Source organism: Salmo trutta, chromosome 3, assembly GCF_901001165.1.
Source record: "Salmo trutta chromosome 3, fSalTru1.1, whole genome shotgun sequence".
Classification (NCBI taxonomy): Eukaryota; Metazoa; Chordata; class Actinopteri; order Salmoniformes; family Salmonidae; genus Salmo; species Salmo trutta.
The window spans coordinates 50,456,737-50,510,623 of NC_042959.1; the positions used below are offsets into that span (position 1 = coordinate 50,456,737).

At 42.8% G+C, this 53,887-nt stretch overlaps 4 protein-coding genes and 1 long non-coding RNA gene across 11 annotated transcripts; 2 read left to right on the top strand and 3 right to left on the bottom strand.

The window, feature by feature from the left end:
* Positions 1-7,842: 7,842 nt before the first annotated feature.
* Positions 7,843-8,648, bottom strand: LOC115177224 (uncharacterized). The gene is made up of 2 exons (XR_003872373.1): positions 8,432-8,648; positions 7,843-8,329 (listed from the first exon to the last, which is right to left on the bottom strand). It is a non-coding gene; the product is annotated as an uncharacterized LOC115177224 (long non-coding RNA).
* Positions 8,649-9,184: 536 nt separating this feature from the next.
* Positions 9,185-10,477, bottom strand: LOC115177216 (hepcidin). The gene is made up of 3 exons (XM_029737807.1): positions 10,176-10,477; positions 10,008-10,088; positions 9,185-9,767 (listed from the first exon to the last, which is right to left on the bottom strand). The coding sequence occupies exons 1-3, from the start codon at positions 10,260-10,262 to the stop codon at positions 9,669-9,671; spliced, it is 267 nt and encodes an 88-aa protein (XP_029593667.1). The 5' UTR covers positions 10,263-10,477; the 3' UTR covers positions 9,185-9,668.
* A 9,593-nt stretch (positions 10,478-20,070) lies between these two features.
* Positions 20,071-35,136, bottom strand: LOC115177230 (upstream stimulatory factor 2). 6 transcript variants are annotated; one of them, XM_029737863.1, is made up of 11 exons: positions 34,703-35,136; positions 29,442-29,479; positions 29,027-29,130; positions 27,877-27,996; positions 27,526-27,673; positions 27,150-27,237; positions 25,386-25,424; positions 24,255-24,313; positions 22,378-22,472; positions 21,842-21,970; positions 20,071-21,166 (listed from the first exon to the last, which is right to left on the bottom strand). In XM_029737863.1, exons 1-11 carry the CDS (start codon positions 34,741-34,743, stop codon positions 21,077-21,079), a joined length of 951 nt encoding a protein of 316 aa, XP_029593723.1. In that variant the 5' UTR covers positions 34,744-35,136; the 3' UTR covers positions 20,071-21,076. The 6 variants fall into 6 exon arrangements, with proteins under 6 accessions (XP_029593723.1, XP_029593694.1, XP_029593701.1 ...); XM_029737834.1 differs by having other exon boundaries at positions 22,366-22,472; XM_029737841.1 differs by having other exon boundaries at positions 29,027-29,133.
* A 5,022-nt stretch (positions 35,137-40,158) lies between these two features.
* Positions 40,159-44,419, top strand: LOC115177258 (electron transfer flavoprotein subunit beta). 2 transcript variants are annotated; one of them, XM_029737874.1, is made up of 7 exons: positions 40,159-40,303; positions 41,511-41,669; positions 42,137-42,295; positions 42,407-42,469; positions 42,940-43,098; positions 43,195-43,411; positions 43,684-44,419. In XM_029737874.1, exons 1-6 carry the CDS (start codon positions 40,253-40,255, stop codon positions 43,363-43,365), a joined length of 762 nt encoding a protein of 253 aa, XP_029593734.1. In that variant the 5' UTR covers positions 40,159-40,252; the 3' UTR covers positions 43,366-43,411; positions 43,684-44,419. The 2 variants fall into 2 exon arrangements, with proteins under 2 accessions (XP_029593734.1, XP_029593743.1); XM_029737883.1 differs by having other exon boundaries at positions 40,266-40,400.
* On the top strand, positions 43,988-51,479 carry vsig10l (V-set and immunoglobulin domain containing 10 like). Its single transcript, XM_029718632.1, has 13 exons — positions 43,988-44,015; positions 46,047-46,074; positions 46,595-46,668; positions 46,966-47,238; positions 47,647-47,913; positions 48,133-48,378; positions 48,501-48,779; positions 49,163-49,255; positions 49,847-50,071; positions 50,379-50,495; positions 50,596-50,636; positions 50,728-50,823; positions 51,106-51,479. The coding sequence occupies exons 1-13, from the start codon at positions 43,988-43,990 to the stop codon at positions 51,178-51,180; spliced, it is 1,842 nt and encodes a 613-aa protein (XP_029574492.1). The 3' UTR covers positions 51,181-51,479.
* Positions 51,480-53,887: the final 2,408 nt, after the last annotated feature.

A 53,887-nucleotide genomic window follows, 5' to 3' on the forward strand; every position in this document is an offset into this window, starting at 1 on the left:
ACATCGCTCCGCCATTGCCTTCGAACCATCACTATTTCGAAGAGAACGTGTGTCTCGACATGCCGATGGCATTTGTAGATGGCTGTTCTTACCGCCATCTAGACCACTTGCAAGCTGGGGTGGGATTGGTATGGCACAACGACATTCCGTGCAAACCACTTCAATTTCAGCTTGGCAACAAGACCAGCCAGTTTGCAGAAGTGGCTGGCGTGCTGATCACCCTGCAAACAGCGGTGAAACACGGATTGGCAGAACTGGCGATCTGCACCGACTCAAACTACGCGAGACTCACCTTCTTATGCCACTTGCCGTTTTGGAAACAAAAGCACATGACTACTTCAAGTGGTAAAGAGGTGAAAAACAAAGAGCTCATTCTAGCTTGTGATGACCTCATCACCAAACACGACATACAGGTGTATTGGAAGAAAGTCAAGGGACACTCCAAATCACCTGGTCGTGACAAACTTGGCAACGACCATGCTGATAGCATGGCGAAATCTGGTGCAATTCACGGCACCCCTTGGGTGTTTGCTGCGCGAGACGAAAAACCCACTGAGGAAGCTATGGTGTCTGCGATAACGCGTAGCCATGTAGCACCACGGAAAACGTCGTCGCACAAACATAATGTGTTGCTAACGCATTCATTCATGAATGGCGACCTGGTAGCAATGCAACACCAAGATGAGTCCCTCGCCACGTTGATGGCATTCCTGTCGGATCCTGTCAACCACCCAGTGTCCGAACTGGCTTTGGCAGGTTCACACGACTTGCGTTCGCTGTACGCAACTAAACAGCACCTCACACTTGTAGATGACCTATTGGTGTATGTTTCAGAAACCGACACCGCTCGAAGGTGGGTGGTTCCTAAAACACAGAGGGGGATAATGATAGCTCATGCCCACGACGAGCCATGTGGAGGCCATAGGGGGGTCAAGGCTACATGCGAAACATTGCGACAGGTGGCCCACTGGCCTCACATGGAACAAGACGTGGCACGATACGTGAGGGGGTGTCTAGTTTGCTGCCAGTTTCAACCCACCAAGCCACTTCACAGAGCACCCCTGCAAAGCACGGGTGTGTCTTACCCCTGGAGCTCGATCCAGATCGACTGGGTCGGCCCAGTTGCCAGGTCTGCCAGAGGCAACAAGTACCTCCTCACAGTGACTTGCGCATTCACAAAGTGGGTGGAGTGCCTGCCGGCGACCAATGACACAGCGGAAACCACTGCCGTTCTTTTGCTAAACCACGTTTTCAGTCGTTTCGGCCTGCCAGGAGAAACCGTGGACAGCGACAGAGGAACCCACTTTTCGGCAGCTGTAATGACCGAACTGTGGAAGCTCCTGGGAGTCAAAGCTAAACTCCACATCGCGTGCCACCCTAGGAGCTCGGGGGGGGTAGACCAGAGCAAACAATCAATTGTCAGAATCTTGAGGAAATATGTGGCAGCCAACCACAAAGATTGGGACCTCAAACTCCCATTGGTACTGATGGCAATCAGAGCCACACGCAACAAGTCTACGGGAATGACACCCTTTGAGATGATGACGGGCCGGCAAATTACCCTTCCTATGCATCTCCTGTACCAACCGGGAGATGTCGCCGCAGCCACCGCCTACACGGCTCATCAATACGTGACCGACTTGCGGAACCATCTCCAGACTACCTTTGCGTACGCTCAAGGACAATTGGAAAGAAGTGCAGAAGGTGACAAGACCTATTACGACAAAAAAGCCTCACACCAGGTGTTCGAGGTCGGAGATAAGGTGTGGTACTACATATACACCAAACCCGCGGGCGTCGCAACAAAGTTCCTGCCCCACTGGACGGGGCCACACGAGATTGTGGTGAAGCTATCACCTGTAGCTTACCAGATCAAAATCAGCAAAGGTCAACAAAACGCCACATTAAAGTGGGTCCACCGGAACCAAATCAAGTTGTACACTCCCCCCATGGGAATAGAAGGGGTGCTAGCCAGCACCGAATAAATAAAAACCCTAGCAAAAACCCAGAGGTACCAAGAAAATTCTTAAGTACCCTCAGCTGATCCCTTCCAGGAGACCAGTACGTTGCACCTAATATCTTTTATTCTCTTCCCAGCTACCAGATATACATCTGTTGTCACTAGTGATATCGTCCTGCGCTGTACTGATTAAAAATAAGAAAAACAGAAAAATAGTTGTCAAAACAATTTTTGTTTACGAATACAAATAACTGAAATAATCCAACAACCTCTGATTATGCGTTTCTGTAGGATGGAGTTCCTTTGGATGATCCTGACACTCTGCGCCCTGGTCAAAACCAACCCAGCAGACGTAATCACGAACGGACCCCCTACGGGAATCGTTCTCCGCGACGATCCAGGACTCCTCATAACTAACTGCAGAGTACACACGCAGAGGGTATATGTCCGCCTAGATGCAGAGAATGTGTACCGCCAACACATTCCACCTGCGGCGCATTTGAGTTGGGCCGGGGCTGACTGGACCAGCCAGGCAATTAAGCACGCCCAGCTAGACACTGCCCATATGTTGGCCCAACTCCAAAAGTTCACAGTAACCCAGTCAGAACTAGCTGAGCCCAGGCGAGAAAAACGATTCGTCGGGGCGCTACTATCGATAGGGGCAGCCGTAGGGTCACTATTTGCCCTAGGTACCACTGCCGTCAACGCAGTCAGTCTAGCCACAGTCAAGAGGAATGTTAGGGAGATTACTGAAGAGATGCCACTTATCCAGCAGCAGATGAAGGCACAGGCCCTTAGGTTGCAACATGTGGGAAAGTCTCTCCAGGACACTATTCTGGTGGTCAACACACACGCTACTCTCCTGAACAAAACTATCCTGTCTGTAGGAAAGCTAGCAGAGGTCATGAACCATGACTATGCCCATGTCCAATTGGTTCGATTGTTACTGGAGGATTTTCTCCGTGAAGTTAGCTCTTCTATGGACCACTTGGCCATGAATAGAATCCCCTCATATCTAGTGCCCCTCTCAATGGTGCACGACATATTGACCTCAGCTACTTCAACCACACTAAGGCCGTTACAATCACATTTGGCCTATAGTCTGGGGTCGGCCATCCCAATACACGTTGATGTTGATCGTAATGAAGTGGGTTTTCTACTGACGCTGCCGGTTGTTGAACTGGAGAATATCTATAGATTGAAAACGGTTCTCAATGTAGGATTTTGGCGCGACAGTACCCACGTAAAGATTGCCACGCCCCCAGTTGTAGCTTACCAGGAAAACAACCCAGATTTCTATCTCACCCCTAACCTGCTAATGTGTACTCTAACCAAAGATGTCCACTACCTTTGTCCTAGCAAACCATTTGTCAGGGATAACACTGAGCGTCTTTGTGGTATTAAAGCTATCACCAGCGAAGAACGCTGTAGAGCCAAACTAACAGCCAGGGATGGGGCCACCACCACACAAGTGGAGGTGGTAGGGAACCGATGGTTGGTCAACACACCGTTCGCGTCCGCCACTATGACTTACGAACGCCATGACTCAATCACCCAATTAAACCTCCCCAACCAGACTGTTTTTGTTACGGTACCAGAGGGGGCGATTATTCACGTAGACGACCTCGCTCTATACCACCTTCCCGACGACCGGATAGACACAGAGATTGAAATGCCGGACGCTTTTGCTAAACGTTCCCTTGAGTTACCACAAGCCATTCAATACCAAATCCAGTACGAGGGACCCATGACTGTCGATCTTAGCGTACTGGATGAGGCACTGTTAGTCGACCCGACTGACTACAGACCAAAAGATTGGTCTGTCGCCCGCTCTTGGACGGTGCCGGACAGTATCCTGACTGTTACCATGATCCTTGGTGTCATTTCCCTTGGCGTGTGCACCTACTACGTACACAGGCGCACACGTGCAATGGAAGACCTAATGAGGTCTTATACTAGGATCACCCGTGGGACGGAAGCGATCCCGATTTTTGGAAAGGTGGCAATGGATCCGGAAACCCTCTTACAGGGCCCAGTCCCAGCCTCCTCTCCCGAACTCGCTAGGTCAGCCCAGTAATGTCCCTAATGTAAGCTTGGCCTTCAGGGGCCAAGTTTTTCCAAGTGCCTTAACTACCCACCTGCAAGTAGGATCAACCTAGACATGACATTAGAGACAATGCCATGATAGAGCTATTTAGCCAAGGCCGTGGACATATATAGAACATAGTCCATATTAGATGATTAAGGTGTGGTAGACATATTTTGTATACTTTTATGTTTTTATTCCAATTTTTCGTTTCATTACCTTTGACACTTAGGAAGCCTTAGAGCCAAGACACCGCTCCTTTGGGGAGGAAATGTAATGATGTATTGCCTGAGTGTTGTGCGTTATTAACGTCTGCCAAGTTACTGCCTAGGTCCACTAACCGGGATAACCGGACGACGGGCCGGAACACAGAGCCACTGCCAGACCTCCTTGATCCATTCTGGTGGTGATCCACAGCTTGCGGAAAGCCTACCAGGGGGAACCACTAAAGGGGGGGGGCTGCTCTGATGATCCACAGACCAGGACATCCGATGGTCATTCTTATGGTGGGTTGCAACATGCAGAATCATTCCAAGTTGAACCTACCAGAGGGGGACTGTCATGACTGTCCTGATCAGGTCAGGGTACAGGAGACCACCACCCTACAGATTATCTCCCAAACCCCCAACAGAGGAGGAGAGATCTAGGGGTCTGAAGATGTGGGGGTTTTATGACACCTCATGCCCATAATACAGAGAAATTCTTTTGTCCTAACAATGGAGAACTGGCCTCAGAACCTTAAACATGCAATAAAGGAACTTTGGAACAATGGTTTCCGTCAGCCACAATGGTGGTTATGACGAAAAGTGGAATATTAAAATGTATGTAACTTTGGTATTTGTTTTTAAAGGTTAAGAGATGACGTTATTATGAAAACATTGTACCTTTAAGAGTTTTCCCAGTATATGCCTGATGTTTATACATTGTACGCTGTTTGGAAAATATCCAAATCAAACAGAATGTTTTGATAAAGATGAAATGTGAAGTTAGTGTCTAAAATCGGATTTTTAGCCAAATCTAAGCCTTGCCCCCTGTACTTGGTCCGCCCAGAGAATCGCCCTAAAGGCTGTTACACCCACTTCTGACCCGAGGGTATAAGACAGGAGAGTGAAGAATTAACATAGTAGACTATTGACCCCAAGCTGCAGCCAAGGTCTAACAAAGTCGACGAACCCCAAAACGAAACACAAGGTTGAAGACAAAGAAATATTTTTCTACACGAGCTACGGACGAGTAGCTGTGTCTAAGCGGGTGAATTCAAGCCGTACCACCCAGCCTCCACTCTCCATTGAATCGTGGTATCGACACCATTCGAGCCGAAGCTGTGAGCTCTGAGCTACAGAGCTGTCTGTCCTCAGAAGACCCCTTTCCGATCAAGGGTGAGGATCAGACCACTTAGCCAAGAAGGACACTGACATCGTGAGGACAACCAGAGAGTTGCGCCGGAGAACTGCGGCATTTAGAAGCCTAAACGACCACGCGGAGCTTCCCACCTGAGAACTACAACACGTAATTACATCATTATATTCTGACCCATAAGAGCGGCAGTTCGGGGCAAGGCTAATTTTAAATAAGCATGGCTGACAAATGAACCCAAATGTATATTTCTCTCGTGTACTTCCTTTCTTTCTCTCTCTTTAAAATCCCCATTTTGGGTAACAAGCGCCATAGTGTGTTGGCCCGTTATACTAAGTCCTAATCGATAGCTAGACTGTGTTTTGTGTATGTGCATTTTTATCATCATTTTAGCTTGCTAGTAAATAAATAATCAACTAAGATTGGTGTGGTAAATTCAGTGGTAAAGCCCGGGTCCGTGCAGATTCCCGGATTATACGATTTTCAGATTATGAGACTGTAGAGGAAATTGATTAATTTAGCGACTGTTGTAATCGATATTCTGATATCCTTTGAGTTAATTTGGGAAATAGAAACTCAATCAAAACAATGTTCCCATGGTGCCCCAGGTTAATGAGTTAATAATTGCTTGATTCATTGCTTAATTCATTTAATCACGTAATTATAAACCGTTAATCATTCGATGAGCAACAGTCGTCACATTAACTAATACGTCACGACAGAGGATTTTGTAAGAAGACTGAATTTTCGGGATGTCTCATGGTCTGACAAACACTGCTGTAGCTCTGTCACCTTCCACCACAGATGCGGAAGTGCAACATTGGTGGATTTAGTGGATTGCGATGCATCCAAAAAAACATATCTCTAGCTAAAACTGACAGATTTATATGGGGATTTTATTATGCTAATTTCTTTCCCGTGGGGGCTTGGATTTCCGTTGGGGATCGGACATCGACTCTAGGGGGTTTTAAATACTATTATTGCACACAGAATGAGCCCATGCAACTTATTATGTAACTTGTTAAGCACATTTTTAATACTGCATTTATTTAGGCTTACCATAATAAAGGGTTTGAATACTTATTACCTCAAGACATTTCAGCTTTTTTTTATTTTTTAATTTGTAAACATTTCTAAAAACATTATTCCACTTTGACATTATGGGGTATTGTGTGTAGGCCAGTGTTACGGAGTCTAGTTGATAGGTAATCGACTAGCCGGACTGTTCCCCGGACTCCGCGTGTAGGGATTTGTACAATGCATGAACAAGGCTATTGAACTAGCGATCCTCGACATGCCTCATCGGTTTTGCAAACTATCTTGCAAAGTTCATGCCACACCTATCAGCAGTCTGTGAGCCTCTGCGCCGGTTGCTGGACAAAGACACACCATGGCACTGGCTACCCAAGCACGAGGCCGCGGTGCAGGAGATTAAATTTCTGGCTTCATCCATGCCAGTGTTGCGCTACTACGACGTCACGAAGCCTGTCACAATCCAGAGTGACTCCAGCCAAAGGGGACTTGGATGCTGCCTTATGCAGGAAGGCCAACCCATTGCGTTTGCCTCGAGAGCGCTCACCCCCACCGAACAGAACTATGCACAAACTGAGAAAGAGTGCCTCAGCATCGTCTTCTCCTGCCAGCGATTCCATCACTACTTATATGTTCAAGAGCTGGTCACCGCTGAAACTGACCACAAACCACTCATTGCCATATTCAGTAAACCTCTCCTCAACGTGCCCAAGAGGCTTAAAAGCATGCTCCTGACTCTGCAAAACTACAGCCTGAAGGTCATTTACAAGCCAGGACCAGAGATGTACATCAGCGATACACTGAGTAGGGCAACGGCACAATGTACAGGCAGAGGCACTGCCTATCAGCGGCAGGCCATCTGTTCGCTACAGCAGGAACAACAACATGTTCAACAGATCAATCAGGCAGACTACTTAAACGTCACAGATCACCGCCTAGCCCAGATCAGGCAACACACTGACAAGGACGAACACCTACAATCACTGAAGTCCATGGCTCTCGCAGGTTGGCCATACCTGAAAGAGGAGACACCTTTCACAGTGAGAGAATACTGGACCTTTCGAGATGAGATCAGCGTGCAAAATGGCGTCTTGTTCAGAGGTCAGAAGGTCATTATTCCCATTAATTATTCCCATTATTCCCAAATCACTACGTCCAGAGATGCTTACCCGCATACACTCCAGTCACGTTGGAGGTGACGCATGCTACCGCCAGGCTCGTGAAACATTATACTGGCCAAACATGCAAGCAGAAATTAAAGACTTTGTCAGCAACTGTACCACGTGCAACGAGTACGCTCATGAACAGCAAAAGGAAACCATGATGTCACACGAACTGCCCATAAGGGCCTGGCAAATCGTCAGCATGGACTTATTCAGCCACAGACAAAAGGACTATCTTCTCATTGTTGATCACTACTCTGACTTTTGGGAAATTGAACTGCTCCCTGACTTGTCTGCAGAGACGGTCATAAAGCGCTGCAAGGCGCAGTTTGCCAGGCAAGGTCAGCCTGACAAGGTAATCACGGACAATGGCCCACAATTCACTGCACAGTTCAAGCGTTTCACCTCAGAATGGGAGTTTGACCACGTGACCTCCTCTCCAAGACACCCAAAAGCAAATGGCAAGGCAGAGTCAGCTGTCAAGATTGCAAAAAAACTGTTAAGCAGGGCCGCGCGCGACAGCAACAACCCATGGAAAGCGATCTTACACCCACCGAAAACATGGACAGCAGCCCAGCACAACGCCTTCTGTCCAGACGTCTGAAGACTACCATCCCCGTAGCTAACAAGCTACTTGAGCCCTGCGTCATGGTTGGCGTCACGGACAAACTGCGTCGCAGAAAGCAGCTCGCTAAGTGCTTCTACGACCGGACTGCTCGAGACCTACCAGAGCTGGAGGTGGGTGAAACGATAAGGATGAAACCGCTGCCGGGAGACCACACAGGACTTTGGAGGCTGGGCACATGCCTACAGAGAGTTGCACCACGCTTTTACCTGGTGGATGTTGGTGGCTCCCTCTATCGTCGCAATCGGGTGGATCTGCGCGTAGCAGAGCAGACAAACCAGAACACGCCATACACTCACCTAGATGAGCTGGATCACAGTCCAGGCCTAAGGGTAAGAGGCGCAGAATTGAGACATGAGCCAACTGAAGGTGAGGCTTCTACCCCACCAAGCTCTCCAGCTCGTGGCCCTAATCCTACCCCTGTCAGAGCCCACACTTACTCACGGGTGGGTCGGCTGTGCAAGCCACCGGACAGGCTTACTCTGTAAGCCAGAGACTGTGTTAACTTGTCTTCCTGTTTATAAAAATAAATGTTAAAAAAAAATTAAAAATGTAAAAAAAGAAAGGAAGATGACAACTGAAGTAAAAAGAAAATGTCATGCTTTTTTAATTGTTATGACTTGATTGTTAAGAATTTAATGTTATGCTGTTATGTTTGCACTTTCTATTGAAAAGGATGATGTTACGGAGTCTAGTTGATAGGTAATCGACTAGCCGGACTGTTCCCCGGACTCCGCGTGTAGGGATTTGTACAATGCATGAACAAGGCTATTGAACTAGACATTGGTGTCTGTCTTTATTACTTTATCCAATATATCATACAGAAACAGCCAGTGACACAAAATCTCAACTTAATCAATTTTAAATTCAAGCTGTAACACAACAAATGTAGAAAAAGTCAAGGGATGTGAATACTTTCTGATGGCACTGTAGATTCCATTCCCAGACTCCAGGGTGAACTGCTAGCAACGCGACTAATTTGAATAAGCCTCTGGCTGTCTGGCCTGAACATTTAGCCACAGGGTACACATCTATAGCAGATTCATAATTCAGAAACAACCATGTTTGTTTTTCAAAGAATGTGTTAATTTATATAAAAAAGTGTCACTGTAAGTGATTTAACAAATAATTATCATAGCTACAAAAACAACATCTTAGAAAGAAAATATTGCAAACATGTACAAACTAGAAAATGTACAAAACAATTTACATAATAGAAAAGAAAAATCCCCGCATTTCAATTGGCTATGTCTTTTTCCTGTGTCATTAGGCTATACAATAGATATACAACATGATACAAAACATTTATGTACAAGTTTGAGGTTGTGCAGTGATAAAGACGTCAATGAGATTGCATCTTCTCCACAGAGTCCAAAATAAACATAGAAGAATAGGGGGAAATTAAAGGCAATAAGTTAATAAGATGGTTTTAGTGCAGGCAGGTCCTCAGAATTTGCAGCAGAAGCCACAGCCCTTGTTGTGACAGCAGTTGCAGCACCAACGGCACAGGGAGAGGTGGCTCTGACGCTTGAACCTGAAATGCAACTGTATCTCAGCCAAGAAAAGAAAATGAAAAAGGTGGGAACAAGCACATGGTAAGTATTTTTGTCCAAGTCTCCACTTCACAAGCACATTGCTCGCCCTGAAGCCCTCTCTACCGGCTCACAATCAAATGGTTAACAACTAGCGCTAGTGGGCTAATTCAATTCCAAGGGTGAAACGCAACCACTTAGATGTTAATTTGCTAAAGGTAATTACTTAATTCATTCACTAAATTGAACGTACCGGCAGATTCATGGACGTGCCGCCCGGCTGTTGATGTTCCCCAACTGGACTGTCAATGCTTCCAACCTCCTCCGTTCGCACCTGCAAAGACATGATGTACAAATGAGCCAACTTCTAAAATCGATGAACACATGTTTGTAGAGGTTAGTGTTGGAGAATTAGACATACCTCGGAGAAAGGAACAGCGGTGCTTTCAAGGATGCACATACATGCGAGGACGACCACCACCGCAACTGCAACACTGAAGGCCTTCATTCTCGGTTTTGTTAGGAAGCTTATAGCCTATTTAAAAGTCCCGTTGAAGTCAGTTGGAATTGAAGTGACAGTTTATGAAGATCAGAACTCTTCAATTTTCCCAAAAACGCGACGCTCTCCAACGCACGGTTTTCAATGCACTAGACGAGTCCAAAGTTGATTGATTGTCCTTTTGATGTCAGCGGTTGAGGGACTTCTCTGTCATGTGTTGAGACTGCGGTGCACTGGTATTTATACACACTTTGGCCACTATTGTGCAATCCTGCCCCCCCTCCTTTGGACAATGGAGCGCATTCCCGTCACATATTACCTAATCCACTATCCCATTTTCAAAAATGGGAAATGTTATAGTTTTTTTGTCTTTCCTTTAGGGTGGATAACTGAAAACTGATTATCATTTATTTTCTCAGTAGAAATCTGAAAGAATTGTGGAAATTACCCAACGGCAGGAGTCATGGACGAACAGTTACTGGAAGTGTATGGCTGGTTGCACAGCCCTTTGTCTGACCTGGGAAATCCCTCCACATGAGGGAGTGAGCCATTACAGTATCTATTCCTCTGTCTAAAGGACTTCATTATAACCCTTCCAATGGAATAATTAGCCCTCTTTTGACATATAATTAGCAACGCTTTCATTTGACATATAATGTGGTGTAATGTGAGGAACCTGCAGTCTAACAGAATGAAATTCATTTGAAAGAAGAGGAACAGTAAAACAGGAGAAACGAAAAGAGAGGTGCAAATTGAGCACTTCATTCAGGTGTTTCAAGTGTTATTAGAAATAGAAGAATATCACAATAATATGTGACATGCATTATGTAGTGTTTATCAGACCTAATGAAAAATACACTTCAAAAGGTCAGGCAGGCTATATAATAGTGATTCACACTTGAATTGTTTCATAAAGGTATTTTGTGTAGCTATGCTGCTACACTGAGTGGACAAAACGTTAAGAACACCTTCCTAATTCATCGGGGAATTTTTTATTTATTTATTTCACCTTTATTTAAACAGGTAGGCTAGTTGAGAACAAGTTTTCATTTGCAACTGCGACCTGGCCAAGATAAAGCAAAGCAATTCGACACATACAACAACACAGAGTTACACATGAAATAAACAAAACATACAGTCAATAATACAGTAGAACAAAAGAAAACAAAAAGTCTATATGCAGTGAGTGCAAATGAGGTAAGTTAAGGCAATAATAGAATAGACTATATGATGTCTCGAAAGCGTTTCACAGGGATCCTGGCCCATGTTGACTCCAATACTTCTCACAGTTGTGTCCAGTTGGCTGGATGTCCTTTGGGTGTTGAACAATTCTTGATATACACGGGAAATTGTTGAGCATGAACAACCCAGCAGCGTTGCAGTCCTTGAGACAAACCGGTGTGCCTGGCACCTACTACCATACCCCGTCCAAAGGTACTTTTTTGTCTTGCTCATTCACCCTCTCTGAATGGCACATGTACACAATCCATATGTCAATTGTTTTAAGGCTTAAAAATCCTTCTTTAATCTGTCTCCTCCACTTCATCTACACTGATTGAAGTGGATTTAACAAGTGATATCAATAAGGGATCATAGCTTTCACCTGGATTCACTTGGTCAGTCTATGTCATGGGAAGAGCAGGTGTTCTTAATGTTTTGTACACTCAGTGTATATCATATTTCATGTACATAAAATCATACTGCAAATTGTAAGCCTGTGAATGCATAATTTGCATCTTCAAAGAGTCTGTGATGAGTTGATAAGTGGTTAATAGCCTAATAATAATTAATTGGACGTTCACTCAAGGGCTCAACTTGTTGGATATTATATCATTATAGTATTAGGTTTTAATCCATTCACTAAGTATTTTATTGGCTCTGCCCAACTTGTCTCTTTAAAGGGATACATCAGGAGTTTTACAATGGGGCCCTTTATCTACTTCAAACTGTACGCAGAGACATAAAAATGGTATCCACAATTAATCTCTCTCTGGGAAAGTAGATAAAGGGCCTTATTGCCAAAATCCTCCCAAAGTATTAAGTGAAATAACATGTTGTGGGGACCCCTGCGTCAGTCTGTCTCGTATACAGATAACTCTTTGCCATCACTTGTTGACTTTGGGTGACCGGAACATCAGTGTCAACAAATATAACCACGAATGACTCCTCATTGGAATCCAGCCAGCAAGCTTAATTTGTTGAGTAGTAGTGAATGCGGGGGAGAGGTAGGAGGTTTTTGCCAGTGACACCAGCTGCCAGCACTATCTTTGTGAATCTTCTGGTCAAACAGAGCTCGGCTCCAGTGGGGCGGACACAGAGACACAGTCAGCTAGACAGGCGCCAGTCCACCACTCGCTCCTCCTGGGCCGGGGCATTGGCATCGTTTCCCCCCACTATGTCATCATAATTACCTCTGTTTCCCCCCTCCACGCTCTTACCACCTCATATGTACTTTATTTGTTCTGGCACTTGACCCAAAAGTTCAGAAAAATTATATTTACTACTGAAATAGCCAACTCCGCAAAAACCCAATCGTCATATTTCTTCCGACCCCCCCCCACCTTCTCCAGACCAGCCAGAAAGCCTGTCGTCTTGCGCGGTTGCTGTGGCTAATTTGTTCATGTAGAACTGGGTCACTATCAGCTCATTATTGAGGAAAAAAATGTAAACAGTATGCTAATGAACTCTAGTAGAATTTAGTATTCAAAGACCCTGCCCTAAACCTGACTATAGCAACTCTGTCCAATTAGTCCTCCTTTTGCTGTGACATTATCTGCCTCACGGGGCAGTGTTTTCCCTGACTGTTTTAGTAGGCTGTGCCAGCAACACAGACACAGTTAGTACAGGGGTTAGGATTTTCCCAGTGCAGATACTGTGCTACTGCGAATCTTCTTGGGAAATTCCAGTCTCCTTTTAGCAGAGTAATATGGACCAAGTTAAATGTTCAATTTCGAAATGGACCATCTTGCTTCCCATTTGTCTAGCAGAACCTACCAGAGAAAAACTGAAATAACCACATAAGCAATGCAGAGAACTTGTCTTGGTGGTCCCCGTGAGCACACGACTTGTCCTTCTCACCACTGATTGCCTACTCTGTCTCTTGTTGTAAATAAGAAAAGATGTCTCCTGTAGTGCTTACTGTAGAGCTAGATCAGAGTCTGTGGAGAATAGAGGTACTGGGGGAAGTATGAATCACTATAGCTCTTCTGCCTTGCACTCTTGACACGAACAAGCCTCAGACTGACAGAGCTGGACAGGCTGAGTTTGGAGACCATACCCGTTGTTGAAATGCAATTTCTCTAAGGTAAAGAACATCTCAGCACACAAAGGAGAGACAGTCATTCATGCAACGTTTTCTAACTCTTGAGTGTTAAGGGTTATTCATTGGGTCTACAGTACAAGAGCGTATTGAGGACTGTGGCATTTGTTGGAGTCAACCATGCATGTTATTTACTAGCCAGCAACTCTCGCTGGGTAGGCATTGTAATTATAAAGACATCCTGTTCATATTCTCCTCGAAGAATTGAGGACAGTTGTGCTGTGTAGTGCTATTTAAAGGCATACAAGAATAAGAATAGTAGAGGTAGCTAGCGGAAATAAAGTGAATCTCAGGTATGATATGAAACGCACCCAGACCGTTTCAAATAAATAACCATATGAGGATTCATAGTTCTACTCATAACCTATAAAATAACAAATAAGTGACATAACTATATTTATTACAGTATTGCTACATTTATTACAATAAATGTTTATATACATTTATGACATATTATGTCAGCCTTGATGACATCCAACTGGGTACAGACTTCAGTTCAACGTCTAGTTTTGATTTACAATCATAACGTGAAATCAACAAAAAATATCACCCTGTCATTGGATTTAGGTTAAAAGTTGAGTGAAAAAAGGTTACATTCCCTGACGTTGATGACTTTTTGCAAATCCAATCAGTTTTCCACTTTGATTCAACATCCAGACATTTTTTTTTTTAAAGTGGAAAAAATAAATACATTTGTTTGGTAAAAACAGCACGATATTATGTCAGCTTTGGTGACATACTGAATAACTACAATGGTTAAATATCCCTATTTTGTCATATCTAATGAGACCATGTTGATTCTTAACATGGTACCTATGTTGACATTTTTAAGGCTTATTATGGGGTTGTTCGATGTACCATAACTCAAACCCTGTACGGCTGCTACTCTTTGAATAAGCCAGTTGTCTGCATCGGTCTGTTAAGAGTACCATCCCAACTGTGGGGAAAGAAAGAGAGAGAGTATGTCTCAATCTGAAGTACATGGGATCAGAGATCAACCAATTCAAACAGAGCAGGGGGCACACAGGCGCCTGGCTGGCTGTGTGTGTTTGATTGGCGGCTGTCAGACTGGCCGAGAGACAAGCACGGAGGGAGGGAGGGAGGGAGGGAGGGAGGGAGGGAGGGAGGGGAAGGTGGAGGAGGAAGTAGGAGAGGTGTGTGGAGGTGGTGAGATCGTGTGGCAGAGGAGAAAAATGAGATGCATCAGTATTAATAAGGATCGTGGTGATTTTGCAGCAACATCTGTCCATCTGTGAGTGTTGAATGACGGACCGTGCAAATTTAAATAAATACAGGGATTCATAGCTATGATGAATTTACTGGTGATAAGATATTGGGGTTACTTGTTAAATTCATTGGATTTTTCATATAAAGATGTAAATAGAGAATGTGAACTGTCTAACATTGTGACTTTTGCGCTAAATATGTATTTAGTATGTGCTATACATCTGATTATGTAAATAGATGTATACATGCTGTATGACTAATATGCTGTATGATCATTTATTAATGAATTCACCAAATAATAATTAAGAATAGTCACCCCAAAACGTATACTTGGAGACTGTTTTTGATACCCTCTGTTTGTGGAGATGGAGGTCCTTTGGATCAAGATCCTGGTCATTCTGAGGTTAACTGTTACTGTGTTCTCTGAACCAGCTGGCGACAAAGTCTCGGAATATCATAAAGTCGCCTGTATATGAGCCAGGGATGGGGAACAGTTTCCTGTCTCATGTGGGTTTTGTATGTGTTACAGAGGCACGCCTCGCTGCGAAGACATACACTGTTATACATTGTGCAACCACCCTTACACACAACCAGGACACTGCTGTGGAGAATGTAACCAAAGTCCTCAACAACGGCCAGTCAGAGGGGTTGGGTTAAATGCGGAAGACACATTTCAGTTGAATGCATTCAGTTGTACAACTGACTAGGTATCCCCCTTTCCCTTTTCCCTTTCATTCCCTGACCCAAGAGACTCTTGCTGGAACTGCACCTGCAATGACGGCTCAATGATGTGTGAGAGGACGAGGGAGTGCCCCAATGCTCCAAAGGTGGAGAATGAATTCAATAAGAGCATTATCTTCAGCAACGGCCGGTCCATCGCTGACCCCGAAGAATCCTGCAGAGTGTACCACTGCCATTATGGTGCACACTAGTGTACAATGAAGAAACTGTGTCCCACTGCTGCTGCAGAGAGTGTAAGTGTACGTACACCTACACTGACCGTACGTACACCTACAGCAGTGTCCCCAACAACGGCCAGTCCACCCATGCCCCCAAACATCCGTTACATGTACAGTACCAGTCTAAAGTTTGGACACACCTACACATTCAAGGGTTTTTCTTTATTTTTACTATTTTCTACATTATAGAAAAATAGTGAAGACATCAAAACTATGAAATAACACATATGGAATCAGGTAGTATCCAAAAAAGTGTTAAACATATCAAAATATATTTGAGATATTTCAAAGTAGCCACCCTTTGCCTTGATGACAGCTTTGCACACTCTTGGCATTCTCTCAACCAGCTTCATGAGGAATGCTTTTCCAACAGTCTTGAAGGAGCCTTTACACAGGCTGGAGGTGTGTTTTGGGTCATTGTCCTGTTGAAAAACAAATGATAGTCACAAACCAGATGGGATGGCGTATCGCTGCAGAATGCTGTGGTAGCCATGCTGGTTAAGTGTGCCTTGAATTTTAAATAAATCACAGTGTCACCAGCAAAGCACAAACACACTATTACACCTCCTCCACCATGCTTCACGGTGGGAACCACACATGTGGAGATCATCCGTTCACCTACTCTGCGTCTCACAAAGACACGGCAGGTGCAACCAAAAATCTCAAATTTGGACTCATCAGACGAAAGGACAGATTTCCACCGGTCTAATGTCCATTGCTCATGTTTCTTGGCCCAAGCAAGTCTCTTAGAAGTGGTTTCTTTGAGGCAATTCGACCATGATGGCCTGATTCATGCAGTCTCCTCTGAACAGTTGATGTTGAGATGTGTCTGTTACTTGAACTCTTTGAAGCATTTATTTGGGCTGCAATTTCATGTCTTAAAGTAATAATGGACTGTCGTTTCTCTTTGCTTATTTGAGCTGTTCTTGCCATGATATGGATTTGGTCTTTTACCAAATAGGGCTATCTTCTGTATACCACCCCTACCTTGTCCAATGACGTTTTAGAGAATTTGGCAGTACGTCCAACCGGTCTCACAACTGCAGACCACGTGCAACCACACCATCCCAGGACCTCCACATCCGGCTTCTTCGCCTGCGGGATCGTCTGAGACAAGCCACCCAGACAGCTGATGAAACTGAAGAGTATTTCTGTCTGTAATGAAGCCCTTTTGTGGGGAAAAACATATTCTGATTGGCTGGGCCTGGCTCCCAAGTGACTGCGCCCATGCCCAGTCATATGAAATCCATAGTTCCTAATGAATTTATTTCAATTGACTGATTTCCTTATATGAACTGTAACCCAGTAAAATCCTTGAAATTGTTACATGTTGAGTTTATATTTTAGTACAGTATAATTAAGGAGGGTAATTGCAAATGTATTTTCTATATCTTAAAAATACAAGGTACATGTATTTTAATTAAATATATTTTTGCAACAGTATTTTGTTGTATATTTTGGTCTTTTGGGTATTTTTATGAATCTTCGCCCATCTCTGCCCCCAAATCCCTGCTGAAAGACCACCTGAAAGAGGGCCCAGGCAGGAGTTGCCCCAATGCCTATGGGGTGTCCATCGACACTGAATGAAACACACGTGTGGATGTGACACCACACACACCTTCTGCTGAACATAGTTAAATAAAAGGATAATCTTCTTGTTAAAGATGACCAGATTTTGGATTTATTTTGGGAAAATAAAATGAGTACCCATCTGTTGCAGCTTATAAGAACTGCTCTTTCTACCCTTATCATTATTCATAGCCTGGGCCCAGATCAGTTTGTGCTTGTCTACTCCATTACTGTCAGTGTCAAACATGTTTGCTTTGGCCTGACAATTCCAAAAGGAGTTGGCAAGAACATAAACAGACTGGCACCCAGGCTACATTATTCATCCATGTGCCCTCAATGTCTATCATTAATTCTTTTCAAACTTTGTTATTAATATACAGTATTAGTAGGCCTACCTTTATCCTTATGATCTTGATTTTAATCCAAAGTATTTTAACAATTATGAATATATTAGAAGGGAAGACATTCTGTATAGGGGAAAAGACAATGAGCCAGAACACACGCTGACAAGGTTATTAGCAAGTCAATGATTTATTTTTCTGCCATTTTACTTATAAAAAGTATTAGAATCTAACCTGAGAATAGCATGTCTGCTACAGGGGATAGAGACTGGTAAATTTAGGTTTTGATATTACAAAAAAAGAAAACAAAATGAATTACAGCCAACAATTTCCTTCGCTACCTTATCGTCACCATAATTGACCGTGCTCACTTCCCACTAAATGTGTAGAATTCAACTGCAAAATAAACACCATCAGTCAACTTTGGCTATATTCAGCTGAAGAGCAACAGTTATAAGAGACAGTTTCGAGCAAAACAGGATAACAATTTTATTCTGCACTTACAAAAGCACAAGGTCACAGAGTAGGAGAGCTTGTCGAGGTGGAATTGTTGAGTATACATGAATTTTCACTGGGTTGAGTATTAGTGCTGCTTTGCTGATTCCGGAGCCAGACTGTACATGTCTAAAACTCCCTGATCAGGGACTAAAACACAAATTGACCTATTCCCATTTCCCCAAATTCAGAACAAAATACATGATGCAAATCCAGTCATCAATAACATTGGCATCATCATCAACTTGCCCGTTTTGCACGTTGAATGCATTTCAATTTCGTTATTGTCCTAGATGAGTGAAAGAGTGTCTGAGATGAAAATGTTTTCGAAGTCTTTATTAGCATCCATTCGTTTGCAAAGAGAGGAAATTCAGAACACAGATACGAAGTGCAAGGACGGGAGGTTTCTCTGTTCTCGGTTTCTATCTTGAGCAGTGAGTTGGTTAATTTATTCTCTCCAGAGTCTTTTTCCCTGGGTGCATTAATCTCCATTTGATGTGTTGGTTACAAAAATAAAAGCCAAACGCTAGACATGATACTTGTGGTTATTCTTACACATAAAGACAGAGATTCTTCATACACACAGACGCAAAAAACATCCAGACTTCTGTAGCCGCTAAATTCAGCTCAGCAGTGAACTCAATGCGCTTTCTCAAGAGTGAGTTTAACGTGACACAATGTTGAAATAAAAAAAAAACTTGGTAGTGTCTGAAATGGCATCCTATCCCTTCCATAAATCACTACTGTTGGTCAAAAGTAGTGCACTACATAACAGGGTGCCATTTCAGATGCAACCTGTGATGTTCCACCCCGAATCATATGCATTTGGACTCACTTCATATGTCAGGTGACATTTTAAGAGCTCAACCTTTCTCTCAGAGGCTGTATCAGTGGTCTATCAAATGCTCTATAATCGAACCCGGCCACAGTCTCAAACCAGCCTTAAAGATTGTGTATTAAATTGCATAATTGTAGAAAAAGGGCCAGCGTACACAGTAAATTAATTATTGATTACCATTTATTTTCCCACTAACACCAGCGGCCATTGGCTTTACTTCAACATCACACATTTATATAATGTTGCATTGACGCTATTTTAACAACAGCTCTGTTAATGCAAGCACTGTAAAACTGAGATATTGGGCAAAGCACAGCTATTCCTCTGGGTATACCAAAATTGCATCCTTGAGATAGTTGTTTTAGCTCTGTACTCCAGCACTTTGGATTTGAAATGATACAATGACTGAGGTTAAAGTGCAGACAGTAGGCTTTAATTTGAGGGCATTTTCATCCATATCGGGTGCTGTTTAGAAATTAATACACATAAATGAATGTCACAATACTTTTGGTCCCCTAAAAAAAAAAAATCAGGGGAGAACTATGTAAAAAAAAAAAAAAAAATTAGATATATATATATATATATATATTTTTTTTTTAAAAGTGCTGTAAAGTACTCAAAGGTTAAGTATTTGGTCCCACATTCCTAGCACGCAATGATTACATCAAGCTTGTGACTCTACAAACTTCTTAGATGCATTTGCTGTTTGTTTGCTTGTGTTTGATGATTACGGACAGTCCTGAATGAATCGAGAACAATGACGAGTGAGAAAGTTAGAGGCATAAACATCATACCCCCCCCCAAATATGCTAACCTCCCGTTATCGTAATGGTGAGAGGTTAGCATGTCTTGGAGGTATGATATTTGTGCGTCTAACTTTCATCATTATTCACGATTCATTCAGGATTATCCATAATCATGGTAGCATCCACATTAAATGTAGAAGTGTTTAGAAACTAATGTACAATAAAAGGGGCTCCAAAATGACAGTGCATTATTTACCATCGTTTCAGATTATTTTGTGCCCAATAGAAATCAATCAAAACAAACAGGAAATGCATCCAACAAGTTTGTAGTCACAAGCTTTATATAATCATTGCATGCAAGCAATATGGGACCAAATACTCAACTTTTGACTACTTTACTACACAAGTGAATTCATCCAAATACTTCTGATCCCCTAAAATAGTTGGGACAATGTACAAAAGGTGATGTAATTTCTAAACGGTTCACCCGATATGGATGAAAATACCCCAAAACTAAAGCTGACAGTGTGCACTTTAACCTCATAGTCATTATATAATTTCAAAGTGCTGGAGTACAGAGCCAAAACTAAAAATGTGTCACTGTCCCAATACTTTGAGCTCACTGTATATCGGAGTCACTTTGAAAAACGCCTAATAATATTGCCAACTATCAAGGCATTCTTTCACATAGTTCTGCAATGCAGCGGTTTATTTGTATCGTGTTTCTGTTCTACTGGCTGGTAGCCTACCACTCACTCATACATCATCTATTCCTCTAGGATATATGAGCTTTTCTAAATGAGTCTTTCTGGGCATATTTTTAACAATACACAAACTAATAAATTAAAAACTGCTAACGTAACAAAATTGTAATATGACCCTCAACCACAAATACAGACTAAAATAAAACATGACTGAAGAGAATGGGAAAAGAACAACTCAACAACAAAATATCCAACGTCACAGTCCACAGGTGAAGAACTAAATAAATATTGAAAGGGAGGGAGGAGTTGTGCAGTGGGTTTCTCTGGGCTAGTAGAGGGTTTCTCTGGTGGTTGTGACCTCTTCTCTCTCTGAGACATGTCTATGGTCTACATGGTGGCTTCTTTTGTCATTTCGACTGATCCTGGATCAGTCAAGTGCAGCCAACAAAGCAGCAGGAGCCTGCCAAGAGTCTCGGATGCAGCCAGGGAAGACTGTCTAACTGTCTGCGACTGTGAAAAAGAGTGATTCGTCAGTCGCTCGTTTTGTTCTGCTCCTACGCGTCATCTCCAGTCTGCCTCGTCCTCCTATTCCTTCTACCCATCCTGCTCTCTCAGTCTCCCTTGTTCATTGTGGCGGCGTCTCGCCCACACTTTCAATGCCGTGCTGCTGGAGCTGCGCTCGGAGAAGGGCATTCTCATTCTTCAGCTCCTCGATCTGAGACAAACAACAACAAACAATGTCCGCCGATGAACAACAAATGGGTGTCCTCAATGTAATCAATAAATTAGCAGCAACTTAGCAAAATACAACGTCAACTTCTAGGCCTCAATTGTTCTTTCAATGATTCTAGACAGAAATGTCTGTTGTATACACTTTCCAACAAAAGTTTTAGACAACTCTGGCCACAACATCCATCTGTTTTAAATCTCAAGGTACTGTCCTATCATCCCAGTTTCTCCTCTGGGCTATCACACACACTCACTGCCTCTCTCTCCCCCACAGGACTGGAGACTTCACTTCTGAGCATTAGAATGAGGACATGAAGAACAGTGCTTTGGGATTCAGTAAGGAATGAAAAGGCAAAACACTCTCCATGCAAATATATGCTATAACTTCATTTTGAAGTAAAAACGGCACTTCGGTCGTCAGACGTAAAATGACCGTTAAACGTAATCAAGCGCCTACATTTGTTTGAACATTAACCCTTTCTGTTCGCAGGAATGTGATGCTATGTGATAGCCGGGTCCCAAAAATCGGTTTGTGCGGTCTTGCCAACTCCAATGTTGTGCCCGACAATGACCATAGAAGTTGGCAAGACGGCACAAACAGATCCGGGTCCAGGCTAGGCCTCTGATTCTTTGTGATAGCCTTCTGTCTAGGCTGTTTTACCTGCTGTCTGCAGAGCTCGTTGTCCACCTGTACTCTCTCCACCTCTTTGACACCGTCCAGGAGCCTCTGGTTATTCTGACGGAGCTCTCGGATGTAGTCACACGCCTTAGACAGGATGCCCCCTTTACTCTGGGGGAAGGAGAGAGGAGTTCATTAAGACATCCCGCCGTGTGGACGACAGGAAGAGTAGCCGCTGCTTTTGCAACAGCTATTGGGGATCCTAATAAAATACTAATACTTGTGCATGCACACACACGTCTAAATGAATGCAAACACCCCCCCACACAATTGATTCCAATTCAAAAATCGTATTTTCCCTAAGCCTAACCTTTACCCTAAAAATTAACCTAACCCCTAAGCTTAATATAGCCTTTATAAAAGGGAGGACCGGCAATATGTCCTCACCGCTCTGAATTTAAGTCGGTTTACCATTCTTGTGAGGACTTCTGGTACTCACAAGTATATTAAAATGTGTACACACACACACACACACACACACGTCAAAGCTGCTGAGAGTGCCTTACAGAGTGACTTACAGCCCCCGTCTTGGTGCTGTCTATGTTGCAGTCGGGGATGATTTTGGAAAGCGTGACGATCCAATTGTTGATCTTGTCTCTCCGCCGCCTCTCAACTGTTAAGACACACAGAACAGGCTCAGAGAAAGAGGAACAATAGGGATACATATGGGGAGTGGTTAGTGTCTACATGGATATTTTTCTCTGTATGCCTTGAATAGTCACTTAGCTAGACATGTGACATTGTGGGAACAACCGACAGTTCAACAGCAGCATCTAGTGGTTGGTTGAGATACAAAATGAAATTCCAAAAAGTGCCTCCACTTGAGAAGAGTCTTCGGGATAGAAATAGAAACAATATCTATTGTCCACTTAATGTGGCTTTGGCTTCAACAAACAAAAACATTGCAAGGTGCAACTCATTTAAAAAGAAATTCAACAAGATATTGCATACACTACATGGCCAAAAGTATGTGGACACCGCTTCAAATAAGTAGATTCAACTATTTCACCCAGACCCGTTGCTGACAGGTGTATAAAAAAAAAATCAAGCACACGGCCATGCAATCTCCATAGACAAGCATTGGCAGTAGAATGGCTTGTACTGAAGAGCTCAGTGACTTTCAACGTGGCACCTTCCCAACAAGTCAGTTCATCAAATTTCTGCCTTGCTAGAGCTGCCCGGTCAACTGTAAGTGCTGTTATTGTGAAGTGGAAACGTCTAGGAGCAACAACGGCTCAGCCGTGAAGTGGTAGGCCACACAAGCTCACAGAACGGGACCGCCGAGTGCTGAAGCGTGTAAAAATTGTCTGTCCTCGGTTGCAACACTCACTAGAGTTCCAAACTGTCTCTGGAAGCAACGTCAGCACAAGAACTGTTCATCGGGAGCTTCATGAAATGGGTTTCCATGGCCGAGCAGCCGCACACAAGCCTAAGATCACCATGAGCAATGCCAAGCGTCAGCTGGAGTGGTGTAAAGCTCGCCGCCATTGGACACTGGAGAAGTTGAAACGTGTTCTCTGGAGTGATGAATCACGCGTCACCATCTGGCAGTCCGACGGTCTAATCTGGGTTTGGCGGAAGCCAGGAGAACGCCACCTGCCCAAATGCACAGTGCCAACCTTAAAGTTTGGAGGAGGAGGTATAATGGTCTGGGCCTGTTTTTCATGGTTCGGGCTAGGCCCCTTAGTTCCAGTGAATGGAAATCTTAACGCTACAGCATAAAATTACATTCTAACTTTATGGCAACAGTTTGGGGAAGGCCCTTTCCTGTTTCAGCATGACAATTAGTGCACAATGCAAAGTCCATACAGAAGTGGTTTGTCAAGATCGGTGTGGAAGAACTTGACCAGCCTGCACAGAGCCCTGACCTCAACCCCATCTAACACCTTTCCGATTAATTGGAACGCCGACTGCGACCCAGGCCTAGTTGCCCAACATCACTAATGCTCGTGGCTGAATGGAAGTAAGTCCCTGCAGCAATGTTCCGACATCTAGTGGAAAGCCTTCCCAGAAGATTGGAGGCTGTTATAGTAGGAAAGGGGGGGGGGCAACTCAATATTAATGTCCATTTTTTTTAGAATGTATACAAAAGTACCATATACTTTTGCCATGTAGTGTATCTTGGAATGTAGAAGTAAAGCACAGAGTTGCATGGTTAAGATAGCTTGGTGCGGCAGGTAGCCTAGTGGTTAGAGCGTTGGAATAGTAACTGAAAGGTTGCAAGATCGAATCCCCAAGCTGACAAGGTAAAAATCTGTTGCTCTGCCCCTGAACAAGGCAGTTAACCCACTGTTCCTAGGCTGTCATTGAAAATAAGAATTTGTTCTTAATTGACTTGCCTAATTAAATAAAAAGGTTAAAAAAAAAAGATTGGCTCTGGGAGAACATTGCTCACCTTCATTGTGTTGAGCTCTCCTCCTCTCATCTCTGGGTGTCCGTGGGCCATCCATTTTCCTACAGACAAAAACAAATGGCACACTTCACCCATTTTCAAAACCCGGGAGTCCTCAGGCCACCTCCGTACAAAACAGGTGGAACTCTTCAGACTAAAAGAAAAATATTCTTTAGACTACAGCGCACCACGCAACTAATCTAGTGCAGAAATCCCCCACCAGAACCACTATCTCAAAGCACCTGACCCTTTTACAATTACACACCACTCAGGCACCAGAGCAGTAATATGCAGGGGGGGCCGCCCTGCACTGCCTTGGGCAGCCGTGCTGATCTGAAGCAGCCGTATGGGCCAGTATATGAGGCAATAACACCACCTTGGTGCTGACAGCGAGACGCAGTGACTGGAATTACTGATTGTCTGACGGCCGTCTGGACAGGCAGCTTTCTTGGAGGTGTACGTGCCCTTCCCCGCTGTACCCCAGGGAGTCTAAGGCGCGGGCATCATTATAATCCTAAATTGCGATGTTGTCGCATTGGTGTCCAGAGTACGGCTAATGACAACTGTTTTTCCTGTGTGTGTGTGTGTGTGTGTGTCTTCCCCGAGGTATTCTTTAATTAAGTTCCCCATACGTGACAGCCAGATGAGCTCATGAAGGCACTGGGGACGAGATGCGCAGGGCCGTGGCAGTAAACTAATACAATTCAACAGCACTTACTTTGACAAAGCTTTAATCCGTCTAATGAATTGTGTCATAAATTAAACCAAAACAGTTGGTGTTCACACAGTGCACTTACCTTTTTTCGCATCTAATGAGTAAAAGCAATTAAAAGCAAGCTAAAACAAAGTGGGCTGTTTTTACTTTAAACTAGCTCTTCAAGGTCTTGCAGAACTGAACAACAACTCATGGCAATACTGCATCAGGACTACCATCAAAGAGTACACACACATTTCCCAATGCTAAATGTACCTCAATCACATCAAGGGTCTAACATAATCACCAGGGAATTGTACTAGAGGGAATGAAGGGGGAATAGGGAGGTGGTATGATTGCTCCTTCTTCTTTGTGGTATATGATCTAGGCCTAATTTGATTGGTTACAGTGGGAGGGGGGGATGTGGAAGTTGTCCTCACCAGTTTAAACCGTCATGTTGCAGCATCTCGGTTTCGTCTCTGCGAACGGCAGGTAAGCGGTGGAAGTTTTCATTTAATTTCACTTATTTGCACAGATCAAATATGTTCAGTCATGGATTAGTTTATGCGTTGTTGATGTAAGAATAAATAAAAATACACAAATTAATCACACACAAGAAAAACACATGGAAAGGAGGAATAGAATGGCAAACCACAGAAAAACAAGTCCTCCCTAGACAACAGCACACACTGCAGTGGTATTCAGCCCTTTTAGACTGTATATTTAACAGTGAAGTAGATAAAAACTTTACTGGTAGCTAAGGAGACCTGGGGAAATCACTGCAGCCCGACACTAGAAATACAACTGGGATAGTCTTGTACGAACATCCCACACAAAAGCCCCAAGCAGCCTAAAGAACTTGAAGAGTCAAGATCAGTCCTAATAACAAACCCATAGCCCAACACCTTACTGTGTGCAAATTGATGGCCATCCCCTTTACCTAAAGCTATATTGTAAAATGGATTTTTCAGAGTATAAGAGGCACAAAATCTCCATGTTGTTCTACAGGCCTGAGAATAAGAGTTCATCACATACAGGCAGGGAAATTGCAAGGCAAGGGATATCCACTCAGTCCAACACAAATTACATTTCAGAGGATCATGCGTTCGTTCTGGATGGCAAAACAAGCACGGCATTATGTCAAATTAAAAAAAAGCACTTTGACCTATTCTTCCAAACCATTTCCCTTATGTGCAGATCCCTTGAAACAGAATCTCATAACAAAACACACAACTCTTTGTTTTATATTCAAACACTTGCCTGGCACTCCCCCCTTCTAGATTATATGTTTAGTTTATGGGCATATTTACAATTTACTCACACCCCTTGGCTCTGGGCATGCAGTATGTCTTCATTGAAAAATAATAAGCACATTTAAATTCATTTCCTAAATTAACCAGAACACTAATGTCAAATTAATTCACTGACACACATATCATTAATCATCCATTTGGCATGAGAGATTATTTTGATTTCCAGAATGGATTAACCAGATTTAACAGTTTGCTTTTGATTCAGTGTTACTCATTCAGAGTGGTTTGAGGGAAATAGCTTAATCACATGATAATGATGATTGAAAGAGATAAACAAACGAGGAGGAAGTAGACAAGGAAGAGGGAAACCAGGGCAACAAGGACAGGGACACAACAACCCTGTGATGACATCATCCATCCCACGAGAACAGCTGAGTGTTCAAGAAAACCACACACACACACACACACACACACACGCAGTGCTGTCTGACCCAGGTCCAAGTCACGCTCTTAATCAACCCACATCTCTGTGAAAGTAAATAGGGGGGTGCAGTGCAACTTTACTTTCAGTTTTTGGAGAGAATAGTCAATATACTATTTTTTCAATAGTTAATATCATTGACTTTTAGTTTTCCAGTCTAACTGATACATCGCAGACTCAAATTAAACCAACTCTTAGATGCTCTAGAAAAATCCAGTCAAATTACTTCTTAATAGGTCATTATTGATGAAAGGTTGAAATTATCGCATAACACCTAGACGTATAGGCTAGGTCCTACTTGCAAAACAGGTCTGACATGCTTGTGGAAGATGAACGTAAGGACTGCGTAGGTAGGTTTTTGACTGCTTAACATCTGGAGTGGCTCAGACTGCTGTGTGCATGGGCTCTCCTTTCAGAGTCCCCCTAAAATGAGGGACATAGGAGGAAGAAGCAGTGTGGTTGATACTCACTCAGGGTAGGGGTGTGTGCGCGGGGCTATGGTTCGCTGTGTGCCTGTCTGCAAGACGTCAGGAGGGGTCATCATCACGTAGAACTGACCTGTGGGAGAAGAGATGGGGCAGGTTGGAGACCTCAGTGACAAAGTCTTAAGGCAGAATTTGCTGAGTGACACTGGACTCTAGCACTGAGACAAACCTTATGGCTGAGGGGATGAACAGTTAATCTCTCTCAGCCAGCACCGGGTCATGATACTCAAAATGTCCATTTGATAAGTGGTCATTCTTCTTTATGTCTGTTTGGTTGGACTTGAACCAAAAGCGAGGGACAGTATTTTGCCCTCAGAGGACTGCTAGCCTAGCGTTAGAAGTAGAGGTAGAGCTGACTCACCTCCGGCCTGTGTGGGGTCGGAAGTGGTCTGCACAGACACAGTGCCGTCGCTCACAGCCGTAGCTGGGAAGTAGGCGAAGCGCGTCTCCCCTCCCAGCGTCTCTCCCACGGGGCTACCCCCATTACTGAAAGGGTTCTGGATCACAGCCTGACAGGGGACAAGGTGGGAAGGGTTAGCAAGCCCTACTGACAACACGGATATTACTTGATAATAATCAACTACAACAAGTGAGATATAACTTGTATAACGATCAATAGCTTGACACACTAAAGTATGTCAGGCTCCTTAGTCATTAGGGAACTGTGTTATTGTAAGGGGTGACAGTAATGGCCTCGGTTCCTGGTACCTACCTGGGCCACTGCTTGAGGAGCGCCGGGGAAGGCGGCCGTGGAGACCACGCTAACCGGCCCTCCCCCGTCATCTCTCCCCTCCAGCTGCTGGTCAGTTACCTGGACAACGCGGTAAGTCACCTGAGGAAGAGAGGGAGACAGAAAGAAACCAGAGTCATTAATTCTACAACAAAGAGCTTGGGATGCCTTCTAGCCTGACCACGGTCATTTTAATGTCACTGTGTTTTCAGTACTTGCAGGTTGTTGACCTCATACTGATGTTCACACCCTAGGCTATAGTATTTAAGCCCTTGCACATTGAATGATACCGCTAGGCCTATAAGTGATCTACACACTCAACGTATGCTTATATGGCAGAATGTGCCTAATTCAATATAAAAACAGCCAGATCCAGAAAAACACGTGTTCGTTTCAAAATAATCAGTATTTGTACCCCTTCATCGCATGACTCGCCTCCTGACTAACATGTGACACCAGCCGCATGCCAATCCAGGAAGGGGATTGGAATCACATGATCACTCGCACCATCTCTGTTTACTCCAAATGAGCAGCGAAAGGAACAGCTTTAACTAGCTTCATCCTTCACCCCCCCAAAGAATTGGTTTATGTGAAGATATAACATTTACTGTGACAATCCACAAAAGCGTAGACGTAAACATCCACAATTAACGAACCAATTTGACATCCAAACCTGTAGGCCTATATCAGTGTCCTGGCCGGTTCTATTGTCTGGGTTCAGAGCGAACGCACACAAGGCTCTCAATTCAACTGAGAGGCTAGTGTTGAATTACAGGGTTATTCAGGGTTTTCCATTGTGTAATACGGTTGATTCTCTAGTGGAGGGATGGACAACACCAGTCCTCTGGGGCCTGATTGGGTGTCCAGCCCCAGCTAACACACCAGACTCCAATAATCAACTAATCGTGATCTACAGTTGAGAATGCAATTTGTTAAAATCAGCTGTGTTTGCTATGGATGGGGGGGAAAGTATGACACCACTCTGGCCCCTGGGGACCGGAGTTTCCCATCCCTGTTCTAGTGTGAGTGAGTGATGCAGTAAACTGACCTCATACAGCAAAAACAAACCTATGTGAATTCAGCTAGTTAAATGTTTCTAAAATCAGCAAAACGCTGTTCACGGGACACCCACCTGACCACCCTCAGAGCGGAACTGGTACTGAATGTTGTGGTCCGCGAATGCCTGGGCCTGCTGAATACTGCCTATGGTAACAGCAGTCTGCTCCCCTTCCCCGTCTCCTGAGAGAAGGACAGTGGAATGAGAGGATCGATAGAAGGATGGAAAAGAAAAATAACACTCAGATATCCATTGATGAGAAATTAGTAAGGCAAGGAGCATTATTGCAAAAAAAGCTAGGCCTAGAACTATTTGACACTTAAGCATGTGTTTTTGGTCTGTTCTTTGGTCGGTTTTTAAAGAAGCAGGTTTTTTAAGAGGACGTCTGAAATGTCAGTACTTTGAAATGTGTTAAAGAGTCAGAATGGTGAAGTTACGCACAATGGCACACATGCATGCGAAACACATACATCCCAACATAAATTCTTACCTTCTAATTGGACGACCTCCTCCTCTTGTTTTTCGTGACTAGGAAGACATAAACAAGGAACAATCCTAAATATAGGCAAGCAAGGTCTAGCAGACAAGGTTAACAGAGTAGGGGATGGCAGTGGAGTACAAATGTTAGTGACCTGGCTAATTGCCAGCAGTGGCAGAAAAAGTACCCTATTGGTCATACAGTAAATATACCGTAATAGAAAATGACTCAAGTAAAAGTCATCCAGTAAAACACTAGAGTAAAAGTCAAAGTATTTGGTTTTAAATATACTTTAGTTTCAAAAGTAAATATAATTGCTAAAATATACTTAAGTATAAAAAATAAAAGTGAAAGAACAAATCATTTCAAATTCCTTATATTAAGCAAACCAGACTGGAGGTCGACCGATTTAAAAATCGGCATGGCCGATTAATTAAGGCCGATTTCAGGTTTTCATAACAAATCGGTAAATCTGCCTTTTGGGCGCCGATTGTGGCCGATTACATTGCAATCCACGAGGAAACTGCGTGACAGGCTGACCACCTGTTACGCGAGTGCAGCGACAAAAGGACCTTGTGGCTGCAAGGAGCCATGGTAAGTTGCTAGCTAGTATTAAACTTATCTTATTAAAAAAAAAAAAATCAATCTTCACATAAGCACTAGTTAACTACACATGGTTGACAATATTACTAGGTTAACTAGCTTGTCCTGTGTTGCATATAAGCAATGCGGTGCCTGTTAATTTATTTTTGAATCACAGCCTACTTCAACTTCGCCAAACGGGTGATGATTTAACAAAAGCGCATTCGCGAAAAAAAGCACAAATGTTACATTTGTGCAACTAACCATAAACATCAATGCCTTTCTTAAAATCAATACACAGAGGTATATTGTTTTTAACCTGCATATTTAGTTAAAAGAAATTCATGTTAGCAGGCAATATTAACTAGGGAAATTGTGTCCCTTCTCTTGCGTTCAGTGCAAGCAGAGTCAGGGTATATGCAACAGCTTGGGCCGCCTGGCTCGTTGCTAACTGTGTGGCCGTAATTAATTTGCCATAATTTTACATAATTATGACATAACATTGAAGGTTGTGCAATGTAACAGCAATATTTAGACTTAGGGATGCACACCTGTTAGATAAAATACGTAACGGTTCCGTATTTCACTGAAAGAATAAATGTTTTGTTTTCGAAATGATAGTTTCCGGAATTTGACCACATTAATGACCAAAGGCTCGTATTTCTGTGCTTATTATATTTGAATTAAGTCTATGATTTGATATAGCAGTCTGACTGAGCAGTGGTAGGCAGCAGCAGGCTCGTAAGCATTCATTCAAACAGCACTTTACTGCGTTTGCCAGCAGCTCTTAACAATGCTTGAATCACAGCGCTGTTTATGACTTCAAGCCTTTCAACTCCCGAGATTAGGCTGGCAATCCTAAAATGCCTATAAGAACATCCAATAGTCAAAGGTATATGAAATACAAATGGTATAGAGAGAAATAGTCAATGCGTCATAATTCCTATAATAACTACAACCTAACACTTCTTAACTGGGAATATTGAAGAACTGGGAATATTGAACCACCAGCTTTCATATGTTCTCATGTTCTGAGCAAGGAACTTAAACGTTAGCTTTTTTACATGGCACATATTGCACTTTTACCTTCTCCAACACTGTGTTTTTGCATTATTTAAACCAAATGAACATGCTTCATTATTTATTTGAGACTAAATAGATGTTATTTATGTATTATATTAAGTTAAAATAAAGTGTTCATTGTTCATTCAGTATTGTTGTAATTGACATTTTAATAAATCGGCCGACTAATCAGTATAGGCTTTTTTTGGTCCACCAATAATCGGTATCGGTGTTGAAAAATCATAATCGGTCGACCTCTAAACCAGACGGCCTCATTTTATTGTTTTATTTATTTATGGATAGCCAGGGGCATATTCCAACACTCACATCATTAACAAAATAAGAAGTATTTTTACACCACTGCTCCCTCCCTTACATCGGCGTCATTAAAAGGCATGGTCATCGCCTCCTCAAGCACAACGAACAACGGCAGACTGGGTCATGGGGCCGATGTAGAGATTGCTCTGTCATTTCCTGGTTGCTAAAATTCAATTTGAATAGTGTAGGGAATCATTTTGTAGGGAATCATCTAAATTGCAGGACAATATATTTTCAATAACAAAAAAACATGGCTGTTTGAAGTTGGTGGACTTAACAAAGTAAAATAGTCTCCATCATCATCTATGCAATCTTGAATCCTTGAGGAGGTAACCACCATGGTCTACAGTATGATATCTGGGATCCTTGGGACATCATTAACCTCCTCACATAATTGTGGGAAAATGTAATGCAGGGAAGGGGGAGAGTTGTTTATATTCAAAGTGTTGTTGCAATTCACCTAGCTTCCACATGGATGAGATATTCTAAATTTAGCATGTTTAATTCTTCAAGAATCAATGGGCAGTGTTTTCCTCTATTAAATTAGCAGTGGTGGCCAACTACTGCTACATTCTTGCCACTGCTGCAAAAAAATATGATAAAAAAAAACAAAACACACACACACACACACACAGAGTACACCAAACATTAGGAACACCTAAGGTGTCAAAAGTATTCCACAGGGATGTTGGCCCATGTTGACTCCAATGCTTCCCACAGTTGAGTCAAGTTGGCTAGATGTCCTTTGGGTGGTGGACCATTCTTTATTACTACGGGAAACTGTTTAGCATGGAAAAATCCAGCAGTGTTGCAGTTCTTGACACAAACCAGTGTGCCTGGCACCTACTACTATACCCCGTTCAAAGGCACTTAAATCTTGTCTTGCTCATTCATCCTCTGAATGGCAAACATACACAATCCTTGTCTCAATTGTATTAAAGCTTAAAAATCCTTCTTTAACCGGTCTCCTCCCCTTCATCTACACTGATTAAAGTGGATTTAACAAGTGACATCAATATGGGATCATAGCTGTCAGAGCAAGCGTATACTCATATATTAGGTGTGAATGTTTAAACGTTAAAATGTTTACATGAAGTTGGGATCATTAACATTAAACATCCCTAACCGAAAAACGGTTTTTTCCCCCCTCCACATAATTAAAATCACAGGGCAGTTATCACAAAACATTATTTTCCCTGTTATAGCCCAACTAGACAAGAGACAATAAAAGGCCTGGGGAAAGTTGTGTAATTTAAATAAAAACAGGGAGGAAGAGGCAAACTTTAGGCTATTTTAGTGAATATGCGAGGCATGCAAGACAAGACATTGCGAGATGCAGAATACCAAGAGATCACATAGGCACGGTTCTGCCTGCCCCATCCTCTCTTGGGCGCTGCCCTGCCTGCGCTTTCTCATGGCTAATGATGCAAGCGTGTGGTCAGTCTTCGGTCTGTTGCATGTAGAATAGCCTAGCCTGTATCAATTACACTTGAAAGCGCCTCGGCTGTTTGTCTGTCTTTTAGGGTAGGCTTACACTATGGCTTATTAAAATGTTGACACAAAACCTTCTCTGGCGATATGAAGCGGGACTAACGTCCATCACTAGGCGACCAGAACTGTCAATCAAATAATATAGACCACACTCTCCTAAAAAAAAGTACTTTAATGTTTGTTAAATGCCGTGGCTTACCAAGACATTTAGTAGAAAGAAAACACATCTAGCTACCCTACCATAACAAACATCAGTACATTAAATCAGAAAAGATGATTGTTGTCAGGGTAAAAATACAGATAATTCTATGCCGGAGCAGAATTCTACTGTCTGAAATGGTAGGCCTACAGACGCTTCTGATGCGTCACTTTTTTTTATTCTCTAAAAAGTACATTGTTGCTATCGACACGCTACTGTAACTGAGTTCTATGCCTGTAAAGGGTTGCGGTAGCTATAGCTTCATTACCTGGCCGTAGCGGTCATACATAGGCTACGTCACATGATCATTATTCTGCATCGTGAATTGACGTGGAATTTTATGATTTTAACAGAAAACATTAACATATTATATGCATTTTTTAAATATGTATATATACACACACACCACGCTGTACCAGTCAAAGGTTTGGACACACCTACTCATTCCAGGGTTTCTTTATTTGTACTATTTTCTATATTGTAAAATAACTGTGAAAATAAAACTATGGAATGTAGTAGTAACCCCCCCCCCCCCCCCAAAAAGTGTTAAATAAATCAAAATATATTTTATATTTGAGATTCTTCAAAGTAGCCACCCTTTGCTTCCTGGAAGCTGAAAATGTCCCAGTTCTTCCCTGGCTTGCATACTCAAACATGTCACCCATTAAGCATGTTTGGGATGCTCTGGATCGACGTGTACGACAGCGTGTTCCAGTTCCCACCAATATCCAGGAACTTCGCACAGCCATTGAAGTGGTGCGAGAGAAGGTACTGACTGGTTCTGATCCACACCCATACCTTAAGGTATCCGTGACCAACAGATGCATATCTGTATTCCCAATCATGTGAAATCCATAGATTAGGGTCTAATGAATGTATTTAAATTGACCGATTTCCTTATATGACCTGACCAAATTCACATAGAATTGGACATTATAGATGTGTCACTCTCATTGAAAGCAAGTCTATGAAGCAGCAGATCTATTCTCTCTGTGCCATTTCTATTCTTCCCGGTCTTAAATTTCGTTTTTGTACACCTGCTTCAAACAGCTGAAAATACAGTGTTTGGTTATGGAAAATATATTTCACTGTGGTTTAGATGGTACAATGATTCTCTACACCGTAGTTGCTTGTGTTGTGGCAGAGCGATTTCTACATAGTGCATATTTAATTTACAAGTCCAAAAACGGATGTAGCAACTACATTCTAGCTGTAAGCTAGCAAGTTAACTTTGTATCTCTAACTAACGTTATCTAGCAAGCTAACTAATGTTAGTTCAGTGTTACCGAAACTGATAGCCCTAGCTAGCTAACGTTAGTTTAGTTAGTTAGCTGCCTAGCGTTACTACTAGCAAGATTTAGATTACTTACTTACTGTAAATTCACTACCGTAGATAACCGTGTTTGCATGAAATGCTGTGATCGTTTGCTATACTGTAACCCTTTCCTAATTGGATTTGCTAGCTTAACTGTGCAAAAATATTACTAAAATAAACCACTTTATTATATCTAGTTTATACTACACATAATCAAGCTGTTCTCTAGAAAATGGAGGCCAGGCCTTCGCTTGCTAGAGGAGACGTCCGTACATGACGGAGAGGAAGTGGCGGGCATTGTATTACCTTGTCGCGGTGTCCAGACTCTGTTCGAGGTGCATATCCATCAGGGTTGGAATAAAATGTGATATTCACTGACACAGACGCGTAGATGGAAGTGCTGATCACGGGAACAAACACTCGGGTCATGTGAGAGAGACAGTCCAAGACACGTGAGGCATAGATCGGACTCGAAGTTAAAATGGAGACCGCTGCCGCTGGCTGGGGTTTATGTCGCTCTCGAAGCTTTCGTTCTCACGGTTTCACTCGCGCCACTTGCACTGCTAAATTGAGTCTGTGTCGTCAGGATAGCAACTTGGACTGTTGGAATTGTTTCGTTGCAAGGTTATGGCACAGTAATTCGTCGAGTAATTTTAGTAAATGTTTTCTCACGCTCGGTTTTTTTATCTTCTCAAAACCTCTGCAGTAAACCAACGTCCGTCGTGTCTCACAAAATATGGAGTGGACTGTTGGTGTTAGCGAATTTAATTCCCCGCCCTGCATCTATTTTTGTTCAACTTTTGATCTTGGAAGAGGAGTATGTAGAAATGTGTTTTATGTACAGTATGCTACACTGTAATGTTGATTTGATGTGCCCTTGTTTGAAATTCATTTCAAACTTCTCGATTCCATTATATCCATTGCGTGCCAAAATGTGTATCATTACACAACATTACAAATACACCTCTGACTGTTTTTTTCTGTCTACATTCATGTCTGATATTTACAACAAAGATGGTTTAGAAACTGTTCGGAGTACAAATCAAGCTCATGTGACATGATGCTGCTGATCACGTTGGTTTACTCAGGTAGAGCTGAGATCGAATCCGGGTTTTTGCTTTAACCACATGACTACACTTTTTAAATAAAAGTGGTATACGATAACAAATCGCACCATTTTGTGGTGCATTGACCATTTCGTGTGCAAAGTCTACCTAGAGACAGTGGTTGATATTTAATAACTCAATTGAAATAGCTAAATTAAGAGAATATGTGAAGGAGATTCTTCCACTGATATTTTCTATTGACAACCAAGGAACATGTTGCATATTTGATATGATTTAATACAACGTTTTAGATTGTGTGAGCATGATAATGTTCTTGACAGCTTCCCTAAATATGATCTACAGTAGCTCAGTCTTAGGAGTTTGCCAGAGAACAAAGATCCCTAGTGATAAAGCAGCTGAAAGTGTGCGAGTAACTGTGTTCTGGGCCTGGGCCCGGTTTCCAAAAAGCACCTTATAGCTAAGTTCATCTCAGAACCATATGGTTCTAAGATGAACTTAGCCATAAGATGCTTTTGGAAACCAGGCCCTGGAGCCTTTCAGTGGTTACTGAAATTCTGGGTTGACCTCTCTTCGTCTGCTTATGGCAACCATTGGTATTTCTATACATCTTTAATACCATTGCCAACTCACTCTTCCATTCCTCAGGATATACTGTATATCATGGGCTTGATTATGCTTCTGGTTCCAAAGAGTGTTTTCTCAAAGTCTGAGAGGCCCCCAAAGAGTATGTATTTTCAGGTATGATTTTAACTGAATGTGTGATTGTTTGGTCAACATGTTCCTAAAAGTATCGACAGACCAGTGACAGTCAGTGCCGTTTAAGATGCGGGAGGAAGATTTGTATTTCTATTATAGCATTTTGGATGATTCTTAATCATATTCCATTCACCTAGTTCAATGTAACAGCGACAGGTTTAGGCTACTACATGATACTCACATTTTCTCTATACCCATCATGAGGTTGCTACAACCTAGCCTATGAATGAAAGTTTACAAAGTAGGTGCACACAAGTCGAGAGACAAATTTGAGTTGACAGACAATGACACATGAACATAAGATGACATTCAATACCGCCTTGAAAACTCTTGCCTGCATCTAGCTGATATAGGGTGTAATCATTAATCCAACAGTTGCAAACGAAAGTTTCTATTGGACACCTTCAGATATTTTAAGAAACTTTTTTCAACAGAATCGGCGGAATGAATACACCCCTGATCAGGTGTAAACACGTTTTATTCCTTCTTGCATCTATGCGCTCTACTCTCATCTCTTCCCTTGTGGACTTCAATGCACAACACATCAGTTTAGCTGTGTGACCAGATGAAAAAAACATTCCAAGCCAAACCGCTACACACATTCCACATCGTTGTCACCATATTAGCTAAAGCAACGTTCTAGTCAGCATAGCTAATAGAACTAAGGCGTTAGTAAACCTGCTACAATCATGCAGTAACGTTACAGTGTACAGTCAGTCAGTCAGCAGTTACACCGGTGGGCCCCTGTGGCAATAAATGAGTACTACCAAAAGCTTACCTTGACTTGGAAGAGTTCCAGTGTTGTGTTGGAAAGTCATAGCCAGCTAGCTAACATAGCAGTTCAGCAGGCTAAACTATGTTAAACCACTAGTGGTTCTTGGGGGGGGGGGGGGGGGGGGGTCAGTGCCCCTGTGACAACAATTTTAGACCCCCTTGTGGCCCCCTAAATGTGGAGTATGAAATTATTTTTACATAACACATTTTTGCTATAGTTTTTTTTTTACATCCTTTATTAGACAGTGGCAACGATGATGATTATGAACATGGTCTTTTGCCTGCTAATGCCTGCAATGCAGTGAAGAAAACGATATGACAACAATAACGCCTAATGTAACTGTCCCCTCTAACAGTACAACTGGCCCCAGCTAGCTGTTGCTAATGCTTCCAGTACTAGATTCATTCTCTGATCCTTTGATTGGGTGGACAACATGTCAGTTCATGCTGCAAAACCTCTGATAGGCTGGAAGACGTCCACCAAAAGTTGTCATGATAGCTGTTTCTAAATCTATGGAATGGGGTGAGAACCATGAGCCTCCTAGGTTTTGTATTGAAGTCACTGTACCCAGAGGAGGGAAGCTAGCTGTCCTTCGGCTACACCATGGTGCTACCCTACAGAGTGCTGTTGAGGCTAATGTAGACCTTTGCAAAACGGTGTGTTTTAATCAATTATTTGATTGATTTGAACCAGACTTCTATTCCCATAATTGTTTTAATTTTTTTTTACTATGAAGGGTTATTGAACCCTATCCACTTCATATTGGCCCATTGTTTGTTTTCATAATCTTACATAGTTGCTGCTACTCAATATGTATTATCTCTGCATAGTCACTTTATCCCTACCTAAATGTATATATTCAAATCTAATTTTATTTGTGATATGCGAGCAATCCCACAGGTGTAGACCTTACCGTGAAATGCTTACATACAAGCTCTTAACCAACAATGCAGTTCAAGAAATAGAGTTAAGAAAATATTTACAAAATAATCAAAAGTAAAAAAAAAAGGTTCAATGTAAATAGTCCGGGTGGCCATTTGATTAATTGTTCAGCAGTCTTATGGCTTGGGGGTAGAAACTGTTAAGGAGCCTTTTGGACCTAGACTTGATGCTCCGGTACCGCTTGCCGTGCGGTAGCAGAGAGAGCAGTCTATGGCTTGGGTGACTGAAATCTTTGACAATTTTTGTGGACTTCCTCTGACGGAAGGCCTGGATGGCAAGAAGCTTGGCCCCAGTGATGTACTGGGCCATACGCACTACCCTTTGTAGCGCCTTACGTTTGGATGCCAAGCGGTTGCCATACCAGACAGTGATGCAACCGGTCAGGATGTTCTTGATGGTGCAGCTGTAGAACCTTTTGCAGATCTGGGGACCCATGCCAAATCTTTTCAGTCTCCTGAGGGGGAAAAGGTGTTGTCGTGCCCTCTTCACGACTGTCTTGGTGTGTTTGGACCATGATAGTTTGTTGGTGATATGGACACCAAGGAACTTGAAACTCAGCTCCACTGCAGCCCTGTCATTAATGGGGGCCTTTTCGGCCCTCCTTTTCCTGTAGTCCACGATCAGCTCCTTTGTCTTGACGTCATCAATGTATTTATTGATAAAGCCGGTGACTGAGGTCGTATACTCCTCAATGCCATTGGATGAATCCCTGAACATATTCCAGTCTGTGCTAGCAAAACAGTCCTGTAGCGTAGCATATTACCTCAGTTACCTCAACTAACCTGTACCCCTGCACATTGACACGGTACCGTCACCCCCTGTATATAGCCTCGTTATTGTTATTTTATTGTGTTACTTTTTTTCTAACTTTAGTTTATTTAAACAATTTGGGCAAATATATTCTTACTTACTTAAAAAAAAAATCTGCGTTGTTGGTTAAGGGCTTGTTGTATTTGTACCGAATACCTGTTGTAATTTTTTTACATAAATAGTTGTTTTCACCTCATGTAAGCGGTTTATAAAGATGAGCTATTCCTTTAATTACACCATGACCTTTACCCTAGTTGACCCAAGAGTGGCTTTGTGTCCGACTGAAATAGTAGGAGCACCAGCTTGTTCTCTGTGATTGGTTACTGGTCACTTTTGCTGACAGTCTTCAATTTCACATAATTTAATTGGTTCCAACAATGGGCGGTCCCGTTTAGACCCGCCTTCTTTCTTTTCAACGAATCGCTGTAAAATATTTCCGACCTTTTTTCCTGCGTTACCGTTCTCCTAGCAGCAGGATGTTATGCTTGCAGTGCGATCGCGGTTTTCTTTTTCAAAATAACAGTCCCCCTGCAGAGACACGCAAACTTCTTTTTTTTTTAGCACAAGTGCAGCAAAACTGTTTTTCACATCATTGCAACCCACTCTGAAAAAATTTATTGATCATTTGACGTATTTTATTTGCAATATTAAATTATTTATCCCAGTATGTTGAAAATTATTGTGTAGGCTATATTTAAAGAAATACACTTTTAATAAAATACAAATATATGTTATTGGAAATACTCAATAGAGTCTGCAAAACTTGAATTGGTCTTGTGCTGGGCAACTGGTTTAATACAGATTACTGGTGACTCCTTACTCCACCCACTCCTTTCACTGCAACACAATGCACGGTAGATGGGATACTTATTGGCTTGTAGAGAGAAAACCTTTCTACCTGTCTCAGCTAAAGTGGGGTGGGAAATATTCAGTAGGGTCTCTACCAACCAAATATGTGTAGTTTTGGAGGGGGACTGCTGCTGGCTGAGAACGAAGTCCTGCTGGGTATGTACAACACTGTCCCACTCCAAAACGAACCATAATATTTGGTTAGTAGAGACCCTGCTGAGTATTTCCCACCCCACTTTAGCTGAAACAGGTAGAAAAGTTATCTCTATGAGCCAATATGTAACCCATGTACAGTCTATTACGGTGTCTTGCATTGGGGGCTATTAGGGGACACACAATAGCCGCCAGTGTCATGTTGTCTTTTTTCATTATTGGTATAAAAATAAATAATCTTAAAACATATTTGGGATTTGTTTTCATAAATTACTCATTGCATTTTCTTGTTGTCACAATAGAAGTGGCTATTGATTACAATTCAATGTCTTTTGAATGAGTTATCCATTTATTTGAAAGGTTGAATTATTTACCATACCGAAGTGACGTTATCATTTGTGCTGCTAGCAGAATACTAGTCTCCTGCTTCTTGGGTGAAGGTTCGTTGCGGTGACTGGGTAGCTAGCTACTGTACTGTATTGCTGAACCGAAGAATCGCTAACAATGTCGCGGGTTCTTGTTGGAGTTAAACGTGTAATTGACTATGCTGTCAAGGTAGCTACTTCCCCACTGTCTTGTATTTAAAAGCAATTCAACATTTCACCTGCAGAATTTTGGTTCGAGACTTCCTATGGCAGCTAGCTAACGTAAGGTGGGTAGATGGATGAAGGGTTAGTTTAGCAAGCTAGCATTCATTGTTTGAATGTCAAGTCTGTTCAACTAACAACCATAACTGCAAGGAAAATACCAAGGTCATTACAGGGTTGTCTAGGTAACAGTTAAGGTTAATTTGTCTAGCGTGCTACTTCTAGATTTGGTAAAACGATAAACGACTGTCAAAATTTAAAAAAGAAAGCTAGCTAACAATGCATTGTCACTGTGTTGTGACAATGTATTGCAAATGTTAAGCTACATGTATAATCATCATTCAGGCGTCATCAGAGTGATTTAAAAACATAAAATCAACTAGGTGTCACAGCATCAGGACAGTTAGATCGGGGTGGCTTGGATAGTGCTAGCCTTCTATCAGATAGTTCCAAGGTAATACTTTTTTGTAAAGGAAGCCTAGCACCATATCTATTACCAGTTATTTCATACTACAGTCTGACCACTCCTGCTTCAGCTGCACCTAACTAGATCCCTGTAGCTGTGTCTCGATGCACTCGGTTAAGCTATGTTTGTACCCTCCCGGTCCCATATACTGCCCCAACTTTTATCAGATGAAGGCAGGCATGAGGGTGGTGTGTGTGTGTGTGTGTGTGTGTATGAGAGAGAGAGAGAGAGAGAGACACCGTCTGGGCCAGTCATGTATTTATGAGGTGACTAATATATATGGGATGGACTTAAGACAGAATTTGGGTGTTTTAAAATGTTTATTTACAATGGCTGTTCAATACTATTGGGTTAGTGGCAGGCTTTCAAAAGTGTTCCAGAATTGGTTTGACTGCCTCACAAATTGAATTGGAAAGCTCTGAGAGCACACCTACATTGGGCCCACAGCAACTTTTTCCAAGTACACAGTGTCCGCACACTCAACTCTGGCACATTGACTGCATGCACTTCATGTCTCCAGCCTCTGTCTTTGTCTGTCTCTCTCTGACCCTTCTGAGTGGCTATCCAGTAGTCACTAATGTTCAGTAGGGCAAAGCTCTTTGAAACTGAATTAGCATTTCTTATTGGAGTTCAGGTAGTCCCACCCTTTTTCAGTCTTTTTTTTTTCCTGTTTGGTGCCTAATGAAGACAACCCTGCTCTCTCCTCTAGATCCGCGTGAAGCCCGACCACAGCGGGGTGGTGACAGATGGCGTCAAGCACTCCATGAACCCCTTCTGTGAGATCGCTGTGGAGGAGGCCGTCAAACTCAAGGAGAAGAAGTTCATCAAAGAGGTGGTGGCCGTCAGCTGTGGGCCCGCGCAAGTAACGGTAAGAGTGACGGAATGCTCTGGCGACACCATTTTGAAGTCGGGTGCATTCAACGATGCAAAACATTTTCCTTATTCTACATGACATTCTACATATCTGTTCTACTCAATTCATTTATATCTTAACGTCCTGTAGTTTTAGGCTTCATTTCTATCCGAACACTCTGTATCATTAGGCTACATCCTCCTTAACAGGCCTTCAATAGCTAACATTTGGAGGGAAGCTTTGGATCTTGTTTCTTCATTAGGATAGCGGTCATGAGTATGTTTTCATTCTATTGTAAGAAGGATTCTGCAGATGGTCACCTCCAACTTGATTGTGTTAATGATTGTATTATTCTGTCATTGTTCTCAGATGGTGTTCTTATATAATTTTGAGAACCCTACCGCTCGTGTGTGTGTGTGTGTGTGTGTGTGTGTGTGTGTGTGTGTGTGTGTGTGTGTGTGTGTGTGTGTGTGTGTGTGTAGGAGACCATCCGTACTGCACTGGCCATGGGGTGTGACCGCGGCATCCACGTGGAGGTCTCAGGAAAAGACTACGAGGCCATGGGACCCCTGCAGATCTCCAAGATCTTTGCTGCCCTAGCCAAGAAGGAGGAGGCCTCACTCGTCATCCTGGGCAAACAGGTCATCCGATGCAATAGATTGCGCCACTGCCACACCAATGCCAGTTGACTTTGAAATCGAACCTCATGAACTCATGTAATGCTCACTGATTGTGTTGGTATTTTTTGACAGGCCATTGATGATGACTGTAACCAGACAGGTCAGATGACGGCAGCCTTGTTAGACTGGCCTCAGGTCAGTAGTGGTTTCTTCTTGTTGTAACCCTTTTTCTCAGCAGGAATCACTAAACTGATCTCAGAGCATAGAGGCCTTGTTTACTGTTAACTGCTGACTTGGATACCATTGTAGTCCGGACCAGGACCTTTTCTCATGGTCTTTATAAGCATTAGCATATCGACGTAATGTCAGGTGAAGAGACCAGCTGAACTAGCAGGCCTTAGATTATGTCGCTACAGTCAACACAGTCTGCACTGAAAAGTAGACCAAAGGCCAAATGAAGGGCAAAATTAGGGTGTATTTACATGGTTAAACCACCAGATGTCACACTTGGATTGCCTCGTGGCCTACAATGGGTTTGCAATTGTCAGGTAACATAGGAAAGAAGGCTTTGTTTTAGTTGTAAATTAATTTGATCATTTCAGATAATATTTAATCTCAATGTGGATTATGACATCTACTAAATGTAGGACCTCTCATTCTTGCAGGGCACATTTGCCTCTGAGGTGACCATCGATGGGGAAAAGGTGAAGGTGGTGAGGGAAATCGATGGTGGTCTAGAGACCATCAAAATCAGCATGCCAGCCGTCCTCACAGCAGACCTTCGACTCAACACCCCCAGATACGCCACCCTGCCAAACATCATGGTAATACACACAATGTACATTTCCTCACAAAGTGTACACACACACACACACACATAGCACTTTAATTTCTCATCTCCTTCTCCCTCCACCTCCCAGAAAGCCAAGAAGAAGAAGATAGCCAACATGAAACCAGCAGACCTGGGGGTGGACATGGTGTCGCGAATGGAGGTGTTGAGCGTGGACGAACCCCCAACGAGACTGGCCGGAGTGAAGGTGGAGACGGTGGATGACCTGGTCGCCAAACTCAAGGCTAACGGAACAATCTAGAGGCCCTGTGGGAGCCAAAGGGAGAGTGCAGGGGACACACAGAGGGGTGAGTCTCAATACCTAAAAACAGTATGACTGTTTGAGATAGTATTTGTAACCCATTAGAAAATGTCAGAGCACTGATGAATTTCATGTTCATGTAACAACTTACCCTTGTGAATGGTGAGAGAAATTTTCATTTTTGGGGAATCTGCTTCTTCCACCAAATTGCCTCAACTGTAAACGCAGACCTTTGCCATAGTGTGCTGTACTTGACCAAGCTCAGTGTTTCTGTTTCTATTTGACTGTAATATGTAATTTCCCCCTTTCATTTTGCAGGTCTCTGTTTGAGAGATGTAACAAAGTAATTTAGCAAACGTGGAGGACTGGTTGCATAAGGCAGAACCCATCGCCACCCGGCCCTCTGTGTTTAACTCTGACTTCCATGATAGTAGCCTACTGACCTGGAATAAAGAGATACTGAGAAACACTGTCCTATAGGAACCCACACAGCCCAGAGGGTGAAGAAGAAGAGGGTCTGTTGTTATTGTGCAATTTAATTCACATGGTACATCTGTATTGTAATTAATGTATCTTCTCTGTGAGTAGAGGTAACTAGGAATGGAGGACCTAGACTCAAAAAATGCACAACTTCCAAGCCAGTAATATAAGTCAGTAACTTTTTCACCCATGTTTCTGTATGTGTTGCACTATACATTCAAGAGTGTCACAATAACATTTTCATCTGTAACATGGACCTATGAAAACCCTACATTGACACATCTGGGCTATGCAGTTTGAGTTGGATGCTATGTGTAAATAAGAACCCAAAGTTGCCGAGCTGAATGTGCATTCAGGGTTCGTGATATGTCTACTGACTTGGTTTGTATAAAGTTTATATAAATATCATTATTTCTGGGTTGGGTGGCAGCTCTGGTTGGACAGTGTCTCTCAGTAGATGTGGGAAAATGATTTTAAAAAACACACGCAAAGTTGACTCTTTACCATAAGCGCCTCTTCTGTTCAGATTGTACAGCATCCTACCATAACAATAAAGGTATCTTTCATATCTACATCTGCTGTTTTCCACTGTCATTCTATGTTGTATTTTGTCTTTCCACATCATTATTTTGGTTTTAAGATAGTCTCTTGAGTAGCGTGAACCAGGGGGCTGTTCAAAGCCACGACGAAGTCTGCTCAAAACAAAAGTTGTGCATCCTAGGCTAGTGGTACATTGGAGTAATTAGTGGGATTCTGTTTTTATATGCAAAAGTGATTGCTTTTGATAAAATTGCCTTCCCAATGAAAAAAGCTTGTTTGATAATTCCAAATAACATTATTTTATGGAAAAGAGATGTATGTTTCTAGATGATGCACTGTGCTGCTTTGTTGACAACCTGACCATGCGGCATAGATTACTGTTCGATTTGAGAACAGCTTTTGCCCGTTCACGTCACGGGCCATTGACGGGTGCACTGCAGCTCAGGTTAATATAACTCCCTCAATGGAACTATACTATTTCAGTGGTAACCAATAACTGGAAAAGCTGTGTGTGATTGGCCCACTCCTCATTCCTTGGGACCAGATACCAAGGTTGTGTCCAGAGAGGAAGAGGCCAAACTCGGCGGGATATCTTTCTCCCTCCAGCAGGTGGCGTTTTTGTATTGAGGATAATGAGTGTCGAATTTGGTCAACAACAAATTATGGTTTATTTGCTACGTGAGGTGTATTTGATCAAATAGAAGTTACAAATCTTAAATTATTACGAGTGTACCGATAAGTAGGAAACGCGACACCCCGGCAACTTTGAGAAAAAACACTTTAAATCGGAGTTGTCTCAATGGCTGGCTATTCATGGCATGAAGCTAGTAGCATAGCATCCCCATTGAATACAGGCGGTTGACGTCAACAACCCTCCTCGAATATTCAAAAGAGATCACATGATTGAGATGTATCCACCAATCCAAAGAAAGGATAGGCGAGAGCTAAGCAGCCCAGCGGTGTTGCTTTGTGAACAACAACTCCGGTTGTTAAGGCGGGGAGATCTTTGGTTTCTCCCGGAGGACAAGTGCAATAGGTGATGGAAATAATGCAGTCCAACCGGTTACCTTTCATTAATCGGGTTATTCTGTTACAATAGACCTGAAACACTGGTAAATCACAAGCCTACACCTTTTTATTTTGTGTCAACGTCTAGGTGACTGCCCAATAAATCATATTCCTGTTTGGTTGAATATGCCATCCTAGACTAGTTTACCTGTAGATATTGCTATAGTAAAGGACTGTCCCACCTCAAAGCTCAACAAGCAGTCACTTTTGCAGTGTTTATTGAAAGTTTGCCTGTAAAAGTAAAGCCCACGTTTACCAATATTTTACCAATCAAGGCTTTGACATCGACACAGGTGAATTGCTCTCGAATCTTGATAACAGATAACCCGGACAGCTCGACAGTGAAGCAAGGTTGAGCGCAACAGAGGACACAACGCAGGAGCGATTGTATTACATCAGTTGTCCATCGAACTTTCACAAGGACTCTAACCAGATTTTTTTTTGTGGTATCTTAATAGAAAGCTAAAATGTGGAATATTTTTATGTGAAAGCTGTGGGCAATTTATGGTTTCGGATTTCGTGGATTCCTCTTTGAAGTAAAAAAAAACATGTCCTCGCACCAGTTTGGTGTCCACAAATGGCACATTTTTAAGTTGACTCTATTGATATTTGTGATTGGAGGTAAGTTTCAATTTATCATGCTGTTTAATTTTGTATGTCACATGCCAATAAACAAAACTACCCTGCTTCATATAGGTCTACACCAAACAAATTATTGATTCACCTAATTAACTTCGCAATAAATTGTGACCATAAAGAATGTCTCACGAGATGATTGAGATCCTATTTTTGTGTAGGATTTAGTTACAATTTGTGACCCTTAATCAACTTTGTATTCATGTTAACATTTCCATTCATTATTTGCTTCATCATGATCAACTACAGGTGTAAACTGTGATTTGACCATCTCTCCCCTGGGACCCTCACTGGTCAACGCCACTGTTGGCAGCAATGTGACACTGGTAGTGACCATCAGTGGTGCACTTGACCCTGTGGTCACATGGAATATGGGGAGTTTACCTGTGGTTACCTGGACCCTTGGCTCCAGTGTTGCACCAGACATAGCCGTCATTCACCGTAATGTGCTGAAGATTGAGACTGATGGGTCCCTCACCTTCCGAAATGTGTCATTTCTCTACAGTAACACCTACACTGTGGAGATAGTCAAGTCTGGATTAAAAACTGTCTCAGCCACATTTGTGCTGAAGGTCTATGGTGAGTATTGGGCATTTGGTGCCAGTTTCCCAGACCCAGATAAATCATATTCCTTTACTAAAAAGCAGTTTCAATAGATATTCTCCTTTGAGCACACCTTTTAGTTGAATATTACACATTTTAGTTGAATATTAGACTTCATGTAGAGTTTGGTCATGTTAGGATCACATGTAAGTTTCTTTTACCCGTTCAAGGAATTATGTAGCTACATTGACCTCCTCACCATGGAGAAGCAATATGGTTTGTCCATCCATCTGTGTCCTTTACCCCAACTGTTGCTCTCCTTTCTGCTTTCAGACTACATCCAGAACGTGTCTGTGAACACAGAGCCTGCCAATGCCATAGAGGGAGCCGAAAAGTTCACTTTGCAGTATAGCACACTGCAGGGTGAGGCCGACCAGTGCAGGTGGTACTTTAAGGGTGTGGAGGTACAGAACAACTCTCACTACACAGTGGGCCAGAAGAGCCTGGTCATCAATCAGCCCAACCGGAAGGACACAGGACCTTACACCTTGGTCTTGACCAACCCTTCCAGCACCGTCACATATCATAGGAATATAACTGTTCTCTGTAAGAAGGACTAGTTGAATGTCGCCTTATTTGTCCAAAGCATTAGTCTGAACATTACTTGTATTCTACTTTATTAGTTATTTTCTGTCTCGTGCACCTGTAATTACTTGCATGTCTCTAGTTTTGTAGTTGAATCCTTTAACTTAATCCTTTACTGAAAGCAACAACATGTTTCCCTGTCTCACAAATCCACTTTACCACTGCACGTCTTTATTTCCTTCTACTCCTCTATATGGAACACGCATGTGGAAATGGCAATAGTCCTCCTCACTTTCTTACTCTTCTACCCTACACTGAACAAAAAATGCTACCACAAATGACATCCACTTTAACCAGCCATTTGATGACACCGATATGCCCTTAAATGGTCATCTGACTTCCCTTTCCACTACCTGTCGTCTCCCGTAGATGGACCAGACGAGCCCGTGCTTGGAGCCAGTCCGTCCCAGGCCTTCTTTGTTTCCGGAGATTCCCTCTCTCTCTCCTGTCAGGCCGAGGGGGTTCCCCAACCCTCCGCCTCCTGGATGTTTGGGGGTCAGACCCTGCCCGTTTCCCAAGGAGGAAGTCTCAATCTGACCAATGTCCAAACTAGCCAGGGGGGCATATACACCTGTGTGCTGGTCAATGTGAACACTGGAGCGCAGCGCAAGAGGAACTTGACGGTCAACGTTTATGGTAGAGTATTAGCGTCTGTTGAGGGGGTAATACGGTACACTTGTTTTGTGTTTGATATCATTGATCTTAGCGTAAGAGGTCTTGAAACATCTGGACGGACCATTGTGCCTGTGCTACACATAACCTGTGTGTGTGCGCCAAACCAATAAGCTTTTTGCATTTATTTAGGGTGCAAGTGTTCTAATTTCCCTGCCCCCCCTTGTCTTTCTACCATCACAGAGAGCCCGACAGCCAGCCCACTGTGCTCAGTCACTGCAGTGAACGGAAATGTCGATCTGCAGTTCCACTGCAGGTGGCCAGGAGGCACCCCAGAAGCCCTGCTGTCCTTTCCTGCCTTGACCAACACCACCAGCGGTGCTGGAGACTTCAGCCTGACCATGCCTGCCTCTCAGGACCTCAATGGGAAAATGGTCTTCTGTAGGGCCAATCATCCCCTCCATCAGACACAGTGCAATATTACTGCCAGTGAGTTACTTATTCCCTATTCCATACTAGACTATGTAAGGTCCAGGCATTTTACAGGTCTGCACAACAAACAGAATGTTTGAGGATCACACAGTGTAACTAGTGGTCTCATTCCTCCTTAGCTGGTCCTGCAAATTTTTTACCGATGGTCTTGACCACAGTGGACCGAGAGGGTAAAATAGTGGTCACCATCCACTGCAACAGCGAGGCCACGCCCAAGGCTATGGTCACATGGTCCAAAGGCACCGAGCTCTTAGCCAATGGGTTGCAGTACCAGATCAGCGTGGACACTGCGCAGCTCAGCATCCATGATTTTAACTCCAGCACCGCTCAGCTCTACACTTACACCTGTAACTGCAGCAACCCACTGGGCAACAATGGAAAAAAGACTCAGTTACTGGGTATGTCATCGACCAGTTTCTCGGGTGGTGGTTAGCAGCATGTTTCTCTTGGGTCATGGATAGAGTTAGAGCGGAATACATGGTGTTGTTTACTTAGTGGGTCACCGTGAAATTCGAAAGGCTTTATGTAAGAAATTGTGATCCACTGTTATAGTAGTGTTTTACGCTATACAGTAGTTACAGCATGTGGTTAAACATGCATAATGTGATCTCTGTGCTGAGCACTGGGAAGGAGTTGTACTGATTTGAAATGACTGGAGAATCAGATGTTACCTGAAAGTTCTAGAGCAGCACAATGGGGTCTTAGACTGTGTAAAGAAAAACATTATTTTTTTTTTGTTTTACATAAAGCTCCATAGTCTTCCCCTCACCCCTCTCTCCAGGCCCCACCATCTCAGATTCCAGTCTTTTCCCTAATCAAGATGGAACCATCGTCACAATGACGTGGGAGGTCCCTCCCACCTCTCTGATTACAGGTAAAGCTGCCGACGTACCTATTCTCACAAATGTTCCTGTAAAAACAATATTGTCAGAATCTAAGAATAGTATTTTCCACAATTTAGGCATTGTTATTTGACAACATGGGAACCTCCCCAATTTTCAACCTTTTGGTTAAAATTATTTGGATCTCACTGCTGAACTACTAGACCTCACATATACTGCAGCTGGGAAAAGATACAAATCCAAACACAGTAGATGGGGGTGTACTGTAAATATTGCTTAATGTCTGAGACCATCTGGACTATCCGGCTTTGTTCTAGAGTGCACAATGCTTTGGTGTGAGGAACTGATATTGTAGCCTAATAGGTCTTAACCAATTTTGTTTTAAATGAGCCTGCTTTTTTTGATGCTATTTTCCTTTTATGTCGTTTTGGGTCTATAAGTCTGTCTTCAAGCAGTTGGCTGAGAACCTTGTATAATACTACTCAGTAGTGACAGCTTCGGGATACAATTTGACATTTTTAAATGGTTTTCTATGACTCTTGACTGTAGTTAATGTCAAATTATATGGAACATCCCTTTAAGTACTGCTCAACACTGGTTTCTGTCCCTCCGTTGCTTTGAAGGCTTTGACATCCAGATGAGCGGACCAGACCTCCTAACTGTCACTAAAAATGGCAGCCGAAGGAAAAGATCCACAGAGGGATTCCGGAGCATTCAGCAGAGGTCCGGTTCCTCCCGGAAAACTGATATCTCTGTTCTGGATCCCAAATCCACATACTACTTCCGGGTCATCCCCGTTGCTGGCAGAACTCAGGGGGAACCATCAGCGGTGCAGAGAATTGGACCCGGTATTTGAACTGACTTGGATAACATTCCTACTCAGATCGTTTGGAGGCTGCTAATCTGGTTGCCACTTACTAGTAGGCTTGGCGTTGTTCCATGTGAAGCAATTAATTTATTTCTTCATAAGCTAGTCTGTTGTGTTGTTGAAAGAGACTGGGGAATGAGCTGGATGTTAACATAAAGGTAAACTTCTACATGATACTGGTAAAGTTATAGTCAACATTATGCTTTCATGTCACCTTTCACGCATCAGTGAAAGGCTCTGTGAGTACTGCTCTAACAGATTGTACTGTGTCTGTGCTGGTATGACAGGTGGTCTGAGCAGACCACAGATTATAGGCCTCGCTGCCGGGATCCCCTGTAGCCTCCTCTTCCTCCTCCTCCTCATCGGCCTCATATATCTCTGTGTCTACTGCTGCAAGAAGAAACGTAGGAGCACTACTCTCAATCCCCTGATGTTCCTTCCATTTTTATTATCACATCCGGAATCAAGTGGTTTTCACTCTAAAATGGTGTTTCTGTTTCATAGGTGAACAGAACAGATATCCCGTGCCCAGAGCTGTAGACAAGGTAATGTCAGTAACTGGGGAAATTTGTTATTGCGCAAATGTCATGTTCCTACCAGTATTGTAGAACTCTTTTCCCACCCCACCCCATGCAGGTGGTGTCAACCCAACCAGACGTAAACACTCCCAACCACCTTCTGACTGGAGGACTCAAACCACTGCCTGATTACAACAGAATAACATCACAGGCGGTAATTCACCCCGCCTTGTCATGACGTATACACTTACAAAATATCTGAAGTACACATCAGGGCCCGTATTCACCAAGCATAGATGAGTAGGAGTGCTGATCTAGGATCAGTTTTGCCTTTTAAACCATAATGAATAAGACTTCTACTCTGAGACGCTTTGTGAATATGGGCCCTGTGGAATTGCTACTGGGTTAGAACTGTTATATAGAAATGTAGGAGAGTGACACAAGATGTCTATTCAGAAATGATTTACCAGCCATGCTTTGTATCTATCTTTTCCAGGCTCCGGCTGAGCAGTCAATCCCTCTCCCCACGTTTGTCGCTCCTCCCCCTGTGAGAACTGCCACAATTGTGTAAACGGTATAAAACTGTTATTTTCACCGTGATGTGCAATATTTTATGTCCAAAATGTTTTCATGTTTTCTATTCTTAATATTATTTTATCACTAATGTGAAAAGCTCTTATGTATGCGAGGTTGATTTAATATGGGGATATGTTGCTCTCTGTAACTGCAGAACTGACTGGTGTTTCTTAATCAAGATTGTGTTTCTGCTTCAACCAAATTGAATATACATGTATATCCGAACGCCAATCTCTGTGATCAGCAAACTTTGTACTGATATATTTATTTTAAATAAATCTTATAAAAATGACAGTCTATTGTATAGAAACACCGAGTGTACATAACATAATGAACACCTGCTCTTTCCATGACATAGACTGACCAGGTCAATCCAGGTGAAAGCTATGATCCTTTATTGATAACACTTGTTAAATCCACTTCAATCAGTGTAGACTAAGGAGAGGAGACAGGTTAAAGAAGGATTTTTAAGCCTTGAGACAAGGATTGTGTATGTGTGCCATTCGAAGGGTGAATGGCAAAACAAAAGCTTTAAGTGCCTTTGAAACGGGGTATGGTAATAGTTGCCAGGCACACTGGTTTGTGTCAAGAAATGCAACGCTGCTAGGGTTTTTCAAACTCAACCGTTTCCTGTGTGTTTCAAGAGTGGTCCACCACCTAAAGGACATCCAGCCAACTTGACACAACTGTGGGAAGCATTGGAGTCAACATGAGCCAGCATGAGTTGAGTAGAGTTACTTCATTAATCCCAATTTGGGAAATTGTTATATCACAGCATGCGTCAATGACAGAACCTGCAACAATGACCAACACATGATCAAAAATAGAAACACATTAAGACAAAGGCACATGAACCAACCATATTCTGTTTTCTATCTTCCTCTGGGAAAACAGGCAACGATATTTTCCAATAGAAAGACTGCATAAAAAAAGTTAATCCATTACACTCATTAAAAAGCCTCATGACTGTCTAAACCTCTGTGGAACATCTGGGCAGGATGAACCTGCTACTGAAGCTGCTCCTGTGTTGCAATAGAGTGCTGTGGAGTGGGTGTGTGTCATTGTCCATGCTCATGTGTTTTTACTTGCAGCCTTTTTATAAACATGTCCTGCATTCATTGGGCCGGCAGGTAGCCTGGGTGGTTAGAGCGTTGGACTTGTAACCGAAAGGTTGCAAGATTGAATCCCCTGAGCTGACAAGGTAAAAATATGTCGTTCTGCCCTTGAACACGGCAGTTAACCCATTGTTCCTAGGCCGTCATTGAAAATAAGAATTTGTTCTTAACTGACTTGCCTTGTTAAATAAAGGTATAAAATAATTGATTCAAGGCTGCAGCCAATTGTATCACTGGCTTTGTTAATTATTTTGTCAAGCTTGTTTAATTCTTCCTTAGCTAAAGTTCACTTTTCAGCAAACAATGGGATGGGTCACTACACTCACCACAACACTGCTATAGAACATATGAAGCATTTTGGTCACATACATTAAAAGACATAAGCTTCCTTAGGGCTTTTTAGTAGACACTGAGGATTCTCCTTCCAGTTTAGTTTGTTGACCACTATTACACCCAAGTACTTATAAGAGTCAACAGGGCCAATCTCTTCACAATTAATAGAAATGGGATTCAAAACTTATTTTTCCTAAAATCTACCACTGACTCCTTGGTCTTCAGTACATTCAGGTCCAAGTAATTGGCGTCACACCATTTCACAAAGGACTCAGTTATATCCCTATGATGAGCATCGTCTCCCCACATGACACAGTTTACTGTAGCAGAGTCATCAGAGAATTTCTGTAAGTGACTCAGTTCAGTTGTGTAAAGAGTAAGCAGAAAAGGTGACTGCTCCCGTACATATACATATCCGATCTCATACTGCCTGGTTCGGTCTTACAAACTGTCGTCAATTGGTCAGGTAGTTCACAATCCATTTGATTGTATGTGGATTTACGTGAATGTCCTTTAGCTTTTGGGCCAGCAGGTGGTGTTGTATGGTATTGAAAGCACGGGAGAAGTGGAAGAACATTGCTCTCACCACACAGCTGGGCTTCTCCCGGTGCTCATATACTCTGTGGAGGAGACCAAGCAGAGCATCTTCAACACCAGTTTTTGGGCGGTGGTCACATTGCAAAGGTTCCAAGATAGGCTGCCGCCTCAACTCTTAATAAGGATATTAACCCCATCAGACCCTGCTGACTTCCTGGGATTGATCCTCTTTAACTGCTTCACCACTTGTTCTTCCGAGATGCTCATGGGCTCAATGCTTCCCAGATCAGAATCCAGCACCCCCCCATCTGCTGTTGCTCTGCTGAAAAATCATACTCATCAAATCTGGTAAAAAACTGGCTCTGTCCCTTCCCTCATCACTCTGTAGTTGTCCCCTGGTGCTGTAGTCTTATCTTTTTCATACCATCCCAGACATCCTTAATGTTATTCGCTTGCAGCTTGCGTTCTAGCTTCAGTTTGCATTCATGTTTGCCTTTCCTGATCAGACCTCTAATTTCCTTCTGTACTACTTTCAATTCATCCCTATTTCCAGTTTCATCCCTTTGGAACGCATTCCAGTTTCATCCCTTTGGAACGCATTCCAGTTTCATATCTTTGGAACGCATTCCAGTTTCATCCCTTTGGAACGCATTCCAGTTTCATCCCTGTGGAACGCATTCCAGTTTCATCCCTGTGGAACGCATTCCAGTTTCATCT

Bases quoted from the DNA above. Each gene is read 5' to 3' on its own strand.
- LOC115177230 (XM_029737827.1), bottom strand. From the start codon at position 34,743: ATGGATATGCACCTCGAACAGAGTCTGGACACCGCGACAAG. The intron at 25,425-27,149 runs GTGAGTATCAAC...TGCCGTTCGCAG, and splicing joins CGCACACACCCCTACCCTGA to AGACGAAACCGAGATGCTGC. The intron at 21,971-22,365 runs GTAAGGCACTCT...TCCTTCCCCCAG, and splicing joins CGGGGGCTGTAAGTCACTCT to AGTAAAGGGGGCATCCTGTC.
- LOC115177216 (XM_029737807.1), bottom strand. From the start codon at position 10,262: ATGAAGGCCTTCAGTGTTGCAGTTGCGGTGGTGGTCGTCCTCGCATGT. The intron at 10,089-10,175 runs GTATGTCTAATT...ATGTCTTTGCAG, and splicing joins CCGCTGTTCCTTTCTCCGAG to GTGCGAACGGAGGAGGTTGG. The intron at 9,768-10,007 runs GTACGTTCAATT...GCTGAGATACAG, and splicing joins GCACGTCCATGAATCTGCCG to TTGCATTTCAGGTTCAAGCG.
- LOC115177258 (XM_029737874.1), top strand. From the start codon at position 40,253: ATGTCGCGGGTTCTTGTTGGAGTTAAACGTGTAATTGACTATGCTGTC. The intron at 40,304-41,510 runs GTAGCTACTTCC...TCTCTCCTCTAG, and splicing joins TAATTGACTATGCTGTCAAG to ATCCGCGTGAAGCCCGACCA. The intron at 43,099-43,194 runs GTAATACACACA...TCCACCTCCCAG, and splicing joins CCACCCTGCCAAACATCATG to AAAGCCAAGAAGAAGAAGAT.
- vsig10l (XM_029718632.1), top strand. From the start codon at position 43,988: ATGCACAACTTCCAAGCCAGTAATATAA. The intron at 48,780-49,162 runs GTATGTCATCGA...CCCTCTCTCCAG, and splicing joins AAAAAAGACTCAGTTACTGG to GCCCCACCATCTCAGATTCC. The intron at 50,637-50,727 runs GTAATGTCAGTA...CACCCCATGCAG, and splicing joins TGCCCAGAGCTGTAGACAAG to GTGGTGTCAACCCAACCAGA.